At 37.9% G+C, this 62758-nt stretch overlaps 2 protein-coding genes and 1 long non-coding RNA gene across 4 annotated transcripts in view; all 3 read right to left on the bottom strand.

Moving 5' to 3' along the window:
- Positions 1 to 3317: 3317 nt before the first annotated feature.
- Positions 3318 to 10284, bottom strand: LOC124402490. The gene is made up of 3 exons (XR_006928739.1): positions 10131 to 10284; positions 4993 to 5121; positions 3318 to 3558 (listed from the first exon to the last, which is right to left on the bottom strand). It is a non-coding gene; the product is annotated as an uncharacterized LOC124402490 (long non-coding RNA).
- Positions 10285 to 29120: 18836 nt separating this feature from the next.
- cldn19 (claudin 19) lies at positions 29121 to 41273 on the bottom strand. 2 transcript variants are annotated; one of them, XM_046875423.1, is made up of 5 exons: positions 40581 to 41273; positions 34969 to 35133; positions 33131 to 33215; positions 32727 to 32873; positions 29121 to 29435 (listed from the first exon to the last, which is right to left on the bottom strand). In XM_046875423.1, the coding sequence occupies exons 1-5, from the start codon at positions 40801 to 40803 to the stop codon at positions 29387 to 29389; spliced, it is 669 nt and encodes a 222-aa protein (XP_046731379.1). In that variant the 5' UTR covers positions 40804 to 41273; the 3' UTR covers positions 29121 to 29386. The 2 variants fall into 2 exon arrangements, with proteins under 2 accessions (XP_046731379.1, XP_046731380.1); XM_046875424.1 differs by having other exon boundaries at positions 29121 to 29831; positions 40581 to 41271.
- A 14611-nt stretch (positions 41274 to 55884) lies between these two features.
- The window catches only part of p3h1 (prolyl 3-hydroxylase 1), a 7766-nt gene continuing 892 nt past the window's right edge, over positions 55885 to 62758 (bottom strand). Inside the window, exons 2-15 of the mRNA XM_046875684.1 lie at positions 61669 to 61821; positions 61397 to 61586; positions 61189 to 61320; positions 60963 to 61102; positions 60317 to 60406; positions 60144 to 60196; positions 59506 to 59627; positions 59266 to 59420; positions 58503 to 58598; positions 58177 to 58327; positions 57732 to 57849; positions 57567 to 57642; positions 56798 to 56938; positions 55885 to 56361 (exon numbers count right to left, since the gene is read on the bottom strand). Of these exons, the coding sequence (XP_046731640.1) occupies positions 55885 to 56361; positions 56798 to 56938; positions 57567 to 57642; positions 57732 to 57849; positions 58177 to 58327; positions 58503 to 58598; positions 59266 to 59420; positions 59506 to 59627; positions 60144 to 60196; positions 60317 to 60406; positions 60963 to 61102; positions 61189 to 61320; positions 61397 to 61586; positions 61669 to 61821 (2094 nt within the window). The remainder of the gene's footprint in view (positions 56362 to 56797; positions 56939 to 57566; positions 57643 to 57731; positions 57850 to 58176; positions 58328 to 58502; positions 58599 to 59265; positions 59421 to 59505; positions 59628 to 60143; positions 60197 to 60316; positions 60407 to 60962; positions 61103 to 61188; positions 61321 to 61396; positions 61587 to 61668; positions 61822 to 62758) is intronic.

Below are 62758 nucleotides of genomic sequence, written 5' to 3'. Positions count from 1 at the left end.
GAGAGAGAGAGAGAGAGAGAGAGAGAGAGACCCTCAGATCAGTGCATGTGTGCGTGTCTGTGTGTGAAAAAGAGAAAAGAGAGTCTCAGACCAGTGCGGGTGTGTAAAAGAGAAAAAGTTGTGTAACTCTGTGTGTAAAAAAGGAGAAGGAGAGAAAGAGATTAAGAATAAGAGAGAAAGTCAGATATTGATGTAGTGTGTGTGTGTGTGTGTGTGTGTGTGTGTGTGTGTGTGTGTGTGTGTAAAAAACAAATAACCTATATGTAAAAAAAAAAAAAAAAAAAAATAATAATAATAATAATAATAATAATTAAATAAAGTTTCATAAAAAAATATAAATAAACATCTTTATAAAAATATATTATAAAATTACAATGATAAAAAAACTAACTTCTATTTATAATAAATTACATTCTTAAAAATATAATTATCTGATGAATTATATACATAATTATCTGTGGTATTATATTATTATATATACGTTATATTATAATTATAATATATATAAAAAAATACTTACCACGTGGAAATAATTTTTTTATCAATATGGACAGATGTGCAGAATATGTGAGACATGAAAAAAATGTATAATTAACAGAATAAATTTATATTCCACCTTGTTACTTTTAGGTGAGTAACGTAATAAATTAAAGCATCACCCCTGGGAAAATGTTCATGCTGATGAATTGCTGAAGCATATGATCCTCACCGTACCAGTCAGTGCGTGTGTGCATGTGTGTGTGTGTGTGTGTGTGTGTGTGTGTGTGTGTGTGTGTGTGTGATTGCCACCCAGCATTTACAAGCCCTCATGAGTTTGTAATTGGCCAAGTACACTTTGATTAGGCAATAAAAATGTAAATAGTCCAGCAGGAATATATTAATTGCCGATCGGGGTGGAGATCGGACTAATCCACTGTGACAGGGTCTGCGTGAGGGGGCTTTTTAGGCAAATTGGATGCCAAAAGAAATCCCTCGCTGAAACCCTGTTACCATGCAGGTGATCCGATTTCGATTTGATTCAGCGCATTGTGATTCAATGTAATACGGAGCAACGGAAAGAATTATATAAACAAACTGCAAATTAATATAATAGCGATAGTTCATTGTTATTTCTTTGGTTCAGACAGTCAGCAAATCATCAACTTATTTAAGTGCCTTCTGACTTCTAACGCATGGCGTTAAAACAAAGATCAAATAAATCCAGATGTTCTTTTGATGTTGTGTCTCTGGGAAGATGCAGTTTTTCCTCTGCCATGTTAATCTTTATTCTATGTGACTCTCAGGACACGCCTCTCCGTAGTGTTGTGATGCGTCATTCACGTAGCAGCAGCGGTGCTGAGAGAACGTGTTCAAGAAACGTTTTAGAGATACAAATTTTACATCCATCCATCCATCCATCCATCCATCCACCCACCTACCTCTCTTTAGCGCTTTGCCCCTCTCTCTATATCTCTCTCTCTGGCTTTCTTTACCTCTCTATCTATCTCTTTTCAGGGGTTCATAAGGTTTTTTTTCTAAACCCTATTGAACACCTTTGGGATGAATGTGAACGTTGACTGCACCCTTCAGGCCTCCTCACCTTCTCACCTACATCAGTACCTGACTTTACTAACACCCTTGAATGAAATCTCAAACAAATCTCCACAAAATCGAGTGGAACATCTTCCCAGAAGAGTGGAACTTCGCTTCGACTAGTAATAAGGCAGAGCTACTTAGTTGTTTTTTGTTTTTTTTTATTTTTGGAAGACATAATTAGACATCCTGATCTCATGAAACGATCTCTTTTTGAACAAATGCCATCAGGCTTAAGGGTCACATAGTAACTCAGCGCTTAATTGATGCTGTGAAATGTGAAGAATTCACAGCTTATAATCTATCTGCATGTTTAAAACACCTTTAGGCGTTAATGTACCGCATTACTATGTGACTTGAATTGAAAGCTGGATTGTGTTTAAGTAGAAAAAAAGATTCATGAGTCTAATCACGTTTTATGATTTGCACAATGTCTCATTATATATATATATATATATATATATATATATATATATATATATATATATATATATATATATATAGAGAGAGAGAGAGAGAGAGAGAGAGAGAGAGAGAGAGAGAGAGAGAGAGAGAGAGAGAGTGTGTGTGTGTGTGTGTGTGTGTGTGTGTGTACACTAATATTGGTGCAAATACACAAAAGGTAGAGACAAAATTCAAAATTACATGAAAAATGAATGAAAAAAAAGTGGTGTCTGTACCTGAACCCAAGCAGGACAGAAGAAGACCGCAACCGCAGAAGGACGACGGTGAAACAAAGTGTGAGGCACGAGCTAAATCTTCAACTCATGCACATGTAATTAAGTGAAATAAGGAACAGGTGTGTGTGATCAGTGACATATGATTAGGTCATGTGACCTAGAACCTAGTCCTGTGATTCTAGCTATAATTTTGACATTACTGAAGGTTTGGTTGGATTGCTTTAATTATACACTTATAAGGTGGACACTTGACCACACAATTAATATACACTTATTAAACACATTTGTGCTCATGTAGATCACGTGAAGTTCCAATTCATCCCGTAGCGTGTTTAATAGGGTTTAGTGCTCTATAGCAGGAAATCTTCCACTAAAATCCATGTAAAGCATATCTGCATGAAACTGGCTTTGTGCTCAGGAGCATCCAGACGTCCTATACAATTGTGTGCCTTCAACTTTAGGGTAACATTCTGGGAAAGAACCACATATGGCTAGAAAAGGCGGGTGTCCCAATACTTTTGCTCATATAGTGTATGTTTACATTTACACCATTTGGCAGATCCCCTTATCCATAGGGACATTTATTTCATTTAGAAGCTATGGGGTTTAAGGGCCTTGCTCAAGGGCCCCAGCAGTGGCAGCTTGGTGTAGCTGGGATTTAAACTCACAGCCTTTGGATCCACAACCTTCGGAACCACCTTACCAATTGTATATCTCATGTTTCTCATATTCAGAAAGTGAAAGTGTGATACATTTTGCTTCATTGTTTTCTTGAACTCTGTCACTGAAACACACAATTTCCCAGTCGTCTTCTCAGGATGACACATCTGGACCGAAAATACGACACAAGCAACAACATCTGTAAGAAAAAACATAATTTGCATGAAACAAACAAAAGCAAACCAATGATAAAGCCACGTGGGACCCCAGAGTCTGAGATGTTCCTCTTGCTGTGGTGTTCGAGGTCAGGTGTAACAGCGTCCTGTGAGAACAACGTAACCTCCACATGAACCCGCATCAGAGCACAGATTCGATAGCTGCTCAGAGTTGAACAGGGAAACGGTGGTCCTTTGACGGCCGAGTTGAAAGAAGACAACGGTTACAAAACACAGAACTTTTCCAGAAACAAATATGTGAACTGTCAGCGCAACCTTTTTGGTTTTTTTTTTTTGCTTTCATTTTGTAAAGCTCCAGGTTTGGGTGTCTCTTTGGCATTTCCTTTTTTTTTTTCTTGTCCTGCTCTTGTTGCACTTCTGAGCGAGTTCGGAAATGCATATTGATTGTTCGCTAGAACTTCATAAGCAACCTAAAAAAAAAAAACATCGACCTTAAAAAAATAGGAAACAGGTTACTCGCTAATTAGCAAAAACAATGGCATTTTAGCAAGAATGATCCACTCGCTTCAGTTTTATTTATTTATTTGGTTTAATGCCGCTTTCACGACCGATATTATGGGAATTATTTTAATTATGTCCATTCCCAAAAGTCTTTCTTCGTTTGTTGTTTTATTTTTAATTAATACCAAAAGTACAAGTAGACGCTGTAGCACAGTGGTCTTCAGTCATATACGCAAAATCCCCAGAGTAGCTCCAGGCTTTTTATTCCAGCCGAATCCTGAGACGCACCTGATTTCACATGTTTAATCAGTTCACCTTAGTCTCCAATCATCTCCTGAGTGCACCTCCAATTTGGCTGTAATGAAACCCTGCAGCCAGGTGTCTCACTCGCCCATAAGATCGAAAACCTCTGCTCTTAGGTTTCACAAATTATTTTTCAAAAATTCTCGATTTTCAAATTAAGATTTGTGCTCATTCACACACAGACGTATTAGTAAAGTCTGATGTACGAGGTGGTATGAGACCAACTGGTGCTATTCTGATCATGTGTGCTACCAAAATTAGCAATTTCACAACAGACAGCAAGTTAAAACAAAGAACAGACGGGAAATTCTGCATAAAACTGAGCAAATCAGCCACAGAAACGTTTGACATGAAGTACGTTTGACATACGGCGACACTGAAACGTATTGTTCAAAGTGTTTTCAGCGGCACGTGCGCTTTAAGAATGGAAGAACATCACTGGAAGATGACGAAAGATCTGGAAGATCATGAACGCACTCAATCCCCGAAAATGTCGAAACCTTTCGGTAACTCGTGCATGATGATCGTCGGAGAATAATCCACACGATTTTACTACTGCACCTGTGAACTTCCCCCTCTTCCTGAAAATAAAAATGCAGCTCAAAGGTCGCCGCTTTGACACCGTTGCTGAGATCCGGCGCAAAAAGCAGTAGATGCTTGACACGCTTTGTAAAAAAGACTTTCAGGACATGAGGCGGCCTGGGTTACATCCAGCATTCACATTCATCCCAAAGGTGATCGATACAATTTAGAGCTCAATAGCAGGAGATCTTCACCAAAATCCAACCCATGTAAAGGAGATCTTCATGGAGCTGGCTTTGTGCAGGGGATAATCATGTCATGCTGGAACTGGTTTGGGTCTCGTAGTTCAAGTGAAGGGAAAATTTCATGCTACAGCATCCAAAGATGTCTGATACCAGTTGTTGTGCACCAACTTTGTGGTAACAGGTCGAGAAAGAACATTGCTGAAAGGAAAGTCATGTGATGTGACACGTTTTCCTTTAACAATATTCTTTACATTATCCCATATTAAGGATTTATAGTAATTAATAGATGAGAATGTTGTGTATTTTTATAGCCAGAACCAGTTAATACTTGACCTTTTTTATGTGCCCTCACGCCTCCCCGCACCTGCCGATCTCTGAACCTCGCCCTGTGTTCACAGTGGTGTAAGGTGACCGTCCTTCAGCAGCCATGAAAGTCCTTCTCCAGCCTCTTTGAACCTGGTCCTGGTGTACAAGCAGACAGAGAACAATCATAATAGCTCCCTTGTACATGTCAGACCTGCCCTCTAGCCTGGGAATCGAAAGAATCGAAATCCACCCCCTTTTCCTTCTCAGTGTCCGCCCCGGTATCTCAGCATGCAAGCTAATCCTTCGAGAATCTCAAGGCAAATCAGAGGCGTCTATTGTTTTAACGTGTTTACGGCCATTTTCGCTGCCCTCTGAGAGCGGCTTAGGCTGTGCATTGGGAGTATTGACTGATATCCGTTCTAGATATAAGAAATTTTTTTGGTCTTTTTTTTATTTTCAGTGAACGCCCTTTCCTCTGCACAGGGCCGATCTTTGTTACTCAGGGCTCGTTTGATCTATTTGAGAAAGTCAAAGGTAGAACAGAGACACCGGTTCCCAGGCAGAAAAAGCCTGCAGCTTCACACCTGTGTTTTGGAACGGAGAGGGGGCACAGATGTCAAAGATCAAATTTCGAACAAATTGAGTCTTGATTTCGGCAGCGATATTAATGGCTTTGGAGAATCCCAGGCTTGCTGTTTATATTATCCAGAGCAAAACCTGTAGCACTAAGTTATTTCCTCCTAGAACTTTAATTAAAGTATTAATCCCCTGCTTTTGTTGTAAAATTTAATCTTCTCCTACATTTTTACAGAATTTCTTAAGTGTCCGAAGTAAATGCTCAATGAGAAGTACACTATATGAACAAATGTTTGCAGACTACTAGATTGGTATGTGTAAGGTATGTAGTGGTATGTGGCATGTAATAAACCTCATCTTCTGGGAAGATTTCCACTAGATTTTGTGGAGATTTGTGCTCATTCACTCACAAGTGTGTTAGTAAAGTCAGGTAGTGATGTAGGTGAGAAGGTGAGGAGGCCTGGGGGATGCAGTCAGTGTTCACATTCATCCCAAAACAGTTCAATAGGGGTCAGCGCTCTATAGCAGGCCAGGCCACAGGTTTGGGTCTCCTAGCTGATGTGAAGGGAAAATTCATTGCTACAGCATTGAAATGACGTCACATATGGATGAAGAATTCGGGTGTCCCAATATTTTTGGGAAGTTGTATCTCAGTGGCTAAAGCATTGGACTTTTGTGCTTTGGATCAGAGGGACGTTGGACGATGAATTGAAAGGTCACATGTTCAAATCCCAGCACCATCAAGTTGCCACTGTTGGGCTCGTGAGCAAAGCCTTTAACCTTGAATTTCTTGGTGGTAAGTTGCTCTGGAAAAGTTTATCTGCCAAATGCCATAAATGCAAATGACTGGTTGCCACTGCTGGGCCCTTTAACAAGGCCCTTAAATCTCAAATGCTCAGTGTATAACATTTCTTCATTAAGTGTACATTAACACAGCAAATATACCTCCCTATTGTTCTCACTGTCCAATTATTTTGTTATATAACTCATCAGGTTCGATTATTAAATTAGATGTAATCATGCACATCATAAACCACCAGAAATCACCAGGATTCGCAGTCATATTTAAAGACCCGCATGTCGTGTTTGTTAGGGGTTTGTGGGTGCTCTATTTAAACAGCCCTATTAGTCAGTGGAACCCTTCCCGCCTCTATTAATTGTGATAAGGACGTTGTCCTGACCTCTCGCCGGCAAACTGAGGACGGCAGCGCTGTCGTATCACCAGGCTCCTGTCACTGTTATAAATAGCCACAATCAATGGCTCAGCTGGCTTTAGCAGGCTCGCTAATTGCTTTAAGAGAGCTCGGAAAACTTTCCCCGTGTGTGTGTGAGTGTTTGTGAGAAAGCGATGACCTGTTTCACAGGCGTTCCACAACATTACCTGTAACTATAAACAGGTCAAATAATAATAATAATTGCTGTGGGACACAATGACTGAAACACTTGTGGATACTCTGTTTTAGGAAAATAATGAGGCAGATGTTTGTGGACACCAGACTATAGGATTTGTTATTGTTCCAGTGGTTAAGATGGTAAACTTCTGTTTAGAAGGTCATGAATTAAAATCCAAACCCCACCAATCTTTCAGTGTTTAGTCTCTTAACCCTCACATGCTCAGGGGTATAAATAAGCTAATTGTGGACAAAGTACTCAAAGCATGTGGTTGAGTAAAAGTAGAGATACAGTAGGTAAAATGCCACTCCAGTATAAGTGCTTCCTTGAAAAGTTCACTTAAGTAAAAGTACAAACGTTTTTGCCTGCAAATGTACTTTAGTATCCAAAGTACTATAATTTATTAGAACTATAATGTTCCTATTATCATTTTTATTACAAAACTCTTCACTTGATCACCTCAGTTTATGTGAAAAGACTCGAATGTGACTCTCAGCACACTGATTTATTAATAGAATAATATTAATGACTCAAACACTGATTTTATTTACAATTATCTTTCAATGGTTAAAAAAAAAATGTTGTAAATAATCCCACGGCTGTTGTGGCAAGTTAAAGGCAGGAGTTTCTTCCATCATTTATTCCTCTCTAAATGTTCTGCTTGATGTTGAACTGATGCTGAACTGTATGCTCGTGCTAAGTAGATACCACCAAGCGCCGATGGCGGTTCCAGCTTGAATGAGGCCCTGAGTGAACCACACCATGACCCAACATCTCTCCCATTGATTAGTTTCAGCTTTGAAAAGCTCGTCTCTGCTTCAGCTACCGTCACTGGAGGAGTAACACATATTCTCAGAGCAGTCCACAAATATGGATACATTTCTGAGCTCCATTTCATGTAGAAAAATCACCATAAATGCATTTATTGCACAATTAAATTCATGTCATTGTGCACAATTGATTGAACCAAGAACCATGAAACTCATTGGCTAATTGTAGCCACACGATACATAGAACATCTATATCCATATGTTATATGTCTTTTAAATGAACTTTTTAGGCTGGAGATTCTCCCTTACTGAACAATCACAGAAAACCTTTATGACATCACCTCAATTAAAGGTAACCAAATCAATAAGTGCTATTTTAACTACAATCCAACTAAATTATTTAGGGTGTAATTGTTTTGCTACAAACATTATAATAAACTACATACTATAAATTATGTTTTGCAGCTAAAAGAAATGTTGTTGCTCTATGCATCAAAGCACAATGTATCTAAAAATAGCAGCTAAGTGCTACAGTTTTTAGCCTATTTCACTAAATGCATTCGCTTATTCTATCCGTATAACAAGATGAGTAATAAAGCTGCATGTGACATTTTTGTCATCCAAGCGGCAATCGAAACAAGTTTAAAACGGAGCGCTCGACCCTGATTGGTGGTTTGCTTGAAGTTTTTATCCACTTATAAAAAAAAAGGAACGACTGATTTTGGAAGAGTAAAAAGTTAGATAAAAATGTAGTGAAGTTAAAATAAAAGTCTCCCAAATAAATTTTTTAAGTACAGATACCCGAAAAAACTTCTTAAACACAGTAACGAATTACATTTACTTCATTACTGTCCACCACTGGTGAGAACATCTCCGATATCTCAGTAAAGAGGACCTGAAAATCATACTTGACTTATATTTGACCTTACTGCAAAACTGACTCCATTACAAATCCCCAATTCCAGTATGATTTAAGTATCAGATGTAAACAGTACTTGATTACTTGACTGGTATTGAACGTAGGATCAAAAATGCACTAATCCTAAAGCCAAAAAAGCCAAAACAGTTGTTTTGTGAGGTTTTATTTCCTAAAATACAAATCAAATTGTACACATCAACACTACATTAACCATCAACACAACATCCTCTTCAACACGCCAGAATGAAACAAAGATTTTGGTCAAAAAAGCTAAAGCAGTAAAGCGATCTTTCAAAAAGAAATCTTCAATTTCCTGAAGGTGAACGATGTATATTCACCCTTGATGAGCAGCCATGGCGACTGTGACAAGGAAAAACTCCCTTAGATGTTATGAGGAAGAAATCTTGAGAGGAACCAGACTCAAAAGGGGAACCCATCCTCATTTGGGTGACATCAAGAGTGTGATTATAGTCTCTAAACAATACAGAACACTGGAGAGTGTGATTATGAGTAATGATATTTCTACAATCTTTAAGTCATTGTGGTTATAAAACTAGGAGCTACTGAGCAACTCATAAAATAACTCATTTGCGATCATCAGATCCAACACCAGCTTCTCCATGCCAGAGCCTTTAAACACTCAAGGAGGTCCAAACTCCACATGAAGTGGAATCCAATTGGCGCTGGTACGTCTCTAGATGGTTCAGGATGTTTGGAGGCATCTACTTCTTTAAAGGTGAATAATCTTCATGAGGTGACTGACGTGAGCTGGAGCTGGAGCAACCTGAACACTGTCAGGAAGACTATTCCAGTATAGTAATAGTGTTAGATAAAGTATAACATTATATTCAGAGCTGATTGTGATTTTGTTTTAGTCTCATTTTTATTATTAACTTCAACCAAAACTGGTTCTCAAATTTTTTGAATTCATTCAAACTCTTTTAGACAAAAAATTTGGCCAGCAGTCAAGAAGAGGACGGGATTTCCGCTAGCTGAGGAACATGTATACTGTTGCTCGACAGTGTGAGAAAGAAACTAGGATGATTAGGTAAAGTAAAATGTACGCATAAATAAAAATAATTCTCATATAATGTACAAATCACCAAACCGAGCAACGAAGAGAAGTGAAGCAGGGAACTGCGTCGAAACAGGAAGGAGACGAGTTAATTACAGTCGAGTAAGTCATGTGATTACAGGGGATCGTATGGGCACGACGCCCGCTTCCAAAATTACACCGCCTCACATACAGGCCACTTTACCACATTAGCGCCTTCTCCCACTCCGCAACGATTACAGTTATTCGTTCCAGCTGATATTTTAATTCTTTCATGAGGAGGAGGATAAACAAAGATGCAACATTGCTGGAGGAAACGCTCACAGATCAGATTCTGGGAGACGAAGCGAAATTTCAGGCCAGCTGGATCTCACATTTGCGTGGTGAACAAAGCCAGCGTTACCTAACCGAAATTGATTACACAGAGCTCGACGTGCACTTCTTCGTTTCTCACCTTTCAGCCCAGACGCAAAAATAGAAACCTCTCCTCGCCTCCATGCACTTTTTTTTTGAGGAGAAGAAGTAGCAGATGAAGAAGATGATGAAGGCCTGCAGGGATTTTGGCTTGCATCACTTGCACTGCAGCACGTTCCGGTGGAGGTTCGAGACGTCCGTCTGCCACGGCTTTCCCCGGGACAAACTTACAAGCCAGGGGGAAAGTTCTTTCAAAGCACGGAGACGTCATATTTATCTTAGAGAGTTATAGGCGTAACAGGAGGGAAGTTTATTATTTGGCGCAGCAGAGAGTGCCAAAGAGCAGAGAGATGTAAGAAAACGGCGTAATAAAAATGATGTATGGGACGTCGTTGGGAGAGCGGCGCGATACATCACTTTCAAGACGCGTTCCTCAAAGCCCTGCTTTAATGAACTACACACTGGAGTCAGATTCTGCCGTAATGGATTTGGGGGATGAGATAAACTCAGGGTTGTCTTGACAAATATGAAGAAGTGGAGCTCGTTACGGCACTTAAGATTGAACTCTGAATGTGAAAAAAAGCATCTGGTGCATTTGATTGGTTTTTTGATAGCACTTAAAAATAGATATAAATAAAATAAATAAATATATATAATAAAATAGTTTTTGTGTTATTATATTTAAATATTATATATGTAATAATACTAAGTAATAATAATGATTTTAAATATTATAATATTAGAATAATAGAATTATTATTATAAATTATAGCTATTAATATATATTTAAGTACATATTTATGGTATAAGTACAATAAATATAGCGGCACTACTACTACAATTAATAATAATAATAATAATAATAATAATAATAATAATAATAATAATAATAATAATAATAATAATAATAATAATAATAAAACTAATAATAATAATAATCCATATTTTAAAAAAATACTTAAAAAAATAGTACTACTACATATAATATTGACATTAATAATAATAATAATAATAATAATAATAATAATAATAATAATAATAATAGTGAAGATTTGTAAGTAAAATTTTATTACAGCAAGTTAATTATTTCAGCGTATTACAGCGTTTATTATAAGTTTTGTTAAAAACAAAAGACAAAATGTTTATCTGATAAACTAATAAACTCCTTACTGTAATCACATATTTGTTTTTACTTTATTCTTATTTATATGAAAAACTGAGAAAATATTCACTATATGGACAAAAGTTTGTGGACATATAATGTCGTTGTACATCCCATTCCACATTTAGTTCCCATTTGCTGTTATAATAACTTCTACTCTTCTGGGAAGATGTTCCACTAGATTTTGGAGTGTTCTAGTTTACATTTGTGCTCTTCCAGAGGTTCAGTATGTTTGATTTCAGAGCTCTTTAGCAGGGGATCTTCCACTCCAGCCCATATGAAGCATATCTTCATTGTGCTGCACAGGGGCCTATCATGCTGGAACAGGTTTGGGTCTTCTAGTTTAAGTGCAGAGAACATTTCAGACATACACTTGTGTGCTTCCAAAGTTGTGGTAACAGTTTGAGAAAGAACCGGATATGGCTGGAAAAGTCCGGTGTCCCAATACGTTTGTCCATACAGTGTATGTCCATATATGATGTTATTAGTAATTACAGTAGCCTTCAAACACTGTCTATGGCGTCCTGAAATAGTAGATAAAGAACATAAAAATAGATAAATGAGTTTCGTGGAAAGACTTTTTTTATACCGTGACACATTGTTTCTGAAGTGCTCTTAAAAAAGGCCAAGCATCAATCAGACTCCTAAGTGGCAATCTTTCACCGGTTTTCAGATTCATCAGCCCACTCGCCCTGTCTGGAATTGAATGAGCGCGTGGGGAACCTGCCCTAATTGCTCAGAATTAGCATGGAACTGGAGTTTATACACAGTGGGGATATCGGCAAGGACGTCCCACATGGTGTCACTCTCTCCCCACGGGTGCTTTTCATTCTTTCTTTTTTTTTTTTTAACATGACAGTTTCTCTTAACTCTCAAAAAATGCAAAAAAAAATCCAGATGACGAGATGATGAGATGACGGCTCTCCATAGCGGTTGCACACTATGACATTTAAATGGCAGACACGGTGACAGAGGTTGCCGGTTTTGCTGACAGAGACATCACATGACTCCCCACCGACCCCTTTTCTGTAACCAATCACATGTCAATTAGATTGGACACTGAAGTGTCTGGCTTTTTTTTTCCTTTTCTATCAGCTTTCGGAGTCAGAATTAAATTGCTGAACGGGAAAAAAGTCACCTCAACGGACAGAGAATCTGCCTTTTGCTTGTTTTTGTTGTCAGGTTAGAGAACGTCGTCCTTTGACTTGATTTAGTCCTTTGACTTTGACCCCCAAAGGGGGTCAACATGGTGTCCCACAGGAATCTTTATGGTGTCCCACACAGGTCAGCATGGTGTCCTACAGTGGTCAGCATGGTGTCCCTCTGGAGGATTTATGGTGTCCCACATCTGTCAGCCTTGTGCCCCACAATGGTCAGCATGGTGTCCTACAGCAGTCAGCATGGTGTCTCACTGTGTGGCATTATGGTGTCCTACAGAAGTCAGCATGGTGTCCCAAAAGGGGTCAACATGGCACCCCACAGGGTCATGATAACTTAACCCTAGAATATATATTTTTATATAACTCGAGATGTGTTATAAGACGAGGTGAGGAGATGACAAGATAAGTCCTACAGGGGTCAGCATTGCACTGATGGCATCCTATTTTATGCCTTTATGACCTTGTGTAGGACATCATAATGACCCATTGTGAGATGATGAACTTTTCATTGTGGTCATCATTGTGTCCCACAAGAGTTTAGCATGGCAACTCACAGGGAGGTGCATTATAGTGTCCCAAAGGGGATCGGTATGGAGTCCCACTGGGTCACCACAGGGGATCATATTTCTTTTTTCTATCGAATACAGTTTCTCTAAACTTTAATAAATGCAAAAAAAATACAGATAAAAAGATGCCACGGCGGTCAGCATGGTGTTCCACATGGGGTCCGAATAGTGTGCCACCGGTGTCATATATATATATATATATATATATATATATATATATATATATATATATATATATATATATATATATATATAATGTGATTTTTTTTCCATTTTTTATAACAAGAGAAATCTATTACCAACAAAGGCTAAATAAATAAGTACACAGGTTGGATCTATTGTATTCCCTGCTAATGTACCTGTTTTTGTCTTCGCATTACACATGGCTAATTTCAATTTGGCCCCGAGTGATTCGCCATTCAGGGAGTGTAATGGCATTGTTTTATCTTTCATCAGACATAATGACAGTTTAATTGCATGGATAAACAGGCAGAGCCGTATGAAACGCAGCACGGCACCAGGAGCTCTATAAATACTTCGCTCTCCTTCAGTTCCCCCACTGGTCCCTGACTGACTGATTGCATTGCCGTCTTGTTTGACTAAAGAAAAATGTAATTAAGTAAAGAGAGGGGCAACACTAGCACTGCTTAAACTGTTTATTTATCAGGAGACATCGTAAACGGCACATGGTGCAAAGTGGGAAGCTTCTTCATCTATCTTGTTCTCCAGCTCCTCTTCTCGCCATTTAACCTTTACCCAGCCACGCCCAGGCTTCCTGCGAGGCCCAGTTTCATGCAGGAATGTGTCTATTTAGCAGTGGAAGCCATTTATAATGCACTTGTTAATCTGTGCAATTCAGCTTGAAAATCAGGCAGCAGAGGTGTTACATAAAAGATTAGATTGCTGTTTGGAAGAAGAGTAGTAATAAGAGCCATACACACGCTGTAATGAGCTGTAATGTGAATATTACTGATGTGCATCTGTGGGATTTTACTCTCCCACAATTCAGACTTTTTAGTGGTCTTTTGTAGTAGCATCATGTGGGTAGAAATAACCCCTGGTCATGTGTGTGGTACAAAAGTATCAGACTTTCGAAATGATTTTGGATGATCTATGTTTGATGATGCAGACAAGTGTGGAAACAATTTCATGTTTCATGTTCCACAAAGAGAACTTAATATGCATTGAAGTAAATCAATAAGCTATCAAACCTGTGTGTGTGTGTGTGTGTGTGTGTGTGTGTGTGTGTGTGTGTGTGTGTGTGTGTGTCTATATATATATATATATATATATATATATATATTCTGTATATACGCATTTGACCATTGTTATAAACAAATATAAATAAATATAGAAATATAAAAGTTGGGAAATTAAAACCTTCAACGCAACACACATTTATATATCGTGGTGATGAAGAAAATATAATTAAAAAAATAAAGCAAGTGGAGGAATCACAGGGTTAAAACTAATAACAACAATAAATAAATAAATAAATAAATAAATAAATAAATAAATAAATAAATATAAGGTTCCCTTTTGAGTCTGGTTCCTTTCAAGGCTTCTTCCTCAAGAAGTGAGGTTTCCTTGCCACTGCATTGCTTATTAAAGTTATTGGACTAACTTATGAATGTTACCATGTATAAATGTATAAAATGTGTAATTATAGTCTATTTAATTCTGTGAAACTACTTCGGGACATTGTTCAATACAAATAACAACTACAACAATAATAACAATAATAATAATAATAATAATATTATTATTATTATTATTATTATTATTATTATTATTATTATTATTATTATTATAAGGCAGTTCTGCACTGTATGTGCAAATGTTCACAAAATGGTAAACTGCACTGAAAAACATTAAATCTATGTAACATTAATCGTCCATCACCCCTCGACCCCACTGCTACAGCCAGTCCTGTCAACTGATCCCCAATGATTATTTCTGTAGTTTACAGTTTTACCTCTTCTGTGCGCTGCAGTTGCACTTTTTTAATAACCTCTGCCCCATGCAAACCCCATACAGTCCTTTTGATTTCTATAGTTTGTGTTCACTAATAGGATTGTGGGTAATGGGGGCATCCATTTGCACCACGCTTTTTGCGGGCAAAGTCCGCCTCCAGCTGTGCGAGAAGAAATGCTACGTGCTGAGATTGAAGTGTGCTATCGCTCTATAGAAGCACTAGGATGGAGATCAATAGTGCAAGAGAAAGCTCTCGCTCCGATCCATACTCTACCTCCGAAGAAAAACAAAAATTCAAGGTCGCAGGGGAAACAAGTGCACAAAATAGTATGACTTCTTTTACTTACAGGGACAAAACAGAGGTAATGTGTTGTGTTGTGATGATGTAATGATGATCAGCGTAGATGTTAACAGGTGTAGTGGTGGCTTCAAGGACACTTTGTTCTCCACAACATAAACTTATTTGGTTTGTCTCTGTCACGGCCATTCTGGACAATCTTGCTTCTCCAGACCACCAAAGGACACCATTGTGCACCTTTCTCTACCCATCCCGAGGCATCCTGAGGTTTCTCCAGCCCCAGTCACGTCCCACCTTATGAAGATTGTGGACCTTTAAAGAAGTAGATGCCTTCAAACATCCTGAACCATCTAGAGACGTACCAGTGCCAATTGAAATGTACGTTTATTATTAGTGAACCCAAACTCAATATGGAGCATGAAGACAAAATTGTCTGTAAATGTTTGAAAGTAATGACGGTGTTTTAAATGACGTAAATCATCAGGACACCAAACTGAACTTTTGCTATGTTTCCACACGGACGGTTTTAATCGCCGGATTTGTGCATTATTTTGGTGCTGATTTAAGACTTGGCGCATCAGTAAAACAAATGTTTATTGAATTAAAATTATTTTTTGGTGGAGTTTATACATTTTGTTTTATATTGGAGTAAAGAAAGGACGTCACGAACGAATGTTTGTTGTGTTGAAAGTTTTAACTTCGCCTCTTTTATATTTATTTATTTATATTTTCAATAAAAATGGTCAAACACGAATGCGTGCTGCCTGAACCGTGCATTAATAAAAAAAGTGGCATTAAAATGACATTGCGCTAATGGGTTATTAACCTGTTAATTTTGACAGCCCTAATTTAAATATAATTATACTGTGCTGTATATATAAATGTTGTGCCACTCTCATATAGAAGCATATTAATGAATAATGGTTTTCTACGCACCCAGCATTATAGAGTCGAGATGTTATAACATGACCGAGTGTGTGACAACCTCCTTTATAATTTCATATATGTACAGTATTTATAAAGGAAAATCAGATTGGCATATTGTTACAGGAGAATAATAATCCACGAGGTGATGATATACTAGCTTTTCTAGTTTACTAGCTTGTTTTTTCCAACTATCTGTACTTTATCAAAGAATTTTCATTTTAAGGAAACTTCTACTCCACTCCAAATAACAAAAGAGAGAAAAAAGAGAGAGAAATACGTGCCATTCCTTCCCCAGTCTCAAGTAACAAGCCGGCAGTGGATGCAAAAGCAAATATAAATAAATTTTCTAATAAATTGCAAACATAACACTGCTAGCACAAACAAATCCAGCAATGCCCTAATCAGGGGTAACGAGGCGCACGTAGAAGTAATTAGAGATGTGGTGATCATGTGATGGTGCAGTGGCTGATGGGAATTGTAGTTCAGCACCAGAATCCTGACACCCACTTTTATATATATATATATATATATATATATATATATATATATATATATATATATATATGTAATAAGGACATAAGGAAACATAAGGACATAAGGAAAAACTGAAAATCAGACCTACATTACGTTATAATAAAGCAGATGGAAGAAAGAGACGTGTGTATGTGTAACCTGTGCAGTTTGCAATTTAACATTATAGAAAGGCATGTGCAAAATCCTGAAGAGGAAAACTGGGTCCATTTTGGTATTCCCATCGTAAAGGGGTGAATGTGTGTGCAAAATATGCAGAGGTAGTCTGTAGTAAATGTCAATATTTGCATTGACACTGCCAGAACATACACATCTTCCAGCTTGTGAGATGCATTACTCCCGCCAGCAGGTTGACAGAGTTCAGTTGTCTCTGTGTAAGAAAGCGTATTTTTATTTCTGTTTTTTGGTGTCACAAAGCCGATTTTTGCTTTTAACACTTTGCGAACCGGCGCTTGTCTACTCGCCCGCTATCACGTACGTACACATGTACAGTTTATAATTATGGTAGTGAACGACTGTTTGTACCATGAATTTGTTGGTAAGTTGTTACCGTTTTTGTTATTGATTTACGCATATCTCCTAATGATGTAAGAGCTATAAATACGATCAAATCAGCAATAAAATATATTAAAACAAATCAAAATAATTGAAATATTCTATACAATATTTTGAATTAAGTAATACAAAATTATAAAAATGAATAATTCGCGCTAGTCCAGTGCGCATCACGTAGACTTGTTACGGCTCGCAGCGGCTTTTCTCCGTTTTGAAATTTTTTCTGACTACGAACAAATTTTACTTTGAGGACAGGTTTGTTCGTATCCGCGAAAGTTCGTAAAGTGAATGTTCGTAAAACGTGGGGAAAATGTCTGTTTATATATAGTATTAGTCAAAAATTTGAGAGTGAAGGAAAAGCAGCCAACACACACTCACCATCTCTGGGAATTCCTCAAGATTGTTGGAAAACCCTTCCAGGTGACTATCTCATGACTCGTGGCCACTTTGGAGAAACTATGATAAAAATATGAAACATATTCTGGATTATTGAACAGGTTTTTGTTTACTACATAATTCCATACATTTTTTTTAGAGGTTTGATGTCTTCAGTAGGGATGTCCATTGTTGAAAATAATACAAAATAAATGGAAACGTGTCCAAGCTTTTGTATACAGTATACATATATAATTAGAATGCAGGCTGGAACCTCATAATTTGTGTATTTCCTAATCATTTACTAAAAGAAATCTCAAACCTGTTATAAACATCATTTATTACATTTACTTAATACAAATATTTAGGGTCCCTGGTGGTCCCGGGTTCGATCCCCGGTCAGGGAACCAACCCCAGCCACTCTTAGTGCCGGTCCCAAGCCGGTTGCGTTTGGAAGGGCATCCAGCGTAAAAACATGTGCCAAATCAAACATGCGGATGATCCGCTGTGGCGCCCCCTAATGGAAGAAGCTGAAAGAAAGAAAGACTTCCAAAATATATTTATTTTCTTACAATTAAAAATGTGCACGTTTGCTATTCGAAGCAGTTTGGAATGCTTGTTGTCCTGCACCACACCTAAGCATCAACTTTTTTGTCAGATCGAAGCTGTTCAAGTGCGTCTTTATGCTTCGCAATTCATCACGCCACATCTCTCAGCTGTCACATAATCATATGATCAAAGACGAGCGAATCGGTTCAACTGGAAGTCATGCATGTAAATGAAATGGTGTGCACTGCAGCAGGGGCTGCTCTTTTTCCCCCCTCCAACTTTCCTTATTTCATCATTCTATTGCAGCTTAATCTTTATCTCCTCTCCCCCAGAACTCGGCAGCAAGTCTTCTGGCTTTTTCATGCTTTTTTTTTTAACTCAACTCTAGGCTAACTCTGTCTTTTTGTTTCCAAAGCATTCTGTCCGAGGTCATGTGGGTTTATTTTTGTCTTCGTGGGTAGTCTCAGATGCGTCCATGTCAATATTATGGATTGTTATTTTTTTTTGTTGTTGTTTGTTGTTGTTCAGAAAATGGAAAGAAGTCTTTCGGTTCTTGTTGAATGTGTCGGGTCGTATGCTGTTGCTGATTTTTCAGCGTGTTGCCGCTTTGGTCTTTTGATTTCGTCCTGATTTTTTTTTTCTGACGCATCCCGGATTTGTGCCGTCGATGTTCCGATGTTCCTCACGCTGAGAGAAAACAGGAACGCTCTCCAGACGCACATGCAACATCCGCAGTGAACTTTTGAACTCGTTTGTTGGTGTTTTTGTGCATCGACAAATGAGACATCAGTACAATTATTTTGTCAGGTTTATTTTATTTTATTTGTGTGGCTGGATAAGAGGGACAGATTTAAAAGCAGCTCAACTCTTACACGTTTACATCATCCACATCCAATCAAGCACCCTAAAGTACAGTCGAAAATTTAACTCATTAATGGCTTAATGGCTCTTTAATAGCAGACATTCACCACAAATTTTGCTGTTTAATTTTTTCCCTAATTTTACAGAAAATGTATTGAAAATATGTCAAAGGAAGTAGATTTTTTTCTCTTTTAAACATCTCGTTTAAAATGTTATTCCTAACGTTCCTGAACATTCAGAAATGAGAACCAGATTTTCCCGAGCTGTATGTTGAGTTATTTTCAGAGGACAGTAAATCTGTTCTCCTCTACAAGCTTCACATTGACAACTCTAAAATATATCCAAGTTTTATTTCTATAGTACTGTCCCTTAAGAAGAAATACTAAAATGGTTGCTGAAATGGATTTTGGATCAAACTTCATGTGGAGTTTCGACACTGGACCTCTTTGAGTGTTTAAAGGATCTGGCATGGAGAAGCTGGTGTTGGATCTATGATGATCGCAAATTTTGAGCTATTTTATAAGTTTCTCAGTAGCTTCTGGTTCCATAACGTTAACGAGTGCTCATGTTAGTTCTCTCTCTCCAGTGTTCTGTATTGTTTAAAGACTATAATTACACTCTTGATATCACTCAAATGAGGATGGATTCCCCTTTTGAGTCTGGTTCCTCTCAAGGTTTCTTCCTCATAACATCTAAGGGGGTTTTTCCTTTCCACAGTCACCATGGCTGCTCATCAAGGGTGAATATACATCGTTCACCTTCACTGTTTAAATTCTGTAAAGCTGCTTTGAGACAATGTCTGTTGTGAGAAACGCAATAGAAATAAACTTGACTTGACTTGAAATGTGAGGGGTGTACTTACTTTTGTGAGATTCTCTCCCGCTCTCTCTTTTTTCATGTCTTCATGCCATTAACCATCCCCATGACACCATTTTAGGTTTATATTCCATTCACGCAACCCTACTAATAAAATATTTGCAATATTCAAATACTCGATCACAGGCTCAACCGGAAGTTGCATCATCATCCCAGTTTTCTGAAAATCACAGAAAGAAGCAAAGGGAATTCTCTCAAACTGTATTTCTTTATTCTGAGTGGATGTGAATGAGCAGAGTATTTGAATCATGACAGTATCTTTAGTCTGATGAGTATAAATGACCAGTTAACGACTGCATTCAGAATTCTATGCTGAAAATCTCGTGCTCATACTCAACATCCTTTCAAAACACTGTTACTGTTTGTCTTCACACTTCTACACCTGTACAATCCACTGATGCATAATCTCACTATAAGATGTCACCAGGGAGTTCGTCCTCACCGCTGTCACCTTCATTAGAGATCTAACTCTACATAGATGCCAAGAAGCGATGCTAGTTCTAAGTTTGCTTCACTAAAGTTTCTCCCCAGGCACTTCCTGTAGTTCCTGTAGACCGGCTGCTCTTTCACGCTATGAGTCCATCAGTATTCAAGTAAATATGATTACTTAAGACCTTGGGGTTCCTCTTAAGGATCTATATGTATATTGTGATGTGTGTGTATATATATAATGTGTGTGTGTGTGTGTGTGTGTGTGTGTGTGTGTGTGTGTGTGTGTGTGTGTGTAGGATATTTATACACTACTCAAATTAGGCCATGTGTGGAGGTTTGGGTGGGAGTGAAACAGTGAGACTTCCTTGACAGGATTCTGAAAGGAGATGTCAAATAAAGACAGTGGATTCTTCAACACATTCCTGATTTACATAGTAACCACTTCACCACAACCTTCCCATATATATATATATATATATATATATAGATATATAATAATATATAATGCATTATATCTATAGCAGCATTAGTAATAATAATGTGCCATAGATAAGAAAAATAGTGTTTCAAAATGTTATTATTCATTATAATGCTACAGTGCCTGTGACCTGTGAGTAATTAGAATGCAACTCTGATCTTGATTAACAGTTATAAGGCGTTATAACCATTTGAAAGTGAGCGACAATGTAACTAAAATGTTTAGCTTATAGTTTTTGTTCAAAGTGAGGCTTATATACTGTATATCCTGCAGGGTTTCTTTATTATGACATGTTAATAAAATGCCCCTGAATGTGTTATAAAGGTCTTATTCATGCAAAGTGTTTCCTAATTAAATCCTGATTCACGTTCAACATGCGAGCGTGAAGTACTAGCATGATGTGCAGCGGAATCCACGCTATAAGCCTTCGCTGACCCATTTCCCCCGACATGGCATAGCACAGCCTTGCACGGTGCTGGAAACCAGCCTCCTACCCTCCGATGACTCATGGATGATGAAGAGAGAACTGAAGCTTGGCAGCAAGCTCGGCTGTCTGCCTCGTTTTCTACCTCACCCGATGCTGTTTGAAGGGCTTGGTGGGTTTTTTTTATACATCACAGTTTTTATATGCTTTTTTGGGCTCCAGAAGAGCGAGGATTTGAAAGCAAGAGTGCAAGAGTGTGACTAAACTCTAAGTACAGCATCATCTTTAACTGTATGGAAAAAGAAATCAGGACATTGAGGGGAACAGGGTTTGGGAGGATAAGGTGGGATGGGGAGGGGGGTGTAATATCCACGCCGCAGGTTCAGCATTTTTATTCGTTGCATGGTCAGGGGAAAATGTTAACACATTACTTGTAACTGGGGTCATTTGGAGGTCAGTGATGTTGCACTGAAAGCTAGGGATAAGAAAATACAAGTTTTTTCTTTTTTCTTTTTTTTTTACTTGCATGTTTTTACATTGTAGAGATGCTACAGTTGGCTCCATGTTTGATATGTCCAGCTTTTTATTTAATATATGTTGTCTTGTCACCTGAACACTTTATATTTAATATTAATATTAAGGTAAATGTTCTGCTTACATCCAAATCCTGATTTTTTTAAAAGTCTGTACCAACCTGGTTATAGCATTTTATACCATGTGGTTGTAATGATGAGTTTACAGTATGAATGCATAATGCAGCTTTATGAGCATCAGTGTTACGTATAAGGTGCTATTACTTATATATCGACAATTATTATTATTTACATTTCGGACGCTCAAAGAGAAGATGCCGACCCTGCGAGGATTCAGTTGCATCCCACTTCATGAAGATCTCAATTATTAGACTTTGAGGATAAACAACTTCTTAATCGATACACAACATAAGATTCTCTATATGCTGTTTCTCCATCATAAAACATTTACAGGCTCAGGCAGGATGGAGTTGGTGTTGAATCTATAATGATCTTATATGTTAAGCTAATTGATGCATTGCCACCAGGACCACCAGGTTCCACAACTCCAACTGACTGTAGAAGTCTGTAGAAAGCACATCACTATATAAATACCGTATTTTCCGGACTATAAGCCGCTACTTTTTTCCCACGTTTTAAACCCCGCTGCTTAAACAACGAAGCAGATTATTTATGAATTTTTCCTAGGTTTTTCGCGGTTTCACAAACTTCAACCCAAAAAACTGAACCCCATAACATTAGACCAATGGAATTTCTGAACGGAAACGAAAAAACGCACTTCACCTGTGTTCTGAGCTGCACGGCATCGGGAGAAAAAACTTTTTTTTAAACGCACGACGATGCCAAAAGATCTCTCGAGAGAAATAGTTGTGAAAGGAAGGAGGAAGACAGTGAACAATGACTTTCTTGGTCGGCTACTGTTTAGATACAAGCTGTTGTAACGCGTTGAGTCTGGGTGAAGGGAGAGCTCGCTAACTCCAGTTACAACACAGATCATATAAGCACAGACAGGTTTCCAAAACTCATGCTTTTTTATTTTTCTTGGCAACAGAGTTACGGGTTAGTCAAAGAAACTTAGAAATGAGCATCAGAAAATAATAAGGACATATTCCTCGGTCTTGCACACACGCAGTTATACAGGAAAAATGCAGTGGCAGGCTATTCCCAAAATACCACTCTGCTCCTAAAGGAGCGCAACATATTTCACCCGTTACACCATGTAACAGACACTGCCTTTCATTAAAGCCTGTGTAAAGATAATTCGTTTCAATGTAGATACCTGCGGACACAGGTTATTTATGTTTAAAATAAAAATCTTTGTCAAATTCAGTGGGTGCTGCTTATATATGGGTGCACTTTATAGTCCGGAAATTACGGTATCTATATATATATATATATATATATATATATATATATATATATATATATATATATATATATATATATATATATATTCTCAAAGATGAAGAACCGGCTCACAGTTCGCTGTTGGAGGAGATCCAGTGCCAATCACAGAAGGTGACCAGTTTCAAAAAGAAGACTTCCAGACACATTCCAGTGTGATAGTGGGTAAATGTAGATAAATAAAGTACTTTCTAGTCAACAGAGCTTGTCTTGAAGCTCTTTTGATACCATCTCGTATATTCTTGATAATATATCAAATGCTATTTAAAATCAAATCACTTTCCATTGTAGAAAACCATCAGAAATCTATCAATGACTCGTCAGGTGACTCGACGCCAAACGGGTGACATTCTGTCAAATCCAAATAATCCATCCTCATTTTATATCCATTTAGACTCATTATGTATCATTCTTGGCCTTTTCTTCTGTCATTTACTTTGGAATAATTTGTAATTCTTTTACATATTGTGACAAAATCAGATCAGAATATATTTCAGGCAGCTGTAATCATTAAAAACTGCAGAGGGTGGGATTAATGAGAGATATTTCAGGAGAATGCAGGATTCAAACAATCCTGAAATGTATGCATGAATAAAAAGTTCAGCAGTGTGTGACATCAGTTAATACAAGAGCGCTTCATCTTTAGCTTTTTTTTTCTTTATGTATATAATGAGGTCTTTGGGGTAAACATCCAGACAGCGTCAGTGTTGCAGTGTTTTCTTCATACACTTCTAATCACATGCTTGAGAAGCGTTTCTGTGGTCTTTATGTCATCTTTATGTCACCTATGTTCACCATTCCTAATTAATCTCGGTATCAAGTGCCTCATTGCCGTTATATGACTCTGATATACCAGACTTACTATCAGCATGGAGTTGGCATGATTTTTCAATGTTTTCTGCGAAGTGTCATTTTATGTTGTTATACATTTATGAGCTGTCATGAAGGACTTATGTAGGTGTAATGTTGCACTATGGACATCTACTCCAGGTTATATTCGACTGCTTTTGTACCAATCCTGCCTTTCATGCTTTCATTCTTTCCTTAACATTAACTTTGGTTGTATAGACATTTTATATTAAATGTCATGAAGGGCTTATGTACTGTAGGTGCAATGCAGCTCTATGAACACTAATGTTAAGTACAATGTCCCCACTTTTATACAAATTCTGATATGAATTTTTACCTTAGCTTTGTTATATAGTGGTTTTATATATTTTGTCATTAAAAGTGTAATGAAGCACTTATAAACGTTTCCTTGATTATGTCAATCATCACAAATTACCTATGCAGATCTAATGTAGCCCTACGAACTCTCTGATTAACATTAAGATGGTACTGCTTTTTCGTCTCTGTCTTCTGCTTCAAATGGACATTTGGTGCAACCCAGATGAGGATGGGTTCCCTCTTGAGTCTGGTTCATCTCAAGGTTTCTTCCTTATGCCATCTCGGGGAGTTTTTCCTTGCCACAGTTGCTCATCAGGGACAAACACTTACAAAGAAGATATTTACTTTTAATCACCACATTATCTGTGTAAAGCTGCTTTGAGACAATGTTCATTGTTAAAAGCGCTATACAAATAAAAATTAATTGAATTGAATTCTTTACAGATTCTGACTTATTGAGATATTGCAGCAATTTGCTCATATGGCTTTATATCAGCTGTCATAAAGGACTTATAGATCTTTTTATAGTATAGTATTGTAGATCCTATGTAACCTTATGAACTCTGATCTTTTTTAGGCATGCATTTCCGACAGCAGCTTCTATATGTTGTGTATGGTTTTATGTCAAATGTCATGAAGAGCAATTATGTAGGTGTAATGAAGCACTATGAACATTATGAACCATTAAATTCAAGCTAAATGTTTTGCTTCTGCAAGCTCTACATTTCCTACATTAGCTTGGTTGTACAGAACTGAAGTTTATCACTTGTCATGAAGGGTTTATGAAGGTGTCATTCAGCTCTATGTACACCAGTAATGCAAGGTGCTGCTTCGTATATAAAGATCCTGATTGGATAAGGCACGGCATTGTACTTCCTCAGCTTGTTAAATGGTTCTGTTATTTGCCATGAAATTCTTATGTAGGTGTTATGTAGCACTTATAAACATGCTTAAAGTTATTTCTTGAAGTTCATATGCAAATCCTGAGTTATTCTGGGTAAATGTATTACACCAGCCTGGATATATAATTTCATATCAATTGCCATTGAAGGCCTATGTAGGTGTAATGTAGCTCTTTATTTGCCTCTATTACTTGTTTACTTTTTTTATGGATTTCTCTTATTACTTACTTACAGTTCAATTTGTTATGAGAGGCTTATGTAGGAGTACAACAGGCCTACGAATGCTCATTGTAAGTTCTGCTTTGATACAGATTTTATACAGAATTTATCAAGACATGCATTTCCTTTTAGGACCGAAATTGAAAACGCTTCTGCGTCACACAGACGCAGACGCTGGAGGCTTCAGTGTCCTTGTGTGCTCTTTTTCAGTCTATTGAAAAAGCCGTCTTATTTAGGTTCGTCCTTTGTCTATTTCGGCAGCAGCATTGATCATGGCTGTTTGAGCGGTTATGACGGAAATCCGAAAATGCCTAATTATAGTTAAATCTCTCTCATTTATCAAGCTAAGCAGCTGCTGCATTTGTGTGTGTTAATATGTGTGTGTGTGTGGGGAGGTGTGTGTGTGCATGCCTTATGTCGTAACAGTTATGAACTTGAAGCAGACGAATGAAAAACGAGAGACAGTTTCACAGGAGGCGTAAATCGCTCTCCTCTCAGCCAGCTGAATACAGCCATCGGGATCCATAGGATTTGTTTTATTTACCCAATTCGAGGAAGAAATCTGTGGGAAAACACTGCCTCCTGGTGGACAAGTTAAATATAAACCCAAACACTCGGCTGCTGAGGTACAATTAATCAAGTGAATAATCATTTAGATTTTTTTTTTTTTATTGTGTCGTTTTGACAACTATAACATGTTATAATGCATTATTAAGTCACTATGCATTGTATATTCTACAAATTGCTGCTATAATTATTAATGATAATGCACAAAAATGAAGATCAAGAAAATAGCATGGCACTTTCTGTTATGTTAAGGTGATATTTATATAATAAACTATGACTACGTTTTTATCTAGTTTTAACGCATTCATTGAGCATGATACATGTCGTTATAATCATTAATTATAATTATATTATGGATTTTTAATTGCCATTATGTATTGTGTTATAAATAGTGGCTTTATTTTAAAAATACATTATATGGCCAAAAGTATTGGGACTTTTTTTTCAGCTATATGTGGATCTTCCCTAAACTGTTAGCACAAACTCAGAGCCACACGATTGAATAGGGCGTCTTTGGATGTGGTAGCGTGAAACTAGCTGTTTTAGCATGACAATGTCCCTGTGCACAAAGTCAGACCCTACATGGATTGGAGTAGAAGATCTCCTGCTATAGATCTCCAACCCTATTGAACACCTCTGGGTTAAATTTTCACATTGACTGCACCCCAGGTCTCCTCACCTTACCTACATTTATTAGTACTTGACTTTACAAACATCCTTTATGAATTAGCATAAATCTCCACAAAATCTGGTGAAATATCTTCCCAGAAGAGTGGAGGTTATTACAGCAAAATAAATAAATAAATAAATAAATAAATAAATAAATAAATAAATAAATAAATAAATAAAAAAGAAGCACATACCAATCTTGTACACATAAATGTCCACACATTTTTCTCCTTATAGAGTATGTATAATAACACGCTATAATGTGCTATAAGCACTGCTTGTATTGTCATGTGTTTATAATGCATATACATTTCTGAACTGTTCATTTCTAATCAATGCTGCAGTTTTAATGTATTTTCCTGACTTTCTGTAATATTTAGTTCGCCACTAGGGTGCACTGTTTGAATACTTACCAAGATCAAGGCCCATGAAGATGAGTCTGAAATAATCTTGTTATGGAAAACTATGTATCTGATATCTATTAAAATAAATTCTGGATTCTAATTGGTCAGAAAGTGTTGATTAATTTTCTATTGCAACAACGTAGCCATGGACTGAAAGATTTTTTCTTTTAATGTGTGAAGTTAACTTTGTATTAATTAGAGGAGTCTTCAGTGTCAGAGAAAGAAAGAAAGAAAGAAAGAAAGAAAGAAAGAAAGAAAGAAAGAAAGAAAGAAAGAAAGAAAGAAAGAAAGAAAGAAAAGACAGACAGAGAGAAAGAAAGAAAGAAAAACAGTGAGATAGAGAGGAAAAGGAAGAGTAAGAAAGAAATATATATATATATATATATATATATATATATATATATATATATATATAGAGAGAGAGAGAGAGAGAGAGAGAGAGAGAGAGAGAGAGAGAGAGATTTTTACGATCCTTTATTTGACATATGTTATATTCAGCATGGTATCAGGACAGACAGACAGACAGACAGACAGACAGACAGACAGACAGACAGACAGACAGACAGATAGATAGATAGATAGATAGATAGATAGATAGATAGATAGATAGATAGATAGATAGATAGATGGATAGATAGATAGATAGATAATTATTTTGTTATTGTTATTTTTTTAAGTTTAAATTTAACTGAAAATTTAAGGTTTAAAATACATTTAATATTGAAATAATATATAAATGTAAAAAAACAAGAATTATTTGTATAATTATTTGTTTACTTGCTTGTTTGTTTGCTTTAATGCTTTTATTATTTTATTTTTTATTTTGCTATTTTTGCATCAATGCTTTTAAAATAGTGCAGAATTTATATATACTGTATACATATATATATATATATATATATATATATATATATATATATATATATATATATATTATAATAATATAATCAGAATTTATATATACTGTATATATATATATATATATATATATATATATATATATATATATATATATATATATATATATATATATATATGAACATAAATTATACATATAAAAAAAAAAAAACAACCAATATGGTAAAAACTCTACAGTTCCATTCACTTTGTGTGTGATCTTTTTTTTTTTTTATTTCATTTCAAAACAGAAACAAACACCCACAAGACCCTTTATTTGAGATATTACATATTTCAATATTAGGAGACATGTTGGTTGAAAAATAAAATAAAATAATAAAATAATAATAATAATAATACAGAAGAAAAAGTATTTGTGATTACAAGGCGAACGTCACACAACATTGTGAGGTGTAAAGAAAGCAGACGAGTGCGTCTCAGTGTGAGATGAACAGACCAGGCGCCTGAGAGCGAGTCAGGAGTGAGGAATTCATCTCCACAAATCATTTGTGCACTCAGAAGAGAGAGAGAAAGAGAGAGAAATAGAAAGAGTGTACAGTAAAAATAAAAATGTGTGTGTGTGTGTGTGTGTGTGTGTGTGTGTGTGTGTGTGTGTGTGTGTGTTTTATTTCATTGAAACGGCAAATACCAAAGATAACAGTGTTTCTATACAGTAAGGCAATAAAATGCCATAACAGTGAAATGACTGAAATAATTCTAATAATTCAAAATAAAGGGAAATCCAGTCATCTCTGTGTTGTTTAGATTAGGAAAATAAAGGTCAAATGTAAGTCGAAAGCTTGGTTATATATGTAAAACTAGGTTTTATCACTCTACACAACAACAACAACAACAACAACAACAACAGGTGAAGATCTTGCATATTGGATCAAATGCATCATTATCATTAACGTACCCTGAATATCATCAAAGTCTCATGAAAGATGAGGTCGAATATTACAAAAAACTTTCCTTTTTTTAGTTTCACAAACTCTACATGGGATTTTTTTGGCTCACTCCATCATAAGTGCTTTTTTTTTAAGATCAGTGGCATATAAAGCAACACTACAACTGTACAGTACAATATCATGTCATTTATATAGATAGATAGATATATATAGATATATAGATATATAGATATAGATATAGCTATAGATGCATTCAGAAGCATTTACAAGGTGGCACACAGTACAGATAACAGTAGTACGTCATTTCTTGGGGTTTTTGTTAACATTAACTATATTTTTTCCCCTTTTTGTTTTAGATCATAATGTATTTGACTCTATAACCAAGAGAGTGTCTTGTCTGTCAGTTGCCAAAAATCTAACCCAGCGTGAGACCTGATGGAAGTCTGCCCTCTCCCAAACTATAAGAACTGCTCCCCTTTGTCTGGTGATGAACTTTTAACATTTGCTCTGAAATTTAAAAGAAAAAGACATGTTTAAGTTTGCAATAAAGGAAAAAAAAAAAGAAACGGGAATGAAAGAGCAACAGAGAGTGACGAGGACCCAAAGATTCAAGAGGATGCAGGATAAAACACACACACACACACACATATATATGCAAGAACACACACACACACATGCTAGTTGTTCGACCCATATTTAGTTCTTGTTCAGGTTCTGACTGAGAGAATGAAAAACACACACAAACACACACACAAACACAGAGAGAAAGATCCGAAATTGAAATCAAGGTAGAAGTGGAAGATGAGGAGGGACAGAAACAGGGAGTCGAGCTTGACCAGTCTTCGAGAAAAGGCAAGGAGATTTGTTCAGTCAGGGAAACTAGTCTCGCTCAGTAACTCAGCCCTGAATTATGGAAGAGAAGAAGAGAAGCCAGAAAAGAACAGCATTCATTAGAGGACAAATCGACCGGCTCATTAAACTTTCTGTAGGTCACATGGAGAGGTTAGTGACCATATTCAAGCAGTGATCAGTGCGATTCTGATGTTATGTGCGCTCCCTGAGGATTTTTTTATGATGAAATGCCAGTCAAATCAAAAAGTACGGTCAGAGGGGGTAGAGTTTCATTCTGAACAGTGTATCAGGTAGTGACTAATCTGACTGCACCTGACTGACCTGATCATACAGCCATGCTAAATCTGATCATTATGGCGGTATCAAAAAGTTTCGAGACTAGTTTTGTAACACACAGACAGATGTCAGCTCAACGCTGCATGCACAGTCACATGAAACTCTGACCTTCATAAGTCAGTGTGCCAAAAGACATCATCCTGTGTACATCAGGAGCTGTGCTGTAACTGGTCAGAGCAAGTTAGAGCAAAGAGCAAACGTGAAATCTTTTTTACGTGAAACCAGGCAAATCTGCCACATAGACGTTCAACACGATTCAGCAATAAATCATTCAAGGTTTTTTGAGTTGGCACGTTCACTTCAAGAGCGGAAGAATAACCCTGGAAAATGACGGGAGATCAGGAAGACCTTCAAAAAGCTCAACCCCCAAAAATGTTGAAAACATTCAACAACTTGTGCATGATGAATGTTCTCCGACGATCATCATGCACAAGTTGCTGAATGTTTTCAACATTTTCCGGGGTTGAGCTTGTTGAAGTCCATCTCCAGGCTGCTGACCCAGAAGCAGAAGGAACACCGTTTCAAAGTCCGCCAAGGACTAGGTCAGGGTGTTGTGGATAACCAGTCCTTCATGTTGGGGATTATTGCCTACGAGTACGAGTACGACCCTGAGACGAAGCAACAGTCTTCACAGTGGAAAAGCCCATCATCTCCACGACCGGAAAAAGGCGAGGCAGGTCCGCAGCTCGACCAAGGGCATGCTAATCGTCTTTTTTGACATTCGCACCATTGGCATTGAGAATTCGTCCCCGGGGCCAGACCATCAATAGTGAGTTGAAACTTTTTCATACTACCTCATACAATGTCTCTGTATACTGTAGATTCACAATTTAAATTTCCCTTCACTGGAACCAGAACTTTTCTAGCATGACGGTGCTCCTGGGAACAAAGCAAACTCTATGAGAACATCTTGCGTTAGTGTTAAGGTTGGGATGAAAGAACTCAAGTGGCCTGCACAGAGCCCTGACCTCTCAACACTGGAGGCACAAAGTTGGAGGCACACAACTATATGGGGTGTCTTTGGATGCCATTAAGAAGGCAGCTCAGTAGTTAAGGCATTGGACCTTGGATCAGAAGGTCATGCGTTTAAATCCCAGCACCACCAAGCTACCACTTCTTGGTTCTTGAGTATTGTAAGAGCTTCTGCCAAATGCCATAAATTTAATGCAGTAGAATTTATGTTTTATGTTAGTTGGAAAGGAAGATCTCCTGCTATAAAGCTCTGATCTTAATCCTATTGAACATGATGAATGGAAACGGATGAAAGTATGATGAAATTAATGCTGAGTGAACCCCTGGTCTGACTTTACTACACCCTCCGTGTGGATTATTAGTACAAACATGAATGAAATGTAGTTATTTTTTGTATTAGATGACGGTATAAGAGGTTCAGTGAACCCTGTGTGCAAAAGGTGACGGCGAACAGATCTGGAGACAAGAGTTCAGCATTCCACTTTCTACCACATCTTCATTAGTGTTATGGAATTTCCATCAACTGAAACATTTAAACCCAAACAAATAGAGCCGTAATGCTTTCCATGAATACAGAATTCATAATGCATTATAAACCTGTTTGAATAGTATTCTAGTGCCTACATAAAGCCTATTATGAGTTGTATGAATGCTCATTAGCAGCTATACAAGTATGCATGACATTTTAAAAGCCATGAATGTACAACTGAATAATTAACTGTTGTTGTCAGTTGTCATAATGCATTATATGCGTCATAATGTGTACTAATGACCTAATGCACTGTAACACAAGCATAATTAGTTAAAATGCTTTATAACACCTACAGTTTTCTTAAAATAGTGCTTATCTCTGGTATATACCACATAGTATAACATCATGGCAGGTAATAGCCTAATGAGCCACTGTATCGCTTGTTTATAAGTCAATCTATGAATGTGTGTAATGCGTAATAACATTTCATAAATGTCTACAAGTGCATTTTACTGTGTTTTGAATGTTATTGTCATTAAGTGCCATAAGTATTTATAACAGGGGCATTACTGCCTTATGAAAATGTTGTGTGTGTGTGTGTGTGTGTGTGTGTGTGTGTGTGTAATTAATGGTCTTATAGGTTTATATATATAAATATATATATCCTATACCGACCTCATTAGTAGAAAGTGAAATGCTTATAACCTCTGGCCTCCTCAGTAGATTGCAGCGGTTTAGTGGTGATGGTTTGGAGGAAATGCCGAGCTGGCAAACAGAGCTCCAACCGTGCAGCTCAAAGCCAAGTGAGAAAGAAAATAAACAAAAAAATAACGTTCATATATTTATATTTTTTAACCTGTTTTTGGAATATCTGAGGCTATATTCTAGAGGCTTGGATTCTAGATTTACACCTCTGAAAATGTGAAAAAATTGTATGAAAAAATGCAAAACTGTTCAAACTTATGGCCAACTATGCGTATATTTATAATGCGAAAGTCGATCGGAGAGAAATGTATAAGGAATGCATTGTTCCAGATACAGAGGTGTAATCATAGTAAAGGGGAGGAGCTCTGTCTCTTTCGCCCGCCTTTTACACGTAGACACTTTTTTGTAATTTTTCATGCTTTAATGTGATTGCAGTAGTTGTTTTTTTTTTTTAGACGTACTCCCTGGCAGTAGAGGTCTGTGATTGCCGGTAGTACTGCTGCCCGCCTCGGGCCTCTTTAGCACAGGAGCAGCAGAGGAAGGAGCCGCCCAGGATCGTCAAGCAGGCCGCCGCCCAGCCGATAAACAGGGCGGAGCCAAATTCAAACCTAAAACAAAAAAAACGAGTGGTTTCAGGTACATTTATTAACGTTTTAATGAAAAATAGTAATAAGCAATTTGATACTTAACATAATGTATATGTTTTGGAGCATTTTGAATCTATTTAAATCCAAATCTTTTCAAATGTTTTGATTTTCTGAAACGTTTTTTTTAATCATTGGAAAACACTAGTTGATCGTGTTCTTTGCCCACATATAATTTATGTATGCAAACGATAGAAAATAAACAAATATTCATTCCTTACTTGGCATTATGAGGTGTGTTTGGATCGAAGAAGTGAACAGAGACTTGCGTCGCATACCAGGATACAGACACCAGAGTGCACAAACCTATTCGGAAGACAGAAATCGCAGTGTGTTTACTATGAATGGCCGGAAATTCTCTTAATTCAGCCAAGGACATAAACAAACAGCACCGGACTCCTGATAAAGAACTATTGTGGTAATGATGTTTACTACTGAAACTGCTTTACTGATTTGTATGGGAAATTAATTTAGACTTCCTACAGCTGTGTGGTTTATATTCTTATCATAATGCTATTCTTATTGTATTGTTATTTCTCAGGATCGTTTTTGCTCAATCAAAGGAAAAATCACATATAGAGTGATATGTGTGGACGTATATACGTACATATATATATATATATATATATATATATATATATATATATATATATATATATATATATATATATATATATATATATACACACACAGAGTGAATGTTCTTAACTATTTTATAAAGGCTTATGTCAGGTTTATGTCACATCCTGTGAGATGAGTATGCATTATATGGATTTGTTTGTACATAAAAGAGAGAGGAAATCCTAATCATTTCATTATTACTGAGGCCTGTATGATTATTTCCAAAACTCATAGTGAAGTGTTGTTATTAAGTACAGTGGTGTAGAATAGTGGCATGTTTATAACACTGTCATTGGGCACTGTGTATACGTTCTTTAATTGTGATCTAAAGGAGAAAAACACCATTTGTTAACTATATTTTTACTACAACTACTACTTCCATTATTATTATTGTTTCTACTCTAATACTGACACTATTAATACTTATACTAAAGAGAAACTATTACTTCTACTATTGGTTGTTTCGTTGTGTTGTTTCTCTGTGAAATGGGTTCTGTTCTTTATATGGATAAAATAAAAATAAAGCCAACTGACTTAACCAATACTATTAGTAATACTACTATTACTGCTCATACTGCTATTAATACTATTACTGCTCATACTGCTATTTCTACTTCTACTATTAATACTGCTATTACTGCTACTGTTATTGTTACTACTATAATATTACTATGACCAATACTGCTACTACTAATCAGTGGCAGGCCATCAGGCCTGTATTCTTTCATTCCCAATAGTCTATTCTCTTTATTTCATAGCCTTTCTCTCAGATGTGCTGCATCTTGCATCCTATCGGCATCCTATAGCTTAAAATCCATGTTGCTTGTAGCTGTAGTTTTATCCAATCAGATTGCAGCTTGCTTACTCTGAGGCCCTCTAAAAGGCATTTTCTCATATTTATTTGGATGGTCAGAGAACGCACTAGTCAAAGCTCGCAGACCGCATCTGCTGCAACCTTCACAGGCTTAAATACATTGGTGTAGATTTAATAGCTGTTTTTTATTCCACAATGGCTAACAGAGGAGAAAAATGGATTTGGTCACAGATACATTTACTAGCACAATTAAACATGGATTTTCAAAAAGACGAAAACTTTGTCTAAAACAGCTCAAAAAACGTGCAAAACATTTTGCACAAAAATACACCCACTTTGCCTTCATTTAAAATCCTGAGGAAAACCATATTGTTTAAAAAAAATAGTAGAAATGCAAATGATTCTTCTACTATTACCACTTATAAGACTATTATGACTCCTACTACTAATACAAATTCTCCTATTACTGCTATTACTACTGCCAGTATTATTAACACTACTAATACAAATATTACTACAAATTATATTATATAATTATTCAAATGTATAATTTATTACTCTTTAGCAACTTTGTGTGTGTGTGTGTGTGTGTGTGTGTGTGTGTGTGTGTGTGTGTGTGTGTACCGGCAAGTAGGAAGAGGCCTCCTCCTGCCACAGCAATCTTGCCCTTGGTGGCGGGGTTGTTGTCGCCCACCCTGGTGCACTTCATGCCCACTACACTCACGATAACGCCGATAAACCCCATCAGCACGGATATGACCATCAGAGCTCGGCACGTCTGGATGTGGACTGGAACGAGCAGAAAAAGTTATAAAATTGTGTGTGTGTATATATATATATATATATGCTTGTTTAAAAAGCTTTGCAGTTTCACCAAGCAGCTACTCTTGGGACCTTGAGAAAGGCCCTTAACCTCTGTGTCCCAGGGCCACTGTATTATGTCTGGCCTCAGCTTCCTAACATCGCTGGGATAAGTGTGCCTTATTAACGCATTTTTTTTTTGTCCTAATAAAATGTTTAGCCTTGAAAAGTTGTCTTGATTGAAAAAATGCTCATAAAATTGGTTTGTTGGTTTGGTTAAATGTAAGAAGAATAAAATACAAATACACAAAAACGTTTCATGTCCAAAGTTAATCCTCTTGCCATTAACGTCTTCTCCCCGTCTCATCACTGGTTCAAGTGTTCACGTGTTCGTGGTTACAGCTGTCCCAAATTCTTTGTACATTTACGTTTGTATTTATGTCCCCATTTATGTCGGCCATGTAATTTATGGAAAATATAAAATATTATATAAATTAATATGTATATTATAAACTAGTGTATATTTATTTATATTTTCTTTACTTCAATCTTTTACTGAAAGCAACTGCAACCAAACAAGTTCCCCTAAGCGATCAATAAAGTATTCTGATTCTGATTCTTGCTTTTGCTCTCGTTTCGGTTTCCAGGTTTTCTTGTTCTTGTTTTGCCTTGTTTTTGTTTTATCTGCCAATCGCTGAATCATTGCCTGATTTTGGTTCAGATTTTGCCTGTTATTTTAATTGTTTGCTTGTTTAAGTAAATAAACGTCCTTATCCAGCACTCGCATCCGCTTCCGTTTACTTGCATTCGCATTGCGTGACAATTTCCTGTCGAAATGCTCCTGTGAGCCAAACAAAAAGCAACATTAAATACCATTAACATCAATAAAGCTGTTTACTTGTATATTACTATTGTAACATCCTGATTGGGGCAGGGAAACATGCGGATAAGGAGGCGGGGCTTAAACAGCTAGCTGCAGCTGGTCATTTACAAATAAACAAACCATTTGCTTTGTAAATTCTCCTGTGAACATAAAGAAAAAAAAAACAGTAAATTAACGTCAGTAAAGCCATAAGATGTAAGTTTTTTGCTGTCTCTTGAGCTTGTCATCCTTGTGTTCCAATTGACTTGGATGCCTCTCTGAAATTCCACGCCGAGCCCACGCGGTCTTCCAGCGCATACAGAACGCCGTAGGAGGGCCTCCGTTACATGTTTTACGCTGTCGGGATCGGCGTGGTGTTTTTTCCACAAAAGGAGAATTGTTCGCTTATCTGTCGCTCCTTGTGTACCAGGCTCATGCGTATTACATGTCAAGTCGAGCTCATAACAATGGCTTTTTAATGCCTTAGGGTCGTCCTACGGAGTCCAGCAGGATCTCGAAAGCTTTCCCTCGCTGACCTTTTATTCAGTAAATATGGTGGCATGTTGAAAAGAAATAAAGACTTGAAACGAAGCAATAAAACAGAAAGAGAGAGTCAACACGTAACTTTTTTTTTGAAGTCTGATTTACAAACACTTACTTTGAAGCCAAATTTCAGCAAAAAGAAAGCGTTTTTTTTTTTTTTTATATCTACTTTCATCCCCGTGGTGATTTGTGTAAAAGCAGGGTGGTTTGACCCAGCAGGGTGTCGCTTTGATCCCAGAGCTTTATGTCTGAATGGAAGTAGTGAGAGCCGGGCCGTGCGGAGGGGTGGAGGGGCAGAGGGGTGGATTCGGCCTCCCACCACTCTGTGCCCGGTGCCAAGCTTGGCAGTGCCTGGTACAAACAAAGAAAAGGCCAGCAAGTGTGCACTTTGTCAGAGTGCATACTTCAAGAAGCTGCGTGTGTGTGTTTTGGGGCTTTGTCTATTGTTCGATGGCTCGTGGGCCACTCTTGTACGTCATAACTGATGCATATGGTGGCGACACAGTTATTTTTTTTTTTTATGGAAAATAAGAAATTTTCTTGAAAATTTTAAATTAGTTATGTATGAATCAGAATTACAAAGAGTGTGTAACTGTGTATGTGTGTATGCATATTTTTGCATATGTGCTTCATGCATTATTAAATGCTTAGTTGAAGTCTATTTGAAGGACCTTTTTGTGCACCGCTAAAAAGCCTCATTCATCAAGACTCAATATAAAAAAATTCCAGTTAGCTGCCAAAAAAGATTTGTATGTTTTGCTGATGAGTTTGTGCAAAATTATTCAACTTAAAATTCAATTAATTCATCTGAGTTCAATTATAAGACCGATTTACTTCAATCACACACCAATTTATTGATGAACAAAAGCCATCCAGGACTTTCATATAAAATCAAAACTAATAATTCTTACCATTCTTTTGAATTTATGCGATTTGCCAGACGCCCTTATACAGAACAGCTTACAATTATATTATTCAATATGTCATTCTGAGCAGCTATGGGGTTAATTTTGTCGCTCAGGGGCCCAGGGGTGGCAGCTGGTGGCAGGCTGGTGTGGTTGGTATTGCTCATCAAGTTTTCTGGTGTTCTAAAAACACCTGTATATTTGTAACATTTACACCATTTGACAGAGGCCATTATCTAGAAAGACATATAATTCTGATATAGTTCAAAGATAAGGGCCTGTTAATGGTCTCTTTGAAGGGCCTTTTGAACCTTCAATCAATTCATCTGACCAGTTTAATCACTCTGATGTATTGTTCATGTATTAAAGATTTATTTCACTTACACACCAATTTATTGAATGTATGTAAAACCATCCCACCAGTAGGAGCTTGTTGGTGCTAAGGTCTGACCAAAGACCTTAATATCCAACATCTTACCCCCTGATTGACCACTGCCCCATGTAATGTCTATAAGTGTTGCTTTAACGTTGTGACTATATTTTTAGCTAACCTTTTCCTACCGTTATTTTCAATTTCTCCCTTTCAAATGATCTCAGTTAACACTGTAAAGCAATCTGTTGTCAACGAAACACTATATTTTGAATAATTACAGTCAAAATGTTCTAAAATTAACCACTCAGATACGTTGTAGTATCATAATACTGACAAGCCAAATGGAGTTGTTCGAAAAAATCAACTTCCTGTTTAGTTCTATTAGCAATCACTTTGGTACAGAAAATCCACTTCCTGTTTCGTTCTTTTAGCAAACGCTTAAATGTTAGTGGGACACAAAATTCGGACGGATCACAAGCACGGTTGTTTTTCCTCCTTATCTGCTTTCCTGACCCTTTAGAAAATGTCAACTTGTGATATTTCTGTTAATGGAGCGAGAAACTGCATTACCAAGTTCAACCAGTGTACAGTACAAATATAAACACTACGATGAGGACAATGGGCATTTAAGACTCAGCGACCTGCGGGTCCAAGCACCCGAAATCTTTGGTGTAAAGTACAATCAAGAACCACGAAGGCTGTGTTCATTACAGGTGTCCAGAATTTCAGCGTCATTTAATTGATTTTAAAATTCTTATGCTGACCTTTAAGGCCCTACATGGTATGGCACCTCATTACTTGACACAACTGTCTAAACTCTAAGCCGTGGTCTTTGCTCCTCTGATTCTGAAAATCGAATTGTTGCTCCTAGCCATTTACGTTCTATGGATGATCAGGTTTTGTTCTCCCATGCACCAAAACTGTGGAATTCTTTCTCCATTGAGATTAGTCAGGCTGAATCTTTTAGTGTTTTGAAATCTTAGCTTTCAGGTGATTTTTTTTTTTTTTGTCTTCATGCCATATCTGCGATTTTTTAATTTAATTATTATTATTATTTATAATTATCTGTTATTTAAACATTCATGTTTATTTTAGAATAGGCTTCAGCGATCATGGCCAAGCACCTTCACCAAATCATGGCTCGGACCCTGTAGATTGCTGGACCTATTTTAAGCGAATTGGTTCTTTAAGGTTTAAAACTTTAAAATGCAGTGTTTGATTCTTGGTTTAAATAAATAAATAAAGAGATAATGAAACTACTGAGCAAGATTATATGTGGGTGTCTGTGTGTGAGTCTATGTGTGTGTGTTTCTAGTTCCATACAGTGCCGGCTGTTCTAGCGGTCAGATGACTCCACGCATAATAACAATTATTCAAGAAAGACTGTCAGAATCTCGAGCAAGAGGACAAACAATGCGGCGCTGTAAAAGGCCGAGGCCGCCTGTATATACACGAGGCAGAACATTGCGGTTACTATCCATCCAGATGACCTAAGTCTAGAGCAACAATGGCACTGGCGAGGGCGGGGACAGTGGAATCAGACAGTCCCATCACCATTTGTGGCTTCCAACATGAGTTGTACAGTATTATGGGTGTTTGGATTGTATCCTGAACTTCTTTGGTTTGAAACTGGAAGCTGGCCATGATGTGAAATCGATGGTGCAAATGATAAATTACGCAGAATAAGTGGGGCAGCTTGACTAACTTTAATGTCATTTGGGGTTCCTTTCCTACTTAGTGTCTGGAATAGCTTTTAGAAGTAAAATTACGATGTAAAAAAATGATGGATTATGCCAATGAGCTTGGCTCCTAACTTTATTATAACATTTGTTTTATTGGCATCTATAATAGTTATAAAAATCCAAGAAAAACAAATTGGTTTCCTCTGTAAATCCAGGACCAAAGCTCAGAGTGTGTCATATTGTCTTGTGTACAGAAGGTTGAAATGTAATGATGAGAGATTACAAGAACAATCTATAAGACTTTTCTAGTTCTCTGGCCAATCATTTGGTCCTGATTGTGTTTGAGGTATACTCAGGCCTGTAAAAGAACACTTTGCAAACCCAGTACTGACAGCAACACAAATCATCACTCAATCAATAAAAAGCCAGTCAATGATGTCAATGGCTCTCATTCTCTGAGCTTGTATTTGTAATCCTGTAATACCGTTTTAATAAAACCGCACACTAATATTAGCCCAGCGTATATCTTAGCATAAGATATACAACTGATTAGCACAGCAAAGAAGTAACAATGCTGGTGCATTGTATTGAGAAGAGCGTTTTGCATTCTGCTCATATTTGTGGTGTTTGTCCCCAACACTGGCCTTTTCATTTCAAAACAACCACCATTCATGAATTCGGGACAGCCTCTGTGACAGTGTTGTGCTGAAACTGTTGATTTCACTGCATTTCATAGCACGCTAAGTAGATGAAGGTCTGGTGCCTGTGTAATGGTGAGAAAGTAAACAAAACTAAATTTAAGCAAGTCAACGCATGCTCTTTAGTGCTCTTTAGTGTGATGTACACCAATTACAGATTTTAAACATTTTCAAGCGTAAAAAGGTGTGCAAATGTAATTTAACTGCCCCGATTAGTTACAAAAAGCCAGTACGTCTGAGAGACCCTGATTACATTCTCAATCACAATTGAACAACTTTACAAAACTCTTTACATCGTCCTCTTTAACTCCCAACCGCTGGACAAAGCGGCGCTGAGTGAGAGCTCGTTCTCATTAGTGCCATCATACTTACTGTCGAGGGACAGCAGCGAGTCGAAAATCTTGCACTGCACCTGTCCTGTGCTCTGGGACGCACAGGACATCCACAGACCCTCATACAGCCCCACTGCCATGATAATGGCGTCTCCTACGTACGACGACTGCTTCCACTGGGGCAACACCGTGGTCGAGATGATCCCGACCCATCCGCCTAGAGCCAAGAAGTAGCCCAGGAGCTGAAATCCTGAATTTGCCATCCTTACAATGTTGTCCTTTAAAAAAAAATAATTTGGATCTTCGTTTGGTTTTTAACTTTAAGATCTATTAAAAGAAAATGAGAGCAGGGTTCTACAAGAATAACTTTCCCATAAAGCCTTTCGACTTTGTGGAAAGAGGCCTCGAGGAAACAAGGAGCAATCAAGCTTCTTCAGAAGGCAAACAAAAAGAAATGTGCTCTTCCCCTCGCCAACTTTCTGGTCACTCGGTGCGTCCTCTTATCTCTCACGTTTACGTCAGTAAATGGCATCTGGAGCCCGGTGCTTTCCTTCAGCTCAATTCAGCTCAGTCAGCAGGGAACCAGTAGAACTCTCCAAAAACCTGAGACGTCTACACTGACCAGGGTTGACATCAGGTTTGGGTGTAGAGCCGGCTTACACACTGCATAGCTGCTCTTGTCACACTCCTGTACTGGTGCTTGGGAGGCTGAGCAACAGTAATAGGAGGGAGGAAAAAAAAAAACGCATACACAGAAGCAATACTTCAGACACAAAAGCAGCTCTGACAGGCTGAATGCAAAACAGGGGGCGGAGGGTCAGGTCTTAAAGTTCTCCCCAATTGGTTGATACATTTAAGAGGCTCCAACTCACAGGAATGCGAAGCAAAGTTCAGCTCATTAAACCCTAATGTAACTAAAGTCTCAAGGTTTAAATTATTTATGATATGATTCTTAATCTTTTCTGCATTTTTAAAGAAGAATCCAGATTTTCTGGAGAAAGCGTTATTTTTGTAAAGTTTGTTTTTCCCCTTTTCGGTTTGGCATCTACTGGAGTTTAGGAAGAAGCATGCCTGTCTTGGAAACCCCAAAACAGAGCAGTGAGCGTAAATCAGCCAGTACGCTCATGAAAGGAAGACAAAACCTCCTGCTCTCGCTGGAGATTTAGGAGCCTGGCCTATGACAGCTCTACAGAGCTCCATGGGAACCTCGCTCGAGTTAATCCTCAGGACAGAGCGAACAGGTCATCAAAGTAAGGAACGATGGCGCCATTTGGTTTAGTCACACATGAGCTGGAAGATAGCGATCGATTGTGTAAAAAGTTTTGTTTCCGTGATAAACAACATTGTCTCACTTGAATACAAAAAATACATTCACAGATAATCACATTTGGAAACTGAGAACATACAACTCCTGGATCTCAGCAGCCGTGTTTGTCCAGAACCCCCTCTGGGATTCAGGAAAACCGTTATAGTCAAATTATCTAGATAGCCTCATTTTTTTTCCAACGAGACCACAAAATTGCTCTTGTCCACCCAACCAATCCCAAAACTGCCCACTCCGCCCCATTATCCTTCCACCACACAAATGAGCTCCCTGTTTACATTACAGCAGATCTGTGCGGTTCAAACAGAACCTTCTCCAAACATGTCTGCAACCATGGGCTGTCAGGAAGGATTAAAATACCACACCATAAAACTCACTATGGCTGCTTGGAGAACACCAAACCGAGGCCCAGGAGTGGATGAGTGAAGACATTACACTTCACTATAACGTATAGAATCTAGATGGGGATGGATGCGTATGGCAGATATTGACAGTCCAAATGAAAGTGATTTTGTGTGATTGTCCTAAAAGTGTCCATGTGCAGTATGGTGTGGTATAAAGCTTCATAGCTCCCCACAATTGTGAAAGCTTTTAAGCGGGCTAAATGATTTCTAAGATTTTCCATGAGCTATATCTATAAGCCAATAAAATGTTCCTTCCTGTTGAAGGAAATCATTGATTTTGCCATTGTAACTGTAACCCCGTTTCATGGTGGGTGACATCATACCACCTTACAGTCATCTCAGTTGAGAAATTTAAGGTTAAGGGTCTTGGTGCTGCTGGGATTTGAACTCATGACCTTCTGACCAGAAGTTCAACCTCTTATTCATTGAGCTACAACTTCCTTCACAGAATTCAGTCTTGCAATGCAAATCAATTAAATATAATTTAACAATTGCTGATGAATAAAATGAAAGAATACAGAAGTCTTACTAACATAATACTGTGCTTAAGGCTCTGGGTTACTGATTTGAAGGTCAGGGGTTCAAGCCCTAGTGTCCACAAGCTGCCACTCTTAGGGGCCCCTAAACAAGAACCTTAATCCTCTGTGCTCCAGGGGCGTATCATGGCTGACCCTGCGCTCTGACCCCTGCTATCTTCTATCGCTGGGATATGCGAATAAAGCATTTTGCTGTTCTGTAATGTACATATGACAAGTAAAAGCCTCTCTTTAGGGTAAATTAGTGGTTAAAACTGTGAGTTACTGGTCAGAAGGTTGTGGGTTCAAACCCCAGAATATTAATGCTGCCACTCTTGGACCCTTAAACAAGGCCCTTAACTCTCTGTGCTTTGATGGTTGGTGTTAGCGCAGTGATGGAGGGTTCTGTGTTACCGCCTGGGTTTCAAGCCCCAGTAAGACCATGCTGACACTTGTCACAAGACAACAAGACAACCCCCTGAACAAGGCCCTCAACCCTCTTTGCTCCAGGGGTTCTGTATCATAGGTTCTGCACTCCAAAGCTCACCCTGTACTCTGACCCCAGCATCCCAAATCACTGGGATATATGAAGAAAGAAAGAAAGAAAGAAAGAAAGAAAGAAAGAAAGAAAGAAAGAAAGAAAGAAAGAAAGAAAGAAAGAAAGAAAGAAAGAAAGAAAGAAAGAAAGAAAGACAGTACTGTAATGTACATGTTAAAAGGTAAAAGTGGTAGTTCAGTGGTTAAGATTATTTCCATTCTTGGGCCCCTGAGCAAGGCCCTTAACCCTCTGTGCCCCAGGGGCACTGTATCATGACTGACCCTGAAAAAAATCACTGCGTTGTAATGTACATGTGACAAGTAAAGTCTTGTTTACTCCACTTTTTCTACCTTTACAATTCTCTTTCAGATGATTGTTGGTGAATATTTAAAAAATGTCAGCAGCGGATGTGAGGGGTTCATGATTCTTTAATGACCTATGCACACTTTTTCTGCTTGTTTCGGTTCGTTACTATTTATTTTCACAAGTAATCACTTTGTTATTTCAGTACTGTAGTATCTCTAGTGTATCTGACTCAGCGTAATGAGCACATTTCAGATTTAGATTTTGAATATTTCCTCAGCACTCGGACACGGCTGGTGGTAGATCTGAACCACCCCTGATATATCCCCAGCCACCCCAACACACACACACACACACACACACACACACACACACACAAATCCCCTCACCCTCTGCCCATTGGAATCTCCTGAAGCTTAGAGGTTTGCAAGGAAACTTTGGCCACTGAATGAAAAGGCCATCTGGTCAATTTTACTGCAGGCTAATTAGAAACACTGAAAGGCTTTTATTTGCACTCCTGCATGATGTAATGTGAAAGGAAAAGATACATGAAGATGAAAGAAAAGAGGATATGTTTTTTTTTGTTTTGTTTTGTTTTTACAAAAAAGGATTTCCCTTTATTATGTAAGGCACATCCCTGTTATATGGCATGTAGAAACAGTGTTGAAAAAGACTGAGGGGTATATACTAATCCCCTGTGTCACTATTTCTCCAGTAAAACTCATTATTTTGCATTTGTACTATATTACAGTGTAAACGTTTCAGTTACAGTATAAAGGTTCTCAATTCTGATCAAGAATAAGTGTAAACAGTTAAAACGCCCATTTACAAGGAAGGAGTACTTACACACACACAGTGAGAAAACCTACACTTCACACACACACACACACACACACACACACACACACACACACACACACACACACACACACACAGTGAGAAAACCTACACTTCACACACACACACACACACACACACACACACACACACACACACACACACACAGGGTAAGAACATTTCCTCTACACATACACCCACACACACGCACCCATAGAGAACCCTTAATCCACAAACACACAGAACCCTTATTACACACACACACACACACACACACACACACACACACACACACACACACACACACACACACACACACACATACACAGTGAGAGAATCTTCACTTCTCACACACACACACACACACACTTACTTCACACACACTCTCTACACTAATGCTCTCTTCACAGCTTCTCATTTAACGCTCTTTTTGTTTTCACTTCAGAGTAGCGAGAAACGACATGTTTTTCAAAGAACATATGACACATTCACATGGAGTAAACAAATAAATGTCCTCGTAATGAAAAAAATTACTTGAATACAGTAACTAAGTAAAGTACATCCTGAAAGTCCATGACTCATAAAAATCTTTCAGAAAAGAAGAAAATAACGGAGAGGGGGATGAAAGATCGCGGGTCGTCAGGCTCAAGGGAGAAGCTCATGCCCACACGTTTTCTCGAGGCGTATCACACACCCTACAGGAGGTCTTTCTAAACAGGAAACTGGTTAATGTGGATGATAACAGGAGCAAATTAGTGCTTATCAGATTGCAGGTTGTTATGGACATGGTGCCTGATTGCTGTTTCTTTCTCGAAGTCCACAGCTCTGACTCACGTATACAGCTGTGGGGTTTTTCCCCCTTAACGGTGTGCAACTGAGTCACCGAGGGCATCCTAAGTTACAATCTAGTGTGTAAACCTGTCTGTCAAAAAGCGGGAAAATTTTCTGTCCAATCCAATCCAAATTTCAACGAAATATTTTGCTCGTATTCCAAAACACTCCTAAAACACTTTAAACCGAGGTTCTACTGTAACCCTGTTCTATTGTAGCCCTGAGTTAGGATGGTTTGATGATTTTTCGATCTTACGAAGACGACAGCGAAATGATAAAATTGTAAAAATATTTACATTTTTGCACGGCAGGTAAACCTAGCAGCATATACGCGTGGCGCTACGTTGAGACGCTGCAGGGATGTATGAATCTCCTGCCTTGTGAGACTCCTTTCTCTCTCCAGCGATCGACAGATTTCCGTTGTCTCGGTGGTAAAGTGCGTATTCTTTTTCTGTGTTTTTGGTTTAATTTTAGCTCTTGTCTATCTTATTTTTAATCGCCATCGCCAAACACTGAAACAGAGCGCATCCGGCTCCACCCTCCACTCGCAAACTAGCGCTCGTCCACATGCCCACTGTCACAAACATATATACTGTAAAGTTTCTACGTTACTGTACTGTTAATGATGATAAATTCTGTACTGTAATGAGCTAAATTATTAATAAATGACAGAATATTACCCATTAATGATCACCATTCTTTAAGACTCCTGGGTAGGCTAGGCCATGTCTTGATTTACCATATTTTCAAGTATATATATATATATATATATATATATATATATATATATATATATATATATATATATATATATAGCAGTTGCTGTAATGCACGTGGTCAGAATAGCACAAGTTAGCACCATTAGTTTCTACATTTTTGATACCACTTCTTATGTGTAATTTATCGATGACTGACAGACACAGAGCCGTTTCAGTTTAAAATAAAAAAATAATTAAAATAAGCCAAATACACTGACAAATGAAATACTCATCACGAGGAAAAAATGTTGTTATGTCAAGATTACAAGGAAATGAAGTCGTAATAATGAAAAAACGAGGAGAAAAACAATATTACAATGCATGGACTCTTAGGATTTCTGTAAATAGAAGAAGCAATTATTATTATTATTATTATTATTATTATTATTATTATTATTATTATTATTAATACTACTACCAGGATCCACTTACTGAAACTGGAGTTATAATTGAGCGTGATATTTGTATTGCATTGTGTGTGAGGTTTTATCATGTGATCATGCCCATATCTGATCATATCCAGATGATTTCCTGTGTCCTTCCATAACCTCATGACCGGATTTGAAAAGAGCAGTGAGCATGTAAGCAGAGGAAGTGGCTTGACTTGCACCAATCCTCTTGGTTTTTTCATTACTTTCACTACTTAAAAAATCAGCTGACCCGATCAAAGAAATTGTGTCATATTTTAGCTAATCGGACCGGACCGTTCATTTTGGACCTTCTGGAGGACGGGGACCTGTGCTACGTGCCATGACATGGGAAACATAAGAGCCACCTTTGTTTTTTTTGAAGCTTCATTAACAAATGTGTACTTTACAACCTTTTACCAAGTCTCCCAAATTCAGCATGGAACACACGATGATTGCCAGATGGATGGAAATAACTTTTTATCCGCCATCTTCAGCATAAGCTTGGAGAGTCTGATTTGTATAGATGTCCAGAACTGTAAGAGCATGCCTCACAATCAAGGGTACTGAAAAGAAACAGGGGTAAGTAGGGGGCCCTGATTACATGCGTGCACTTGTCCATGTCCGGATGGACCCTTTGTTGGTGGTGCCCCCTCAACAACCATCACCTGACCTTTAAGCTGAAGCTCAAGTAGGGAACAGGAGGCCTCCGCTAACGAGTTTCCACCTGGCTTTTAGCAAAGTATTTCGGTTTCTGATGATGGTTCTTGCCACATCACGAGCTCGTAGGGTACCACAGCTGAGCAGGGGGGCAGGGGCTGAAATCAAAGGAGATTAGGAAGGGAATGTGTCAAACTAATCCACCATTGTGCTACAGTTCTTGGCATTTTGGCAGGTTTGAGGACAAGAAGGACATTCGGTCTTACAAAGAAAATAATGAATTTATATTTTGTACTTCATATTTCCTTCCTTAGAAAGATTTGTGAAAAGCAATCAACGTTTCTGTTGTTGATCTGGATTCTTCTGTTGTTTTGTCATTATAAAGCTAAATCTAGGGTTAATTTTTAACCTTTGAATTTAATAAGTTACTTTAAATATTTCATGAACAGATATAAGAGTCACTCATGCACCTCCACCTCCATATTCTACTTTTTTCTTCTGTTGCACAATTTCTTTGCAAAATTGCACAACCGACACTACTGAACTGGCACATCTCAGTAACAATTTAATTCAGCACATGACACTGGACTACAGTCAATATCTCCATTTGCACATTCTATATCTATTTTATATACCGTATTATTCGGACTATAAGCCGATACTTTTTTCCTGGGTTTTTCCCGGTTTCACAAACTTCAAGCCAAAAAACTGAACCCCATAACATTAGACCAATGAAATTTCCGAACGGAAACAAAAAAACGCACCTCACCTGTGTTCTGAGCTGCACGGCATCGGGAGAAAAAACTTTTTTTTAAACGCACGACAATGCCAAAAGAAAAACTAGAAAGAAGAAATAGTTGTGAAAGGAAGGAGGAAGACAGTGAACAATGACTTTCTTGGTCGGCTACTGTTTAGATACAAGCCGTTGTAGCGCGTTGAGTCTGGGTCATGGGATAGCACGCTAACTCCAGTTGCAACAGAAATCATATAGGCACAGACAGGTTTCCAAAACTCGTGCTTTTTTATTTTTCTTGGCAACAACGTTACGGGTTAGTCAAAGAAACTTAGAAATGAGCATCAGAAAATAATAAGGACATATTCCTCGGTCTTGCACACATGCAGTAATACCGGAAAAATGCAGTGCCAGCCTATTCACAAAATACCACTATGCTCTGTGTAAAGTACATTAGTGTAGACTAGTGTAGATTAGTGTAGAGTAGTGTTATAAACAGGTGCGGCTTATTTATGTAAAAAATAATAATTGTAAAATTCAGTGGGTGTGGCTTAGTTATGGGTGCGCTTTATAGTCCGGAAATTAAGGTACTCTATTTTGCTTTCTTTGTGATTTTTATACTCATATTTTATACTTTATAGTTTGTACTTCTAAACTTTATATTATTTTATTTTATTGTATTATACTGTATTTCTTTTTCTATTTACATGTAAATTCTTAAGTATTGCACAGTCATAAAAAGCATTTCGCTACAACAGTGGTTTTGTTTTAGGCTTTTCTTGTTGTATGTGTTTCTTTCCTTATTAGACATGACAAAACGTTCGTTCTGTCTTTATGAGATCGAAAGTTTGAAGATTCCAGAGAACAAAGTATAAGAGGGCAAACAGCGTTTTTTTCTCCCAGTGTGTTTTACAGTCATGTGATGCAGCAAGAGCAGCAGTTTGAACGTGTCTTGGAGTCTTGGAGGAAGTACATGAAAGCCTTCACCAAAGTATTCGCCAAAGATTTAATTAATTTTTGAGAATAACTGATTGGCGTTTGAAATTTTAGGATATGAGTTTTGATGTTAAAGATTTTAAAGAACTTTGAACTTAAAGCATCTTGAGTTATAATAGAGTTTCTAAAGAAAAATGTATTGAAACAAAATCTCGATTTCTTTACATTTAAATTATAAATGCTTTTTCATATGGTTTTAATGGGAAAACTATTTTAACCAAAAGAAGCACTTACAAGGAAATGCTTAAAAATCCATCCTCCCATCATTTGTAATTATGCCTCTTAAACCCTATTTCCTCCTTTTGAGACAGAAATGAGCACAGTGTTGCTCGAGCAGAAAGGCGGGTCTTCGGCCAGCTGTTTCCATGGCAACGTTCAGGGACTTTATTTTTATTTGACAGACTTAAAAGCACCAAGATGTAGTAATGCCAAAAAAAGAGGGGAATTCTGCTAATAAGGTACTGAATGTCACATTCTGATTAGACTGAACTATTAGACCTGTTTTTAAAGCGGTTTTATTAAACTCCGTCCTTTACATCAGACAACTTTCCATAAAGCACTTTAACTTCCAACAAAAAAACAATAGTCTCGAATACATAATGAAAAGGAAACGTAACAAAAACCCGCACAATTGTATTAAATTTGAATTATATGCTCTAGAATAGAGCTGATTTTAATTAAACTGCATTTAATCGAATTGAATCTATTTAAATTTAATTTAATTTAATTTAATTTAATTTAATTTAATTTAATTTAATTTAATTTAATTTAATTTAATTTAATTTAAAAAGTGGTTTAAAAAATATATATTGGATTACATACAAATCACAGCATTGCCAAGCTGACAAACCCAAGGAAGATATACATCCTGTATGGACTTCTGTAAGTCAGTCAGTGAGACTAATATGCTCTGGATGTAATTCAGATTTGCATTCGCATTTGGATGGAAACATAACAAAAGCTACATAAATGAAACCTTTTCTCTTGGCCACTAATGAGTTCTTCCTTCCTCTTTTCATCTATGTTCACACCCAGGCTCTACTTCAGTGACTTGGAGCCTGTCCCAGGCCAGCACTAGAACCAGTGGAATAAGGACAAGTTCATCACAGTGATCCGCTGAAGTCATCATCCAGGCATCCTTCAAAACTCCACACAATGCCTGGCTTTGTTTCCAGGCAGAAAAGGTTTTCTTGTGTCAAACATGATGCCTAAAAACAATGTGTTTTGAATGCCATAGATGTGTTTGACTGCATGCGGTTAACCTTGAGCATGTGGGGGGGAAAAAACTGTAAGAAATACGCATTTTTCAGTGAGGGCTTTAGGGGAGAAATGTCAGTGTTCATAGGGCCACATAAAGCCTACATAAACTGTTCATGACAACATGAATACATATACAAACTGTAAATATTTACATTTCTGACACCAGTACATTTCTGACATGGTACAGTGATGTAAATGACATAAGAATTTTACAACACTTCATTGGGCTGACATTTGTTCAAACGCCATAGAAAGTGATCCTTCATACATAACTCCGTCATTACTATGCCATAATGGTTGCTGTAAGGCTTTTCCAAAACACTTTAAAATATTTTGGAATATCAATAAGTCAGGACATAAGGTGTTACAACACAGCGTTATGTCACTTGACTTATCATCCAAACTGACCAAAGTTTGTTGGAATAGGTCTTTATAAATGTCTATGTAGGTTTAGGTCCCTTGTCAAGAAGTGTTTATCTCGGTGTCACAGTGGGTTATAATCACCTTTAACCAGTGTCAATAAACACTTATTATAAGATTTATGTATTCTTGTGTTAATTGTACTGGAAACTGGTGTCCCACTGGTGTCCCACAAGGATCAGTACTTGGTCCCCTCCTTTTCTCCCTCTATATCCAGTCTCTTGGTAAAGTCTTATAGTCACATGGGTTTTCTTACCACTGCTATGCTGAAGACACTCAACTCATCTTCTCTTTTCCTCCCTCAGATACCACAGCTTCTGCTCAGATCTCGGCATCCTTGGCAGACATATCTTTGTGGATGAGTGCTCGTCAACTAAAACTCAACCCCAACAAAACCGAACTGCTGGTCATCCCAGGTGATTCATGTCCAAGTCAGGATCTTAGAATAACTCTTCATGACTCTCTGCTCCGATCTTCAGCCACTGCTCACAACCTTGAGGTAACTATGGACAATCAACTTTCCTTTTCCTCACATGTTGCTAATGTTCTTGTCGATTCCTTCTCTACAATATCCAAAGTATTCAACCATTTCTGTCCACACAGGCTGCCCAGGTGCTTGTTCAGTCTCTTGTCATTTCGAGACTGGACTACTGCAACACTATTGCTGGAAGGTCAAGCTCTGAATGCTGTTCGTCTACTGCAAACAGTCCAAAACGCAGCTGCACGACTTGTGTTCAAGTTCTTCCACACCTCCCCACTGCTGCACTCCTTTCACTGGCTTCCGGTAGCTGCATGTATCAGATTCAAAACACTGATGCTTCCCTACAAGGCCAAAAATGGACCAGCACCATCTTACCTCAAAGACCTCATCACACCTCACATTGCACCACACTGTCTAAGATCCTCCAGCACTGCTCGACTGGTCCCAACTTCTCTCAGGGTAAGAGGTAGGTATACTTCAAGGCCCTTTGTTCTGGCACCAAGGTGGTAGAATGAACTTCTCCTAGAAGTCATTGGCTATCTATAAGCGATGGGTGAAGACCTACTTTTCCTGAGGCATCATGTAGCATTATAACCACCTTCTGTAACAAATGCTAGATAAATGTTTATAAAGGTGTAAGTCACTTGTCACAAAGTCCTCTTCTAGGCATCATGCAGCTCTATAACAAGTGTTACAAAAAATGCTAGGTTCATGTATCTACAGGTTTTCATAACTCGTCATAAATGGCTTATGTAGGGTTCAGGCAGCATTCTAATCACCTTCTGTAACAAATGCTAGATTAATGTTTATAAAGGTGTAGGTCACTGGTCACAAAGGGCTCTTCTAGGCATTATGCTATAACTACCGTCTATAACAAGTGTTACAAAAAATTGTCAATTGCAGGTTTTCATAACAAGTCATACTGGCTTATGTAGGTATCATGCAGCTCTATAAGCGCCTCTTGAAGTTTTCATTAACAAAACAAACAGAACAAACAACGATTATTAGTGTGATAGAAGCATGTTTTCCCTTGGCCTCATTAAAAAACTTGTGTTAGGTTGTTCTCCTGCTGTCCACCTTTTCAACTCCGAGCGCTGGAATTCGTTTCGTCAGGCTGCGTCCTGCTGGGTCTGGCTTAATCCTGCGCTAAAGGGAAAGAGAAAGAGAGACAAAAGTAAGAGAGAAAGAGAGAGAGAGAGAGAGAGAGAGAGAGAGACGTGCTACGTCTGGCTCCCTGGAAACCACCATGAGATTTTTTTAATCGCTACAGTTCAAAAGCCTTTGCTCACAAGAAAAGAAACAAGATCTTTATTTTCGAACAAAGTACAGAACACACTCGCTTCTATTCACTCCAGACATTTCCTGTAGTGAATTCGGCTTTGTGTGCTACAACACGCTCTTTCCCTCTCTGTGATTAAATCTGAATCCCTCCCAGTGCTAATCCTGCATCACTAGCATTATAACCAGGTGAAGAACCATAACCTGGCGTCTTATACTCTTTTACTGCACAAAACAAACTACTGCTATTGTTTTTCAGCTAATGAAAGAGTTAAAAGACAACCTGTAGACACAACAGGATATGCTAACCGGAGTGACGTTCCTGTAAGGAAGAGCAAGAGAAGTAGTTCTGTGCTGCGCCATACTGTAGCATCGAAACAATAGATCACCTCATCCCACTCAAATCCACACCAGTCCTCGTGAAGACAAAGTGTCCTGTGTCTTGTTTTGCAGGACACACGCGAACTTTCAAAATGGACACCAAACTCGTTTTTAGTTCTTTTGTATCTTTCACAGGATATTTTTCACCTCAGTTATTTATGCTAATCCATTTACTTAGAACAATACGGCACTTCATATGACCAAAAACTGGCTTGAAACATACAGTATGGCTAAGCTAGCTAGCTAAATATTTAATGGTAACTAGCTAGCTGACTATTTTTTTATTAATATATACTGATTAGCTTGATGTAACTAGCGAGCTGACTACTTTTTTAATATTAGCTAACCAGCTCACAATCCTTATTTAATGGTAACTAGCTAGCTGACTATTTTTTTTACTGATTAGCTTGTTGATGTAACTAGCGAGCTGAATACTTTTCATTTACTGATAATTATTTTGTTGATGTGATTAGCGAGCTGACTACTTTTTTGCTGGTAATTCGCTACCTTTTAATTGACTACATTTTATAGAAAGCAAACTAACTGACTACGTTTCACATGTCGCTCACTAGCTGATGACTTTTTATTTACTGATAACTAGCTAGCTGGCTACATTTTTTATATTAGCTAACTAGCTGACAGTTCTTATTTAATGATAACTAGCTAGCTGACTACACTTTTAAACACTGGTAGCTAGCTGTCTGACTACGTTCTTATTTAATGGTAACTAGCTAGCTGAATACTTATTTCTTTTACTGATTAGCTTGTTGATGTAACCAGCGAGCTGACTACTTTTTATTTACGGATAATTATTTTGTTGATGTGACTAGCGAGCTGACTACATTTTATAGATAGCAAACTAACTGACTACTTTTTACATGTCGCTCACTAGTTGATGACTTTTTATTTACTTGTAACTAGCTGGCTGGCAAAATTTTAATATTAGCTAACTAGCTGACAGTTCTTATTTAATAAAAATAGCTAGCTAACTACATTAGCTACATTAGCTGGCTGACTACGTTCTTATTTACTGGTAACTAACTAGCTCACTACAATTTTGGTGGGTAGATAGATGACTTTTGCATGTATTTGTTCTTTGAACTATGAACTTTTTCATTCTTGTTCATGTCTATCTAGAAAAAAGAAAACTGTGGAGTGTCTGAAAAGACGCCATCTTTTTTAATATGATGTGGTAAGATCTGCTGTTCTCCTACGTCTTGTCACTGTGGTCTTCACAGTCATGTCCATGTGTGGGCCACGTTCTATTCACATGGAAAACCCACACAGACTTGATTACACTGTGTTGCACACACACACACACACACACACACACACTGAGCCCCATGTCTCACTTCAAAGCAAAGGACGTTGGACATTTCTAACTCAGATGGTATCAGATCCACAGTGGGTTTGTTCTTCATTCCAAACTCGTGCGTTTGACTCCAGCTGCGATGACGTTCTATTTTTCAGAGGCGTCCAATTAAAGGGGATAATTCGAGCTATCCGGTGCCACTGATTATGTTTCACCAAGTGTTTGCATAGATAACAGTTTTGGGTGGGACACGGGTTTTTCTGTTTCAGCTGCTCAGAAAAAAAAAACACCACAGCAAAAATGCAAGTGTGCAAGCAGAGGCCATGAAGGAGTTTCAATTTTGATTTAGTTTGCAAATTGTTCTCAAAAATAAAAACATTAACCGAAACTAACAGAAAGAACAATTATAATAATGTATATAATGAATACAGTGTCTGCCTGGAGGAATCCCTTCATCTGTGTGGTGTCATTAAAAAAAGAGAAAATAATTAAACAAGAAGTCAAATTAAATATACTCAAATTAGATAAATGATACAAAATGTATAATATTTTAATTACTGAAGAGTATAATTTTTTTTTTATCATATAATTTTATATTTGTATCCTTAATGTGTGAACTTATTTTTCTGTTCAAAGAAAAACAAAAAAAGGGTTTATATCTTCCAAGGGTGGAGCTTTTTTTTTTTTTTCTTTTTTTTCTAGATGCACAAAAAAAGACAAATATAACATTTCCAAAATAAAATAAAAAAATTATTTAATTTTTAAGAGCTTGGATATGAACCACAGCAATAATAATAATAAGAAGAAGAATAAGAATAAGAATAAAACATAACAAACAAACAAACAACACAATTGGTAAAATTATTGGAATTGAATTCAAGTAATGATTATACCAGTTATAATTAAAAAAAAGTTCAGGTTGATAAAATATTCCAAAAAAATGTGCATTTTAGACAATAAAGTATATTTTAAGTGCTTTCATGAAATTATGGCGTCAGTGAAGATTATCATTATTATTTATTTCTTTGTTTGTTTATTTTTTAAGCACGTAGACTAAAAAAAAAAAAACGTATTTCCGACTCAGAGCTGATGAAACACTGCCATCTAGTGCCCATTTACATGAATGCAGAACAGATCATTCCTAAAGAAATTCTTCCAAGACGTTAAATAAAACCTCTGTCTCACATCTCACATCACACCAACCAGCAGGTTCTCCTAGAAACTGGGAATCCTGGAGTATCGATAGTTTCGGTGCTTTAATGGTATTATTATCTTATATTTTTACAAAAGGTGATCGAAGAAGGCTCATAGTGGTGACAATTTTGACATTTTCTTGCTTTGTTTTCCAAAAAAAAAAACAACCCTAAATTAAAGGCAGGTTCTGTACAACCCTAATTATTAAAGGATTAAGGATTTATTTTCTTGATGTATGTATTTATTTTTCTGTAATTTCTTATTATTAGCCACATATAAGGATTAAACATATACAACAAAACAAAAAGGTATGTCTGTAACTTTCAAGGGTGGATATAGTGTGTATTTTTTAGATACTGTACATTTGCAATGTCATTGTTTCTAACAAAAAGAGCTCGAATATGAGCCAGAAAAACAAAAAGAATAAATAAATAAATAAATAAATAAATAAAAGGAATAATAATAATAATAATAATAATAATAATGAGACACACACATTGTTAAAATAAAATGATTTTATTTCAGGTATGGCTCGTATCTTTTTGGTAGGAATATTCCGTAACAGTTTGTTGCTGCATTTCTTTGTGTCCTGGAGTTTTTTTTTTTTCATAATAAAAAAGTAGCAAAGAAGAAAATATCAAAAATTCTGAATCAGGTTGTCATTTTCAGTCAAAAGAAAAAACAAATTCACAAAAAAAAAAAAAAAAAAAGCTCATAATTCATCTTTTTTCTTCTGAGAGTCTGATTTTGAGCTTTTTGTTTTCAGCTGTTTGGATGACGTTTTTGTTTTCTTCTTGTCGGCTAACTTTTCCTTTTTGTCTGCTGTTTTGGACTTTTCTGCCTCTTTCGTTTTCGTCTTCACTTTTCCTGCTGGTTTGCTTTTCGTCGCCGTTTTAGCTTTCGATTTTACCGTCGATGTGGATTTCGGGGGTTTGGTTTTGCTTACCATCTTCGTCTCTGCTTTCGAGTCGGTGCTCGTCTCCTTCTTCTCCTCTGGTTTTTCAATCGTTTGCTCTTCCCTGGGTGTTTTTGTTTCTTCTTCCTTTTCTGTGGTTGTTTTTTCTCCATCAGGTTTCACGCTGTCCTTCTCCGGCATCGCCTCGTCGCTCCTGTCCTCCTCCGATCTCTGGAAGTCTGCGTTCAGTGGGCTGGAGAGCATTTTTAACAGCTCTTCCGCCTGGATTCGCTCCTGAGGAACATGGAAAAGTGGGAGAGTGAAATGAAGGCAGGAGATCATCCGAGATGTTTATTGTATATTCAGTGTAACCAACATGTTCAGATTTCCATAAAGATTTTATACTGAAAACATTCAAATCAGCCTGATTTCTGTCATCAAGAGCTTCAGACATATTAAACTCATTATTTTAATGTTTACAAGAACTTTTGTGTTCTTGTGCAGATAGATAGATAGATAGATAGATAGATAGATAGATAGATAGATAGATAGATAGATAGATAGATAGATAGATAGATAGATAGATAGATAGATCTACAAGCATTATCAGGACAGACTGACAGACAGACAGACAGACTGTCCACAGTCTACTACCATAATGTGATGGTAAGAGAGATGAAGATGAAGATGAAGGTATATTAGTGATAAAAGACAGTGTACTGAGTCTCACCTTCTCGTTGTGTCGAGGATCGAGAGTGAACCACAGAGCCACTGCACATCTCTGTCCTCTCTTTACTGCTCGCACACCATGAGGATTCTCCTTCCCAGCCCCGAATGCCACGATACGACCACACTGAGGCTTCACCACCGCCTGGAGAGAGAGAGAGAGAGAGAGAGAGAGAGAGACACACACACACAAAGAGAGATAAAGAAACAGAAAAAGAAACAGAATGAGACACAGACAGACAGACAGAGAGAGAGAAACAGAAAGAGACAGAGAGAGAAACAGAAGGAGAGACACACAATGAGACACAGAATAAGACCGACAGAGAGAGAGAGAGACATAGAGATAGAGAGAAAGAAAAACAGAAGGAGAGACACACAATAAAACAGACAGACAGACAGAGAGAGAAACAAAAGGAGACAGAGACACCGACAGACAGAGAGAGGGACATGGACAGATAGAGAGAGAAAGAAAGACATAATGAGACACAGAATGAGACAGACAGAGACACAAACAGAGAGAGAGAGAGAGAGAGAGAGAGAGAGAGAGAGAGAGAGAGAGACAGAGAGAGAGCAAGAGAGTGAATGAATATGAAGGAGAAATCATTTCTGAAAGATAATCCTGTTTAGGAAGTGAAGTAAGCAGTAAGTGTTATGAAAAATACCTTATGGTATACACACACACACACACACACACACACACACACACACACACACACACACAGTGCTAAAACTTTACAGCACGTTCCTAATGCACACATCTGAGAACTTCTTACCGTGATGGTTTTGGCATCGAGCTCGGTGAAGATGAAATCTCCTCCTTCGAAGTCGTCGTTGAGGTACAGGATGGCGCTGAGGGGAAAAAGGCCGGACGCTGTTACACTGCGCTCACAACCGAATCGCGGCTGTGTGTTGTGCTCGCTGGTGTTTCGTGGTTGTACCTGTAGTCTCGGTGTGTGTATGCTGGCGGCTCTTTGATGCACTCGTTCAGCTCGGAGATCAGGAGGCAGTTATCCACGTGCACCGGGTGGCTCAGGTCGTCTCGGTCTTCTTGTTTCTCTGCACAGGAACACGCATATACACAATATCAACAAATGTTCCTGGATACCTGAGCATACGACTGGTATTTGGTTATTAAACATCTTAATCTACATTTAATCCCCATTTGCTTCCCGTTCTTCTGGGAAGATGTTCCACTAGATTTTGTGATTTTGTCGTTCAGCCACAAGAGCATTAGTAAAGGTACTGACATAGAAGAAGGGGGTTCAATACTTTTGTTAAAAAAAAATGAGATTGAATATCTTCACTTAGGTGTACAGATTTTTGGCCTGAACGATACGTAGATCTACTTCTCAGATTCGAGCTGCAGGATGTAGCTCCTCTCACCTTCGATGGCGGAGCGGCAAACCAGGTGCGAGTAGGAGAAGTACAGAGGAGACTGGAGGCTGAAGTATGACTCCACCACTTTGCGCACCTTCTCGCTAAGGTCAAAGAACAGACGAGCGCTCTTCAGGGGGAGCACGCCTTCCTGACCGAGCTGTCACACACACACACACACACACACACACACACACACACACACACATATCTCAGGTCTGATCTACAGGAGTGGACAAATGGTAACATCACAGACATCTAAATACCATAACGACAATCTTTAGAAAAAAAAAAAAAAAAACACGATGTAGAAGAACTTTCCACAAAAGTCTCACCTTGAGCGCTTTGAGAATAGTGACACCCTGGAACATCTCGCTGGGAGAGTGAGGGCTCGGCCTTCCCCGGTAGCCGTCGCCTTTCTGCGCCGCCGTCTAAAGCAAAAAGGTCAAACGTGGTAACTGAACACGTTTGCAATGCTGAGCTTCACTTGAGCAGGACACACACCTACTCTGATTCTCCTGATCATCTGTTTCATGATAAACTACGACAGAAAGGTGCTACAGCAAGCACACAGCCTCTGAATTGAAGATAAGGGCGTCTGCCAAATGCATGAATGTAAACGGAAGGTTGTGGGTTCAAGCCCCGGTATTGTCTCTCTTGGGGCCCTTGAGAAAGGCCCTTAAACCCTCTTTGCCCCAGGGATAGTGTATCAACATGTGACAAGTACAAGGCATCTTTACTTTCTTTTTATTTATCCAGAATTTATTTGTTTTTCTGTCTGATTTTCTTTTCCTCATTTCTAAGAATACTTTTGTATGCATTAGATATGTTCAAGAAATGTTCTAAGCTACACTATGTGCAAAAAATGACTCCTGAATCATGACTCCTCATGTCAAGTCATGAATCGTGACTCCTCCGACTCCTGAATCATGACTCCTCAAGTCATAATCTGAAGTCTCCTGTCATGAATCGTGACTCCTCTGACTCCTGAATCATGACTCAGGAGTCAGAATCATGAAATCTCACTCCGCGTGTGAGACACCTGTATCCCTGTATCACACGGGGGGTTTATTCAGTACAGAGAATCGAAACACGTACGTTTGAAAGGCGGTGTAATTCGCGGCACTCGTCGGCTGTGATGACTCCGTCCAGCACGACTCTCTGGGAACCGTTCAGAGTTTTGGACGTCATGCTGACCGTGATGCCGTCGAGCACCAAGCTGTCCTCTGGAGGAGGTGTCAATGTACTGACCCTAGCAGCAACACATAGTACATTTAAACACATTTCATCTTGATTTTGATTTTTCTTAAGGGTGTGTGCAACCATCGCCATGCTCACCATCTTTAAGTAGTGTGGCTATGTCCGATGACTCCTTGTTCTTCTCCTCCACTAGCGTCTCGATGTCCTTCATGAGATTGCTGATCTCCTCTGTGATACGAGCTGCGGTCTCTCTGTCAGCCCTGAACACCACAGACACATGCTCTGAGAGGCTGACGATGATTTTATATATACACACAATATCAAACAAAAACATTTTATACTGCTGTCTCTACCTCATATACACACACACACACACACGCACATTAAGAACGTCCTCGGTCCTGAAGATGTTTAGTATATTGTAGAAAAAGTTTTTTTAAAGCAAAATCAATAAAAACATTAATAAAAGAATAGATCAAACTTTATATTATATATATGTGAAGAAAATGCCACCTGACAAGAAACGTTAAAAGTTTCAACTGCACAGTATATGGACAAAAGTTTGTGGACACCTGACCAGAAGATTTGTTTGTGCACAGGGGCATTGTCATGCTGGAACGGGTTTTGGGTCTCCTAGTTCAAGTGAAAGAAAAATGTCATGCTACAGCATCCAAAGACCAAAGCCTTCAACCGCAGGTGTCCCAATACTCTTAACCATATAGTGTACTCACTGCAGATCTCAGGGTTAAGAATCAAATATCAGAATTGTTTATTACTTTTGCTTGTCCCTGAGTTTCTTAGGCATGATCTCTTCCGGTGTCCACGTGTCCTGAAAAACACAAGGAGAGAGAGAGAGAGAGAGAGAGAGAGAGAGAGAGAGAGAGAGTGCGTGAGGAAATCAGAATACATAACGAACGTCAGGTTTGGGATAAAAAAAAACAACACTTACCGGATCGACGAACGCGATTCCAAAAATTTCATATCCAAAGTACAAGAGCTCTTTCTCCAGCAAGGAATTTTTGATGTACTGCTCAACCACCTGGAGGCACAAGAGTAATAACCACATCAATACTTTATTACCAATTACATCCCCAAAAGTATTGGGACACCCGACTTTTCAGCCATATGTGCTTCTTCTGCAAACTGTTATTGTATAAGACGTCTTTGGATGCTGTGGAATGAAATTTACCCTTCGCTTGTACTGGGAGACCCAAACCTTGTTCCAGCATGGCAATGCCAGCTCCATGAAGTTATGCTTTACATGGGTTGAAGTGGAAGATCTCCTGCTATAAAGCTCTGAACTCAACCCTTGAGTGTGAATGTGAACGCTGACTGCACCCCAGGTCTCCTCACCTCACCTACAATCTCCAAAAATCTAGTGGAACATAATTTCTTCATGTTTTTTGTCTGCTGTTTTACTTCAGACCAAATGCAGAACTGTCCTCGCCTTTAAGTGTTTTTTATTCATTGCTGTGACGTTTCAACAAGCCAAAAGGTAAATAAACACCAGGCGGAAATGCGAACGGGGGTCAAACAACCAGACAAAATTGTTCAGCTCTGATAAACGTTAGTAGAGTCGTGTAGGATGTGAGAACCTTTCTGGCTGTAATAGCAGCAGCTTTATCTTCTCCCAGTATGACTGAGTAATACGCCAAGTTCTGCTTCATCACTTGATCGTCAGGATGGAAAAGGAGGAAGGTTTTAGCACATTCGATGGCCTTCTCGTACTGCTCACCTGGAAAAAGAGACACGGTTTTCAACATGCGTTTGATACGCTCTTAAACAAATGGGCTACTGGGATGAACTGATCATGCGTCGTACTGTTATAGTAGGAAAACTGGAGGTAGTTCAAATGTGAAGGCAGGAAGTCTTCGAACGGTTTTTGACTTCCGGCGGTGGACGCCAGCTCCACAGCGCAGTTCTGCTTGCAGTTCAGAACGTACAGGTAGTGATCTGTAGGAAAAGAATCAGCCGTGTAAACACCGATACACAGGAAACGCTCTCTAAAACGAAACCCGCCGCCACTTGCCTGTGATGGACTGGAAAAGGTCGGCGCTGTACTCCATGTAGTTGTATCCGTCGTATTCGTACTCGCCCTCGCACAGCGCCCGGCACTCCGCGTCGGCGTCGAAATACTCCTCGAGCGCCTTCTCGAAGTATCCGATGGAGGAGGGAAAATCGTCTGCGCTGTACAGCCGCTTCCCGTCCAGAAACTCGTCCTGAAACATCGCATCTTACGTGTCATTTTTAACTCAGTGTAAAGGCGATCCCGAGCGTTTCGACATCACCAATGCGTCTCACCATGTGCGGCCTGGCCTCGAGGTCCTTATAGTCCGTGTCCTGCACGCCTGCCATCATGCCGTAATATTCCAGGTTCTGTCTCATCTCCATGTGGTCCGGGTTCGCTATGTAGAACGTGTTCGCCGCGGCAACAGCTTTATCCAGCTTGTTTATCTGCGGACACGCGCGCATCGATCGTATTAATTACAATTGTCATTGCATAAGTTATACTGTGCTGGATTTACAAAAAAACTATTTTTATTATTATAAAATGGCAAACTGACAAAAATATTTATCATATACTGCATTTGGAATTACGTCAAAGTTACAGGGTGAGAGGAACAATATTTTATAAAGAAAAATGTCACGCAATAACAAATTCATAATCTTTGATGTGGTGAAACGTTGAAAAATTTCTAATAAATAAATTAATCTAATGAAAAAATAATGAATTAGGACATAAGGATATAAGATATCGGTTTGAATAAAAAAGATTATAGTATATTAAATATTTAAATTTTAATGGTATATTTGTATTGGTATTTTTATCCTAATTACAGTTTATATTCAAGTTATTACAAGTTAATAAACTAATTACTTCCGCATACGCCAAAAAACATCACCATGGTTACCGCTTTTGATCCTATTTGGGATGTACCATCTCACGTTAGCACTTGAATAGAGAATAAAAGCAGTTTTGTTTAATTTAATTTTATATAAAATGCTAAATATTTTTATCATTCAGGATTGAATGGAAATATCGCTGACTTTGAGGGAACTTTCCAGCAACTTTAAATGTGTCTCGGCACGTACCACTTTAACTCCACCTAAAGACGTGGCACCCGAAAATCACTGGAGAGAGGGGGGTCGTTTGGAAAGGAATCGACTCCTCTGGCTGAGAGTCGACTCGAATAGAAAACCAGTGTTTTTTGGGGGAAATGTTAGCAATTCTACATTTTTCATGTAAATTCGAATCAATATTTTATGAAACTACTCGTAATTGATAACTGGTATAAGAGAAATCAATAGCTAGAACGTCATGACCGATAATGAGTCAACAGAGCTGTATACTTACAATGGGATTAGTAAATTAGTGATTTTTTAATTATTT

Source organism: Silurus meridionalis, chromosome 19 (assembly GCF_014805685.1).
Source record: "Silurus meridionalis isolate SWU-2019-XX chromosome 19, ASM1480568v1, whole genome shotgun sequence".
In the NCBI taxonomy this organism is placed as follows: domain Eukaryota; kingdom Metazoa; phylum Chordata; class Actinopteri; order Siluriformes; family Siluridae; genus Silurus; species Silurus meridionalis.
Note: the sequence above shows the minus strand (reverse complement) of the source record. Positions and strands in the feature narration are given on the sequence as shown.

Excerpts from the sequence above, each read along its gene's own strand:
- cldn19 (XM_046875423.1), bottom strand. The coding sequence starts at position 40,803 with ATGGCAAATTCAGGATTTCAGCTCCTGGGCTACTTCTTGGCTCTAGGC. Across the intron at positions 32,874-33,130 it reads AACACACCTCATAATGCCAA|GTTTGAATTTGGCTCCGCCC; the intron begins GTAAGGAATGAA and ends TTTTTGTTTTAG. Across the intron at positions 29,436-32,726 it reads CAGACCTCTACTGCCAGGGA|AGCAAATGTTAAAAGTTCAT; the intron begins GTACGTCTAAAA and ends TTTAAATTTCAG.